At 35.6% G+C, this 72089-nt stretch overlaps 1 protein-coding gene across 1 annotated transcript; it reads left to right on the top strand.

Moving 5' to 3' along the window:
* Positions 1–13197: 13197 nt before the first annotated feature.
* LOC145681794 (glycine receptor subunit alpha-2-like) lies at positions 13198–45984 on the top strand. Its single transcript, XM_081753404.1, has 7 exons — positions 13198–13294; positions 17469–17542; positions 21610–21833; positions 27213–27295; positions 32655–32792; positions 35820–36021; positions 45714–45984. The coding sequence occupies exons 1-7, from the start codon at positions 13198–13200 to the stop codon at positions 45982–45984; spliced, it is 1089 nt and encodes a 362-aa protein (XP_081609530.1).
* The last annotated feature ends 26105 nt before the right edge of the window (positions 45985–72089 follow it).

Raw genomic sequence — 72089 nt, 5'->3', positions numbered from 1 at the left:
ATTTAAACCCTCAAAGTATTTTTCTAAAACCGTAATGTTTTACGAGATTTTTTTCAAAGATAAGCACTTAAATTTAACTATAGTAGTAGAGAGATTTTGTACAGGCGGTTCAAGGTCATAACAAAATACTCACCTGATTTATGTTCTCATTTCAATAACACAGAAATTATTGTTCAGTTGATCTACAACGTCGTCTTTTCTGTGATTATGAGCCACTTATAGAAAATCTCCCTACTATAAGCAGACTTACATGTAACTACAAAAATAAAATAGAATAGAACAAAATAAAATCAGCTTTACACAATTTATAATGTTTTTTCCATGGCAATGAATATGAATATTAAGTTATCTACAGTGGTGGATCTAGAAAGTAAAAACTAAGGGGACCAGCCAGAACCCAGACTATGATAAGTATATCATGAGTTTACTATAAACTTTCCAATATATATATATAATAGCTTCATCCAAAAAACTGGGGGGACCTAGGCCCCGTGCTAGATCCATCACTGGTTATTTGAAATTCTAGTGCTGAATGTAACTTTTTATAGTTTTTTGTGTGCATGGTTAGTAAACTCTTTTGAAAAAAAATAAACGAATTTTTTGTATTATTATATTTTTGTATAGTATTGTTTTTTTAATTTTAATTTGTTCTACAATTCGATGCATTGGCTACATAAAAATCGTTTTGTATAAGGCAGAAGGAATTAACTTAAAAAAAGGTTTATTACGTATCTTTTATATAAAAGCAATAATTATACAAGTAATTAACACAGAGCTTTTCATCCTGAATTTTCTCGCTCCAATTCCGAAAATCGAAAACGTAAAGTGATCTATCGATTAAACACCCGTTCCTGGTATAGTAATATTTTAATACTAAATTGAAGAAATACACAAAGAATTTGTTGTTTTTGCAGCACAAATTTGCAGTTATTTTTGCAGACCCTGTGTGGAATTTGTTCACCATTACGTATTATATTTTCAAACTATTATGTGCAAAAGTATAGAGTCTTACAAAAGGACTATGCTCGCCCATACGTCTTTCATCAGGTATCACAGGACAAAACAGTAAGGTCTACGTAAAAGATAGTGAGAAACCTTTTTATTTTATATCAATTCTGTGTTCAAAGAGTAGGTTACATCTCTTCCTTAACTTTGTATTCGAACCGGAAGGGAAATTAAAAAAAGGTTTACTGTATTAGGGTTGATCACCATAGGACAAATACGATACCATAAAACTGTTACTGTTTCTTTTAATTGATTCAGCATCTCAAGAAAAGAAGATATTATTTTCACCAGCATCATTCTATTGAAACTATAAATGCTGAAAATGGGAGCTTGGAATCAATTCAGCATCCCAACAATATAATCTCATCTTGTTCGGATAACTCTCTATTCAGATTAGAAGTGGTAAACATTAATAATTTGTGGTTTCAACGATGATCGACGTAGAGCTTAAACGGAAGGGATAGCTAATAGCGGTCTTTTGGAATCAATTCAACGTCCCAAGAATAGGTTCCTCTTCCTCCGATAACCCTCTATTCAAACCATTTCCGTGCTAGAAATTAACCATTTCTGGTATCAAAAATGACCGCCATAGAACATAAACAGTAAGAGATAAGAACAAGAGTTCTTTTTTAATCGATTCAACGTCTGAAGAAAAGGTACCATCTCCACCTGTATTTCTTTACTAAAACCGAAAATGGTATACATTTAGTACTACATCTGGTTTCAACATTGAATTCTGATAGACCGTAGTTTCAAACTGTGAAACGACACTCACTTGATAGGCTTCCAAACTACGCTATTACAAGTAATGAAGGTTTTATAGAATGGTTGTGTGATTAAATCCGTCTTTTGACAGGTATAAGAGAAAAAAAATCTATACGTATATACAAAAATGAAAGTGATTATGATTTAATAACTCTAGAACCACCTGACCGATCTCGATCAAATTTTCAACACAGATGTAGCTCGGACTAGGGATGGTTTTTATCATTTCATTTTGAAGGTGCAACTTAGGAGAAGGAAAGTAGGGAGATACATAGCAATGATCAAAAAAATGACCGATATTAGTGTCGAATCCATAGTTTTCGAGGTCACTGAGATGAACAGTGACATTTCTGATGCCGTTTAAATCCAAATTTAGCCCCGCAACTTGAGGGAAAGGGAGGAGGAAGTATATAAAAATGATCGAAAATGATCGATATTAGTGTCGAATCCATAGTTTTCGGGGTCGCTGAGACCAACAGTGATACTTCCGATGCCATTTAAATCCAAATTTAGCCCCCATTAATAGCGTACTCCTAAGGGGCGATGGTGACATGTAAAAATAATTGAAACTGACCGATACTACCCCATTAGGAAGGAAGTCCCGGTTGGAAAGAGGGATTGCCGCCGTCAACACTGGCGGGCCGTCGGAGGCAGCCGGCACCCGTCCGCGGCGGCACGACAATCTACTTGTTCAAAGTTGCCGACCTTTTGCCGAGGCGGCAAGTGGTCGAAAATCGTAAAATAAAATTCCCTTTGCCGACTGTTGCCGACTGTCAGAGTCGGCAAAACAGTCGGAAAGGCGTCTTTCCGACCCTCCGCCGACTCCTTATGCCGGCCTCTTATTGACGGCGGCGCCGGCGCATTTACTGCGCCTTTACGGCTGTTTGCCGACTGCTCGGCAAGACAACTTTCCGACGGCGTCGCCGGCACATTTAATGCTCATTTCCGGCTGTTTGCCGACTGCTCGGCAAGGCAATATCCGTCGCGGTCGAAAATCGCCGCCGGCAATCCGACCGCGGCATCTAGTCGGCATGGACAAACTGTCTGACTGTATGTGGAAGAATCCTGATGGGGTAGTGTCGAATTCATAGATTTTGGGGTCCCTAAGTTGATTGGTGACAATTTTGGTGCCCTCTATGCCCAAAATGAAAGTATTCTCCCCGTGCGAAGAACAGGCATTCTGATAGTGGTGAGATATAGCCACAAATGCACGACAGATACATCTTATAAGAATATTATATATTTTTTATCTACATAATATATTAATTCTTCATTTCTTCAAAGGACAAGCTACATTTAATTAGATGACTTAAGTTACCTTAAGGTAAAATATCTGACTTAAATACATGTATAATACACTAAAACATGACATATTTCTTGTAGCGCTAAAGCTTCAAGATATTAGGGAATGGGTTTTCTGACAGTCGAGTAGTATTATCAGCTATTACGACCGAAAATTTGATTGATATTAGAATGATAATCGAGCAAATTAAAGCGGAATATTAAGTTTTTTAATAAACAGGATTGTGACATTTTTAGAGCAAAATACAATTGCCATTGAAAATTAAACACATTATTTGACAAAAGCTCACACGACGAATAAGGTTTTGGCGTATTTGAGACTCAGTTCTTGGAAAGATATCACTAATCTCTATTTTTAGATGAAGAAATATTGATGATTTGTTGTTATAAATGCATACTTCAAAATACTGGAAACAAAGAAATCTCCTGATGTCTGATACCTCGATTTTGATTGACTATTATAGTCATAACTGAATTTGCAAACTCTTACCTTAATACTGTCCCTATATTTCTAATAAATTTCCTGCTATAGCATTAACCCACTGAGCACCGAATCACGCCTATTCTGTTATCTTAACGTGGGATGGTAACTTAAATCATGTTGTGTTATCTCACTAATTGAGCTTAATAAGCTAACTGTTAAATGTATACTGTATATATGGAACATATGGACAGGGACAGCTTAATTGCTCACATCTTATAGATGTCTGAACGTCAAATATCTGAGTTGGCAACGGTCAGGCGGCGCCAACAACGCCCAGCTGTTAGTGGTGATGTGTTAGTACCAACTTCGTATCACATGAGGAGCAGTAGAATATCAGTGTGCAGTGATCTGAGCAGATGGTGATAGTATAAATTAGGTGACTTTGGAAAAGATCAAATTGCTGACTCTCTGTTATGTGCTACAAATGTGCTGAAAGCGACAAGCGTGTTGGATGTGACGCGAGGGTCGGTCTCCAAGGTAATGATTTAAAATTCACGGTACAACCACATCGGCAAAGACGAGCAGTGTTAGGAAGAAAATGTTACGTGAGAGGTCCTGTGGAACAGTCACTCAGAATAATCGGGCGACTGCAGTGCAAGTGATGGTGGAACTCAAGCAGCACCTGCCACAGTTTGTGTTAACAATTGCAATCCGGCGTGAGATACATAATATGGACATACGGATTTGAGTTGCACGGTGATACCGTTGATAAGAGATCATAACGTTTATCACGGCGCAAATGGTGCCATAACATGTAACATGAACGCTGATGACTTGAAACATGTGATATGGCCGGATGAGTCATTATTCATGGGACATGAATATGGTGTTGAACACTTATAGAAGTGTATGATCCGTAGTGTCTCAGCCCAAGCGTGAAAAATGCCGTTCCCTTAATGATGCTATGGGCCGCACTATTATGGTTTTCACTTATCGGTCGCCACTGGCCGTAATTATGTCCCCATTTTAGGGCGTGTGCATCTTCCGTGCAATATTTGGGCCCAGATGCTTTTTCCGTGCAATGACATCATATTTCAGGATGATATTGTGCCCATTCACACAACTGGAGCCATTGGGCATAGTTTGAGGAATATCGGGATGAATTTGTACATCTTCTGTCGCCCGCCCAATCCGTGTATCTGAACATAATTGAGATCTATGGTCTATTTCGGAGACATGAATTTGGCCCAGATTTCCGCCATCATTCTCTCTCATGAAATTGAGTTTTGCAGTGCACAGGGAAAGGTGTAATATTCCACTTGCTACCATTCACGACCTCTATGACTTCACTCCAAACAGCGTAAGACCTGTTCTGAGGGTGAAATGTGGTCCAAGGTCATATTAATCTAGTAAGATGCACTATTTTAAAGGTTTCTGTTATTTTGATAACTAAATATGTATTTGAGAGCAATAATGTTTAATTTTCACTTGGTGATCTGGTGGGGAGTTCTGTGGCTCCTGCTATAAAATTGATGAGGGTCACAATTTTCACTTGGTGATCAGCTCCCTCTTTCTCCTGTTAGGGTTTTGTGAGTTAAGATTGGGTATTATCAAAAATTATCGGAGAAGGTGTTACATAGGAGTAATTGGACAATATGTTGAGAAGTTTTGAAGATTGTTACCATGTAATTTGTATATTGTGTATTTAGTTGATGACTGAAATGAGCCAGATGTGTCTGAAGTTATTTGTATGTTTAGGAGTTGTTTCAGGCAAGTGTCGCTATTGATATTTTAACTGTATGGTAATACCAGGCGTGGCTTACGTTACTAGAATGGGCTTTGGAATACAGGAAGGTTCTTCTTTAGTGGATGTAGTGGTATAAGTCAAGTAAAGATAGACAGTGAAAAAAAATGTCATAGTATAGTCATTCATTTGTAAACTTGGATTTGGAAAGTTAATTAAAGTAATACCTTGCTTTGTATAAAATATAAATTGACACCCTAACAACTCCCTCCCAGTTTAGTCCTTAATGTCACCAAACATCAAAAGCAAAATGATGCACTGTTAAAATCTGATTCCTTTATTCTCACATGCAATATTTAAAGATATGAAATTAGAAACTTGGCTTATTCGTTTCGAGTTTACTGAAGACATGCCTCTAAATTAGTGTTGGCTATCGATTAGTTTTATTTCAAACTATTTTTTCTCTATCATTAATCATCAGGTTTCACATTAGTTTATTTTTTTTTTGTATATGATTGCCGGAAACTTTTGTATATGGTCCGAAATGAATAATGTAACGGTTTGTGGTTTGATTGACAAAATTCACGCAATTGATGTTGTAGTTGGTACTTCATTTGGTTTTGCTTGTAATTTAACTTGTCAAAAAGACTATTTACTGATAATAACTGCACGCTAGATGAATAGACATTCATTATTCCTTTTCCCTCCCGTTTTAACATCAACTAGCGCAAACGTGTTCTTTAAGAAGTTATATTGACGTTAGAACTTATATAAAGCAAGTGTCGTATTAATGTATTCTTTCTGACACCAATTGATGTTCTGTTAATGACATTGAACGAAACAGATTTTCTGGAAATAAAAGAAGTAAAACAGTATATTACAACTTAATATCAAAAAAAGGATTTCTAAGAACGACTTGGAATTGATTTCCACTGCTTCTGAAAAGAAAGTTATTTAGAGTTGTTATTCATACAGAAGGTAAAAAAAAGTATATTTGTTGCCATTGAAAGTACGTACATTTTGCTTAATGGATTTTACTTGTAAGATGAAGATTTGCGATATAACATGAATGTAGATATACAACTTGGATATAAAAGTTCTAATTGAGATACACATTAGTTATTGCTTAATATACTCTCGAGACATTTAAAGTAAACTCGTTTTTGTTTTTCATCATTCAGTACAACAACTCTTTACTTTCATATTTAGTTTAAGATGTCTGGTTAGCTCAGCATAAGATTGTGATCTTGATGGAAAACACTATTGATTGAAACTCATGCCATTTGGAACAAAAGGTTAATATATAATGTTTGTTGTTGGTGATTGATGCTTATGAACGATATGTTAATGTAAATGCGTAGCTAGAGAGTTCTGACGATTAAAACGACGTACGTAAGTGCTGAAGTGAAAACAGAAAGCTGATGCAACATAGAAAGAAATTACACAATTGTTCTTGAGGAAAAGGGAAATATGCCCAATATTAAATAATTATCTTTCCCACGTATACTATGTTTTAATGGTTACTGTGTGTTGATCTTTATATATTTATTTTAGTTGTGTGACTGGTAGAAAAGAATAGTTGGATAAGGATATTTGAAAGAAGCATAATAGAAAATTTATTCCCCAAGAACATATTACGTATCCGAAGGTTCATCCTACATATGAGGGGAAGGTGACAAGTTGAAGCCAAATACGAAAGTGGTATTTGAAGTTTGTTCGTTAAGTTTTATCTACAAATTCGAATGACAGCGCATCTAGATCATTAACGCTGTAATTTCTCATCGTTTGAAGGATCGTGACGCCCTAGAAGTGAAATTTTTCACTGCATAAGGTGAAATTTTGAAGAGGTTTGGTGGGAAGAACAAGAGCGCTAAAGAAATATTTGGTTGGTGTCTTGCTTGAATTAGAGCTTAGTTTTCCTTTCAGCACTGAGACTATACGAGACGTGGCTCTATTACTTAACGTGAGATTTGAACCCCTAATACCTAGAATCGAATTCCGGTCTCCCGCTTCGAAGTCGAGTAGATGAACTATGTAGCCACGAGGAAGTTCAAAGGAATATTCGAGCAATGCAACCTATGCAATATTGATTTTATGACAGGCGCGTTGCTTTTTTAAATAGAAACTCCCTTCTCCAATTTTCCTGATTTATTTTTCTTTTTACCATCTTATGAGTTCCTGCAGATGATTTGCAATATTTTTCCTCTTGTAAAGTGGGGGACAGAACGTTGTTACTCTCACTGTATAGAGATGAGCTAGAGAGCGGTAATTTGGTCCATGAACTTGTCCATCTTTACATATTCATCTTGTATTGCCTAAAATTTTTCACATTTGTGGATTTGTCTGTTAATACTATTTGCATGAAAGTATGCAGAGTTGGAGGCAAACCAGGTTCCCACCACATTAATAACGTTCTTATCACTCGAAAAACGATTATCACACAAATGTTTCTTCATACTTAGGAAGATAAAGCAATAATACGGAGCTAGATTGGGTGAATACGGCGGGCGGGGGAAAGGTTCATAGCCATATTGGGGACAAAAGTGAGTATTTCTGTTGCTCATTGTGTTGATGTATTGTCCGCTAGCACAGGCACGTAGCCAAGGGGGGGTCCGTGGGGTCCGGACCCCCCCTTCGAGACCAGAAATGAAAAAATTAAGGAAGGATAAAAGAAAATGAAATGACAAAAACAAGGATCAGCGTTAAAAATTAAAAACAAAATTACAGGAACCTTTTGCTTACTCTTTCTTATGAGGAGATTTGTATTACTTGCAATATGGTGGCGAGGTAAGCGAGGTATTCTGGAAGAGTCAGGGAATTTAAAATTTCAAGAAAAGTTATGGAATTCTCAGAATTCCTGCTACTAGTCAGGGAGATTTCAAGCTTTCGAAAGCATAAGTGCCGTTATGTAACAGCGTGGATATTTTTAATCATAACTTTTTGTCATCGCATCCTTGCAGTATCAAACATGTTATTTCAAGGACAATTTTCTGTTGCTCCTTTAACCTGTCATTTGAAACCGACAGTAGCTGACGGAATAATAAAAACAAAAAGATTATGTTGAAAGAAAGTTCTGTTAGCATTTGATTCAACAGAGAAAGGAACGCATTTATTGTAAAACTGGTTGAATATACACATGCTTCACATAGGGGCTGTATTTGGAAGTCAACGCCTGTGGGAGTATCCCCATTGATCTCAGCGACTGCGAAAACTATGGATTTGATACTAATATCGGTCATTTTGGGCTATTTTTTTTTACATGTCTCGGTATCCACCCCCCGCTGACTCTCGGCCCGCATGCTTGTAAGTCATCGCTAATGGAAGTGTCACCATTAATTTCAGCGACCGCGAAAACTGTGGATTTGACACTAAGATCGGTCATTTTGGATTACTTTTATATGTCTTGGTATCTCACCCCCCTTCGGTGACCCCCGGCCCGGAGCGTGAATTTGGAAGTTAATGCGACTGGAGTTTCGCCATTGATTTCAGCGACCGCGAAAATATGAATTCGACACTAATAGCTCAAGTGGTAGAGCATTGGCTTCGCATTCGGGAGGTCGTGGGTTCGAATCCCGCTGCCGACCATTCTGACTAAGGTTTTCCAGGGTTTCCCTTAGTCCTACCAGGCAAATGACGGGATGGCACCTACTAAACAGGCCCTGGCCGATACCTTCCCAAATCCTTTCCATTCTTAATGTTGTTGGATATTCAATGTAAAATGGCCTCTGAGCTGTAGCTGGTGATTATTAAATAAATAAATAAATAAATGTTTGTCATATTTCTATTACTTTTACATGTCCCGGTAAACGCCCCCCTGAGACCCAGCTGGTTCGAATTTCGAGAAAAACGTTTAACTCTGGTCTGGAGCCTAAACGAAGGTATTCGTGACTAAAATTTGGTAATTCTCGGTCAATTTGTCTGGTTCCCAAGCCGGTTCCGGTAAACGCCCCCTGAGACCCTACTTTTTCGAAATTTGAAAAAAAAAACCGCTTCGTCTTGATCTGGGGCCTGGGCCAAGGTAACCCTGAGCAAAATTTGGTAACTCTCGGTCCACTCGTCTGGTCCCCATGCCGCACACAGTCAAACAGACAGACAAACACACAAACTCTTTATTTTATTTATATTAGATAGTTTACAAGACAGTATTCAGTATGTATTTTTTATAATAATTGAGGTCATAACGAAAGGAAAATTGTTATATTTGAATAAACAGGAGAAGGACGCAAATATTGCAAAATCTTTTTCAATACTTTTTTTTATTATTTTGCTCGAAATTTCTTCATAGTTTGTTATTAAAATACTTGCCAACATATCCTCATTTTATTGTCCTAACAAATCAATATATGTTGATAGTAAAGTAGTTTAGATTGATCGAGCTCCTGGGCTTTCAGAATTTCATGTCACTCCCCCCCCCCCCGTTACGAAATCCTGGCTAAACGAACCAATATATATTCCAGTAAAAAGCTTAGAGTAATCGAGCCCCTTTTGTAATGACCACAGTATTTCATGTCACGGACCCCCCCCCCTTCACGAAATCCTGGCTACGTGCCTGGCTAGCATCAACACACCATTCGAGAGCAAACCCCGTTTCTTCGCTTTGACAACATCTTATAATTTATGCAGCAGGATTCTGTAGGTTTTATGATTATAACCTGTATTTGTAAATGATTAGTTAAGATCAAACTTTGATGGTCCGGGAACACTGACAACATGATCTTGCTGGATGAATTCTACACTCTAGTCTTTTCGAGGTGTGGGGCGAAGTATGCTTCCATGTTTTACTTCAGGGTCTAATAGATACACCAAGCATTCATCTGTAGTCACCAATATGGTTACGAAGGCATCCTTATTATAATGAAATCGGTCCAAAATTCTTTGTGAACAATGCACACGTTGCTATTTTTCATGAAATATTTTAACAAAAGAGACACTGACCAAAGCTTAAAACCCACTTTATTTTAAATTATAATTTGTAACTGTTTCGGATATCTAGCATATCCTTCTTCAGACACTATCGAAAATAAAATCGAAATTGATAAGACTTAGAGATTTTATTTTCGATAGTGTCTGAAGAAGGATATGCTAGATATCCGAAACAGTTACAAATAATAATTTAAAATAAAGTGGGTTTTAAGCTTTGGTCAGTGTCTCTTTTGTTAGAATGAAATATTTATTTCATGAAATATGAAGAAAACTACCTGTGTCAGTTTTTAGAAAATCGCCCGATAAAAACACCACCCCGAAGATGAACTAACCCTGTAGAATTTCTCAAGACAAATGAGTTAACCACATTGTCAGATTATTAGTGAAACCTTTATTTGGGAACCGGTCAAAACCCCCACAGCCAAAACCCCCACACTCAAGAAATGTCAAAACGCCCACACAAACGGTCATAACCCCCACACAAATGGACAAATCTCCCAAACGCACGAACGGTCAAAACCCCCACAGCCAAAACCCCCACACTCAAGAAATGTCAAAACGCCCACACGATCGGTCATAACCCCCACACAAATGGACAAATCTCCCAAATACACGAACGGTCATAACCCCCACAGCCAAAACCCCCACACTGATAGACGGTCATAACTCCCACACAAATGGACAAAACAGCCACACATAGCAACGGTCACAATCCCCACATAAATGGACAAAACCCCCACACAAATGGACAAAACACCCACATGCAGAAATAGTCACAACTGCCACACAAATTGACAAAACCCTCATACTCATGTTTTGCCCTTGTACTTTTTAATAACATTTTTTATTCCACTTAAACTGATGTTGCAACTATTCTTCTTGGGCGTCATAAAGAGCCGCAACAAAGACGTGAAATGACGATCATTTCAGAGTGTGGGGAATTTGTCCGATTTTGTGGGAGTTTTGTCCATTTATGTGGGGATTATGACCGTTGCTATGTGTGGCTGTTTTGTCCATTTGTGTGGGGGTTATGACCGATTGTGTGGGCGTTTTGACATTTCTTGAGTGTGGGGGTTTTGGCTGTGGGGGTTTTGACCTAGACCCCTTTATTTATGAAATGTGAAAAAAAAATTGCCTGAGTCGTTTTCAAGAAAATCGTCCGAAAGAAAACTCACCTTCAAGAATAAATTATCCCTTCTCGATTTTAACAGAGACATGACTCATACCACATATTGGGGTTGTTTTCAGGACAATTGATTTGTGAAATATAAACAAAATCGTTAGAACTGTTTTTGAGAAAAAAAACGCAATTTTTAAACTTAAGTAAACTACCCTTATGTTTAAGAGTTGGAAGAAATTTCAAATCTTCCTCATTCTAATGGATCACATAAAAAACATTCATCATACAGGATGAACGGTATGGTGAGTACACTAGGACGAACAGACGGACAGATGTTGAAAAATCAGCTTTTCGGGTGGGCCATAAAACGTGTAAATGCGCTGAAATCTCGAATTCGATTTTTTCATGATCACCAGTTTCTTTGCTCCTTTCGTAACTCAAAAGTAAAAAAAAAAAAAAAAAAAAAAAACCTACATATTCTATGAACATTTACATTAAAAACCAGGAGTTTGTATGCAAATTTACAGTATAATCAGAATTATGCACTTACTTCTTGCTGAAAAGTCGGAATTAAGTAAATAATAGATGAACAACATTCATCAAAAGTAATCGGGTCCCTGGGAGCCCTAGCTATTACAGGTGTTGTGTGCTCAACTATGGTGGCAGTAGCGATGATGACTGACTTAGAGATTTTACGACAAAATAATTTATTTTCTTTTATCTTTGATTAGCACTAAAATAGGTTTAACTTTCCAATTTAAAATTTGACAGTTTATTATACTTTACAAAACGAAGTCAGTAAGAATTTATTGTGTCAAAACATTGATGTAGATGCGATTGTATGTTCATTGTGCAGGTGCCGAGCGTGGCCTGCTGAAAGCAATAATCAGGTTTACGAGATAAAATATCAGTCACCATTAAAACATTTCAATAATAATCTTTAAAAAAATTTAAAGTTTCACTTGTATATGCGTTACACAATGTCCTATAGAGCGTCATTTTCACGAAAATCAGGACCTCAAAATCAGAAACAAATTTAAATCGTATTTAAGATTTTTCAACGCAACAAATTTTTGTTTTTTTATATTTAGTAGTTAATATCATAGTGATTAAATTACAATAGTTTTGTGCTTGGAGAATTTACAAATTTATGATGACTATGCACTATCATATAAAGAGGAGTATGTTTTATTTGTCTTTTATGCTCTAACCTTAACGCCTACATTCCTATTAATCCCCTGAAACGTAACAGATATCAGTATACGTTTGATTGTTTTATTTATGTTTCTGTTTGTAATTGCAGATTGGAACTGAACGATATAAAACGTTTTATTCTGAATGATAGAAGCAGCAAATAAATGGATGGCGTTACATCTCGTATTTCACACACTCTTCTGTTTTGTGGAAACACGGAAATTCTTTACGCTTCCAGCGGATTATGATAAATATGCCGTACCTCACTACGGTTAGTATACCATTAAAAATTCTGATTTATATTATTAGAACATTTACTAATATCTTAGTTATCAAACTTTGACGAATATATGCGAGGCGCAGTCAAATGAAGACTTTAACAATCTTTTGGAAAGATTATTGAGCGAATGAGAAACACATGAATGCTATAATTCTACATAATCTTCTCCATAAGTTTTCTATCGCTTACAAAGTGCCTCCATGCCTCTGGAAAAAGTTTTGTTTGTCTGCGCAACTAATCGTGTACCAGCAAATACTTCTTTAAGGTGAAAATTACTGGAGGAGAAATCAGGTGAGTAAGATGGGTAGGTTAGAGACTCAAAGTGAAGGTCTTGAATAATCGCAACCGTTATAGGGCAGTATGAGGCCAAGCATTGTCATGCTGCAGAAGAACATTATTGGCAGTAGTTCGCGTCACTTTTTTCGTATGGTAGGTTTAAGATGATTTTGGAGAAGATCGGAATACAGGATACTATTGACTATGCGTCTCGTAGGCATATAGTGCTCCAAAATGAATCCCTGTTGGTCCCAGAAGGGAGTAAGCATTAACCTCCCTGCAGATGGTTGTGTTCGAAATTTATTTTCAGTTGAGGTGATGACGAATGCTGCCAATCTAGGGTCGATTTTATTTTTGTTTCCGGAATGTAATAGTGCACCTTATTAGCGCAAAAGCTCATGACATTCATTAACACACCGCTGTTCGAGTTCGTTTGCCAGCTGCCACGATACCTGTCCGACACTTTCCGAAATCGGAACACATGTTGGATTGCTATGGGTTGAACCATGATTTATGTCAATAATTGTCGCTACTTCATCGACTGTCCTTTATCAAAGTTTCAACAGCTTCAACCTTCTACGGCGTTACAACTCGATGTGCCTAATCTGTGCGAGGAGCACCTTCAGCAGGTGTTACACCATTTAAGAATTTCCAACTTCACCCATAAGCTTGTGGCTGTTACAGACATGTGTCGCTTTGTTGCCGTTACCTTTATTTTCCCATGAATCTCGATAGGTTTCAAAACCTTCAGCCATCAAATATTTTATGACAGAGCCCTGTCTCACCTTGGTAGTTAATAGAGGGGACGGCCTTCTTAAACTCTTTCTGTAACGGTGTTTATGTCGTTACACTCTTTTACCCCCTACTGGAGAAAAACAACACTGTGAGCAACAAAGCCTATTTTCATAGTAGCGTCACATTTCAAATTTATAATAAACTTTCAAGGTCTTCATTTGACCGATTCTCGTACTATGTATATAGGCGATAGTAAATGTAAATTCACACATGTTCTTATTTTAAAATAATAAAGTTGAAGCTATTGGTTCAGTTTGTATACAGTAAAGTATCGGTAATCCAATGCTCCTTATAATACAAACAAACCTAGAAAGATGACACGACCTCTAATAGCCAATCGTTCCTGGAATAGATTTGACGTTTTACAATAATAGATAGTTATTAGTACGTTGGGTACACCAAAAAATGCTGCACTTTTTGATCGGAATATGCCACTATTTGTGGTAATAGTTTATGTCAAAATGTAATATTTCAGCCGGAGATCCACTTCCAAATTCCTTATAAAACACCAAAATGGCGGTCATTTAAGATGGCCGCCATGAGCCACGATATTGCCTTTTTTAAATAGCTATTGCTTCATCACTACTCATCCGCATTTAACGATTAGTACCTCATTCTCTTAACAATAAAACAGACTTTCAATTGCATAATGGCACATGTCCGTATGACGTATGAGAAAAGGGGAAATTTGGAGGAAACCGGGAAATTTCTCAAGAAAAAATACCTTTTTTTTTTTTTTGAAGTTTGTGGACTCGTAGAGCGACTCCAGATAAGAGAACGCAATCACATTGTACCCTGGAAATAACATTTATTTATTGATAGTGTTTTTACCAAATATGATTTGATATCTTAAATATAGTGGCGTGGGAAAAATATTTCCCAAATTTATTTGAAATTAGAAAATATATATCAGTAAGGAACATTACGATCTAAAATTCCTTGAGCGATTACAATCAATTCAAATTTTATGATTCGTACGCCATTCTCTTCAGAATGATGCAATCTTTCAAATGCAATATTGTTTATGTTCCGATAAAGTACAGGGAAGGGGAAATTTTGGGAAAAGCGCGAAACTTCTCTGAAAAATTCTTTTTTTAGGTGTTTGGATCCCCTTAGAGTGGCCCCAGGTGAAAGTACACTCATGTCCAATATTATTGTCGCATATCTATAAATATGTTGTTCTAGGAATATAATTTGATAACGAAATCGCCCGGTAAAGACATGTCTGCGGCAAATTTCATGTCAAAAGAGCAGAAAATAAGAACAATAAAGCGAAAAAAAAACTTCCTTGTCCATTTCGCAACAATTTGTTTTACTCATTCTAATTTTCGTATTTATAATTCTTTTCCTATGAAATTTGCCACACATATACATTTCCCGATTATACACATAGTATCAGTATTAAAAGTATCCTGCAAAATCATTATAAAGTTATATTCTTACAAGGAGACAGTTATAGATATGCGACAATCATTTTGGACATGAGTATACGTAACCCTAACATACCACAAAGAATACGCTGCAGTATTGTTAAAGCTTCTGCAAACATCATTCCAATATCTTATAAAATATTTTCCAATCTATAAAATATTTCCCAATCTTGTTTGCAAGTAAAATATATATACAAGTAGGGAAAATTACGATATAAAATTTCTGGACAGAGTTCTAACCATCCAAATTTTGTGGTTAGTACGTCATTCTCTTTAGAATGATCGAATGTTTCAAATGAAATATGGTTCATAAACCCATGACGTAGGAAAAAGAGGGAAGTTTATGCCCCCAAATTTATTGAGAGGTAAATCTTATGGAGTTATTCAGTACATTTAAGAAGTTTACGAAATTCTTTTGTATCTTATCTACTAATTGTTCCATTTAGATGTTCTTAGAGCGGCTTCAGGTGAAAGTACGCAACCCTATCTACCAATTCATACAAAAAAAAAAAAAAAAAAAAAAAACGCGGGAGTAATGTTAATGCTTTATGCAAACACTAAATAAGATATCGAAATAGTGCCAGCATGGAGTTGAAAGACTGTTTTATTATTAAGAGAATGAGGTACTAATCATTAAATCCGGATGAGTAGTGTTGAAGCAATAGCTATTTAAAAAAAGGCAATACTGGGGCTTTTGGCGGCCATCTTAAATGGCCGCCCTTTTGGCGTTCCAGACGGATTCCGAAGTGGATCTTTCGCTCAAATGTTACATTAATTTATTAATTATATTACCTTGCTCTTGACAACTCCAATCGGATTCTTAATGATTCTAAGGCATCTGTTTGGTTGTCTAAGCCATCGCTTTACTGTATAACATAAGCGACAAAGATTGCAACTGGGGTCTATTTTGTATCCCAGCTTTATTTTTCTACAAATTACTCAAAGATAACACTAGTTTTTATGTTATACTGACAATTTAAGAAAAAAGAACACAATTCACTGATGTTATTTTAAAATTGTAGGTCTAATGAGATGAAAATAATTAAAATCTTGAATTTCAGTTTCAGTTGCCTTTGCACTTCGAATATTGGATAGACAGACGTCCTTTTTTTTGGAAGATTTATTTTTTGCTAGCTCATTTTAAACATGATTAGCAAATAAGATCTTTTTCTTGTTTGACAATGTAGAACTCACGTCGCAACGGCCTCTTCATTCCTACTCCGTCTGATGAAGTGGAGACTGCACTATTCTCTGAAGTATGGATATCGAACATCTCCATGTATACACTAACTGGCTTTTTCATTTCAACAAATGTAGATCTCTGGATAATGTACGAACGAACCAACTAATCTTCTAGCAAGAATATGCATTGACAGTGTTTCTGCGTTATCTTCCAGCCAGGAGTTTTGAGGTACCAGACAACCAAAGCGTTAAGATAAACAACAATACGTATTTTCACGTAACATTTACTACGAATGAATGAGGTTCAAAATAGGCTCAAACCAAGTTTTTCCTATCCTATATGTAGAATATAAATAATGTATTATTACGTTATTTTTCAATAGAATTAAGGACTATCTATGGTTTGTGGTCATGAATAATAACAATGATTTAAAAATTTTGACAATGTAGAGTTCTATTATCGACTGTTTAACTTTTTAGTTTATAACATGGTAAAAGTAAACGACCAAAAACGCCATTAAAACTGATTGTGGTCGTTTATTCTTGTACCGTACTTTATGTAAGTTCAAACATAGTATTTTTCAGAATTGACAAAGATATTAAAGAAAACATCTGGAAAGATACTCGTAACATGTCACAGGTCTTGCAGTCAATGTTGATCCACTTGTTTGCTACTTTCATAAAATTTTTCAGCAATATTATCCGGTGTGTTTGGATCCGAAAAATTAACGTCTTCTGAAAACCGACAAAAAAGGGCTCATATTCGAGTATTGCTTATATTCTTTTTATAACTTTTGCGTAGTATCATGTGACTGCTCTAACAGACAAAATCAAGGAATGGATGAAAATCAATTAGGAATGTTATCCTTCCATTTCCACTGAATTACTATTAGTATGTAAATATATTGTAAAATGTCACACTTGTACAGTGTTAAACAAGTCAAGATATATAGTCTACTATTTTGAGAAAAAACGATAATTATTTAAAAGAAATAACACAGATAATTATTTGAATTATTATCTTTCAGCAACGAAGGATAATTGGACAATAGAGCTCAGCATAAGAGACATTGAAATCACTGGCATAGACAACCTTGAAAGCGTAAGTACGAACATAACCATATAGAGTTTGTGGAATTTGATTTGCTCCTGTAGCTACACCAATGGATTTCTGACTGTTGTCTGGAAATCGATAACTCTTGACAGTCAATAAATTGACTTAGATCACTGTGTTTGATGGGATGTTCTAAAATGTTTAGATTACAAACTTGTGCGGCTGCTTTAAAATTATTTGCAAGTGAGAGTTGTTCTATAATGCTTTTCGAAATTATGACATGAATTAACTTATTTTAGAGCATGTAAAAATCGTGGGTCAAGTTAAATCTTACGAACACTGTTAACAGCAACTAAATGTATTGAACAATATAGGCGATTTTACTTGTAATTTTCTACAGTCCCTATTTAATTATTTTCAATTAAAAATGTGAATATTCTTAGACCAACATTTTGTGTGCAGTTAAACTATCCTAAAAATAACAAATAGAAGGTACTGTGTCAGAACTATGTATATTGATAACGGTAGTAGATATTATAATAATGGGGAATGAATTAGAATATGTTTGAAGTATTATCATATTAAACATTGGTTAGAAGAGGCAAACTACATTATTATCCACTGCATTACATGTAAAAAAGTTTCATTCAGTTCTTTAACCTGGAAATTAATATTGCTACAAAACTGAAATTAGTGTAAAATTGGTTAAAGCTAATTAGGAATGTTCAAAAGCGCTTTGGTTAAATGCTCACTATATACGAATACTAATCTTTAACTTTTATCCCCAAGTTCCCTTGATCCCATAGATCGCATGCGATAGTGCTAGAAAATTTTTCATCTGATCTAGGCGCTAATTCTGGAAACTAGTAGCCATAATAATACGAATTCAATTAGGTACATAGACATTCATATTTTGGTATTTCCAGTCGCCATGGCGACCTGGCGTACGATATACAAGGCTGTTCCAGAGCGACCCAGACACTACCTTTTTCTCGAGAACGGTACATGCTATCAAGTTGAAATAAAAAGTTGCATCACAAATGTGTGTCCAAAGAATTCGTAGAAATTATTTACAAAATCCCGAAAGCCCCCCTTCGTGGTGTAATGGGGGCCACATGCCCCGTTCTTGCGATTTTCAAATGGAAACGATATGTTTTGAATGCACATTCGAAAAGGTGGGGAAAAATAAGATTGCCCTACGAAACATTTGTCCGTACTACCTACCGTTTTCCGTGTACCAATTGTTTTTTCAAAAAAATGAAGGTGCGCGAAATGGGGTGTACGGAGTTTACTAATTAAGATAATGTAAGCACCGTCACAGTTTTGGGAAGTGCAAGACACACGATTTTGAATGATATGCCACATGGTGACTCAGGGTCTAAAAAAAGAAAAAAACTGCGTGACCCAAAAAAGGGGGTCCAAAGTAAGGTCAGAACTCGAAAATTTCAAATGGAAAGGGGATTGAGTAATATATTCGGGTAATATATGACTCGAGGGGTCGTGTGCACTAGACAACAAAAAGAAATTCAGATGCATATGAATAATCCCATGATTGTTAGTTCAATTTGAATTTGGGCAAAGTTTCAATTTTTGTATTTTGAATTTGACTAAATTATTGTCAATATTGTTACTCTCACAAACGCAAGCTACGTTGAAAACGTAGGAGAAATGTATTGCAATTTACTTGATATTGCCACTCCTTTTATCTACTCTAACATGATTTTTCAACTATTTTTTTGGACGCTTGTGTCACATAAATTGCATTAAATTAATCCATCGTATTGACATAGGTGCAGTATTCACTACGAAGCATTTAAAAGCATATGCAAAGAATAATATATATATTTTTTAATTATGCGCTTAAACAATGCCTAAAAGAAATAACAAAGATTAGGCATAATGTAATGGATAGAGAGAAACTCCAATCGTGTTCTTTCGCATCCCACTTTCTTCTTACCAGGAAGCGGATATTATAATTTTCTCAGCATCCTATAGCTATGAGTATGATATTTCTCAATCTGAGGTGTTTAGTTCAAAGAAGTGATCATTGTGTATATATATCTATTTCCCTCATATTCGCATGTACAATATTATGTTAGTTGTCATTTTAAATTCAAATTATGAATACTAACTTTATTTGCTATACCAAAACTTAAAAAAAATTACAGTACGAGTGCTACCCTCATATTTAAACGCGACTAATGATTTGAATTCCACTATAAACGGTACTTCCCTCTGATAGGACTCAGTATTGAAACGAAATTGAAACTCCAATTAAGCAATCTCTTATTTTCCAATTAGAGGCAGAGGCGGATCCAGGACGGACTTCTGGGGGGTGGGTGGGTTGTAATACTGCTACTTAGAGCTACTTTTAAGAACTCCAAACTCTGAGATAAGTTTTGTTTGTATGTATATAAAATAAGAAAGTTTCCACTTCTTGGGGGGGGGGGGGGGCGATCGCCCCGTGGATCCGCCACTGATTAGAGACAAAGGGTATGAGAGTAAGATTTTAATCGTGGGTATTATTCCCTTTCCTTTAAGTGTTCTTCATTCGAAGTTAAACATGACTTAAAAACTTCTTATAGCTCTCTTCTAGTGAAGTACCCTGTAACATTTGCAAATAAACGTAATAAATCAATCACTTACATCTAGTAAAATTGTGCAACCGCAAAGTAATTAATGTAACAGCAAACAGTCATTTTATTTAGTCGCACGTGTATGAAAAAAAAAGGAACAAAAAGGTGATTGATTATGTATCACAAAATCTATACAGTCTCTCCGTAAACGTCCTTACATTCTCCACTCAAGGCAAGCGTTGGTGTGATTTGATATTGCCTCTAACCCATTTAGCCTTTCAAGTTTGTTTCCTATGATTTATGGAGTAGTAACACAATCTTTATAGTTATACCAAGAGAACTTCAAAAGAAAACCTTTGCTTTGTAACTTTTAAATTAAAACAAAAAAATCTATGGTATATTGAGTATTTGAAAGAACATTTTGTACATTATTTGTCATTTGTTATACTTTAATCAGCAAAAAATTCTAAAAGTTCACAAAAACATTTAAACGTAATCATTTAGAAGTAGTACTAATCAGGAGCTTAGCGTCCATAAAAGCTGTGGAAACCCCACTTTCCCTCAGTAAATACAATAATTCATTAAATACAGGGTGTTTCAAAACAACACCGACAACGTTTGGGAGGTGATTCCTGACACCAAGATAAGACAAAAAGTATAGACCAACCTGGGTGCACAAATGCTTCCTTCCGGAGTTATAGGCTGCCGAAAACAGGAAAAATTCAATTATAAAGGTCCATAGCTTCAAAACTATGGGACCTACCGTAGGCGGGTAAAGACATCACTTAGGAACTAGTATGTGCCCTACCCAAATATCCAGGTTTCAGAATCCTGTGGTACTTCCGCAACAATTTTTATAGTAGTAGTTGTTGAGCACTTCAATTTATATGCCGGTAGCGAAACTCCCTCCATAAAAATTGTTACGTGAGTACCGCAGGATTCTGAAACCTGGATATTTGGATAGGCCGTATACTAGTTCCTAAATAAAGTCTTGACCCGACTACGATAGGTCCCAGAGTTTTGGTGCTGTGGACCTTTAAAGTTCAATTTTTCATGTTTTCGGCAGTCTATAACTCCGAAAGGAAGCATTTGTGCGCCCAGGTTGGTCTATACTTTTTGTCTTATCTTGGTGTCAGGAATCACTTCCCAAACTTTGTTGATGTTCTTTTAAAACACCCTGTATTGTAGAATAAACAATAGCGTCCTTTGAGTTCGAGTTCAGCACCGTTTCAGAAGTGAGGCTATGTAAGACTGGACCTACTGATTAACGTGGAATTCGAATCACATGAGCTTCCTCTGGGAATCGAACCCAGATCTCCCACGTCAAAAGTGCGTAGACTAACCGCTTAGCCATGAAGGAGCACGATAATTTCCTTCAAAACTAGTATCATTTGCTTATGGCTTTCAGACATTTTACAAATTATCGTAGTAATTTACCTTGGAATTCATTTTTTAACACTCAAATAAAAGTTTTATTCAAGGTATATTTAATACCACTACGGATTTTAAATAATGTTTCTTTTTTATTATTTCTTTTAGACTTTAAAAGCAGATCTAAACATGATGTTGACATGGATAGATCCCAGAATTGATATAAATAGTTCAAGTGATTCAACATATACATTGGATCCAGGTGAGAGAGATATGATATGGACTCCAGAAATCCGATTTCGGAAGATGAAGGAGCTTAAGACTGACAGAGGGATTACGGATACAAGATTAGTCACTCTGCAACAAGGTCAAAAAGTATCATACATTATCAGGTATGTATTTAATTCTGTGTGTTTTCTGTTATTGGCATAGTAGGAACTCAAACAGCATACGAAGTAACTGAAATATTTCACCATTGTGTATGTCATATTAGTGTATCAAGGAATCGGTCTAAAACACTACGTAGGCCAAAGACGGCGGAGGACTGTACGCTGGAGGAATGTGCAATGTTACATTCGTAACGCAGTTTGTTTATAAACATGGTTTGTAAAATTCATGCAACTAAAGACAGGACACTTCACTTCCAGTATTGATAGGGGTCTATTTGAAATATATCTATAAGGGAATAGACCCTAATGGTTCACTATATAACTTCCCCCCAATCCCACTCCAGGAGAAAAATCCGTACACTGTGGGGTTTATTCCTCACCACGACAGCATAAGTTAATTTTGAAGGTTAGCTCTAGTGAGTAACCGTGTTCTAATTATGTTTATAAAAAAAAAAAAAAGAGAAAAACGTTGTTTTCTGTTTAAAACAGTTTTTTGCAATGAGAATGTTAAATTTATTACTCTAATTACTACCACTCGATGTTTTGCTTTCTTTGCATGCTACAAGGGTCTGAGGTCTGTCAGACTCACCATTAAGAGTTATTGTCCGTTGGTTTGCTTTATAAAACTTATATTCTCGAATAACATGATCTAATATTCAATAGTTGTTTTTTAATTGAAAATACAGTATTTCGTTCCGAATACTTATTACTATTTCCTTTTAAAGACGTGGAAGAGTGACAGAAAGTCATGTTAGTTTGTTATAGATACTTACTTGATGTCTTGGAATAGAGATAGTGCTAGTTTTATTAATGAGAGGCTCTAGGTTCAATCTCACAAGTAAAGAGTCCAAATGGATGAATCGAGTTGCGGTATGAGACATAGTGCACCTGATAGAGAATGTGAAAATATGTGTATGTGCAAAGTTATAGCGGCTGAGCGCCATAAGAAACGGAGGGAGAAGGGATCAAAGTGGTGGGAGAAAGACTATGCTATGTTATAGAAACACATCAAATAAACTGTTGTATCGAAAATAATGAAATATAGACAACGCAAATGGTGGTAGTTTCACATATTGGCAAAAGAAGAATGGGCAGAGTAGATCACGAACCTCCGCTGCCATCTTGAAATTCGCCATTTTGAAATCTGTGATATTTTTTTGAAATGGAGAGGTAGTCATATGAAATATCAATTAGGGCCAGTATGCTCTCAAAAAGTCAATTATGAAATTTGGTGATCATTATCTGTACTTATTTGGAACATTAAGGATCATATTTATAGTTATTTACGTAAATCTAGGAGACTAATACTCGTATGTTGAAAGTTTAATTTATCACGAAAACACATGTACGTTAAACGGGATACGGACAAAATCTCGCGTCCGAAACATCGCCGCCCAAAACCTCGCGGGACAAAATCTCGCTGGGCCAAAACCTCGCGGGACAAAATCTCGCCTGGCCAAAACCTCGCCACCAAAAACATCGCGTGGCCAAAACCTCGCCACTAAAATCTCGTGGGCCAAAATCTGGCCTGCAGCTTAATAAAAATTCAGTGTAGTATAACAATATCTGCTGCTTTTCTTATAAGTAAAAAGAAAAAAAAGGAAGGAAGAGCTTGGTGTGGTGAGAGTAGGGGCGCCGAATTCTACTTCGCCCAGGGCGCCGAAATCTCTAACTACGGCTCTGCATATATATATATATATATATATATATATATATATATATATATATATCACTCCCCGTCCCTTTTGTTGTGCCGACAAAGTGAAATTATAAAAGACATCCTAGGCTCGAACCTCATCTATGTTGAAAATTTGGTTGAGATCGGTAGGATGGCTCAAGAGGTATAATGTAACAAACATAGTCATTTAGTTTTTATATATATAGATTTCCAAAGTATGCATTAGAATTTTTCTTGTCATTATTTTAATGTAATTATGTGTTATTACTAAATATATACATATAGTAATATATAGAACATTCTACATTGAAGAAATCGTCGTGAAGAGGTTTTATCCTGACGACATTTCTTCCCAGGCGACACTACGTCTCGCTTAATTTAGACCAGGCGAGATTCTGTGTCGCGAGATCATTACAACGAGGTTTTGGTCAGGCGAGATTTTGGGTATGGCGATATTTTGGGGCGCGAGGTTTTGGAGGACTAGGTTTTGGCAAGGCGAGGTTTTGGCCCGGTGAGATTTTGGCCCGCGAGTTTTTGGGTGGCGAGGTTTTGGCTAGTCGAGGTTTTGGCTAGTCGAGGTTTTGACCCCACGAGAGTTTGGCCCGCGAGGTTTCGGCCCGGCGAGATTTCGGGCCGCGACGTTTTGGGAGGCGAGGTTTTGGTCCGCGAGGTTCTGGCCGCGAGGTTTTGTACCCAAACCACGTTAAACATATCTACAAACCAAGAAAATAACAGTGAAATTCGATATCCAACAGCGAAATTTGAAAATAATAATGTAATAATATACAATTTGGATATCAAATTTTACTGTTAGTTTTCTTGGCTTGTAGATATGGTTGATGTACATGTGTTTACGTGATAATCCAAATTTTCAACATACGAGTATGAGTCTCCTAGATTTACGTAAATAACTATAAATATGATCCTTAATCTTCCAAATAAGTACAGAAAATGATCACCAAAATTTCGTAATTGACTTTTTGAGAGCATACTGGCCCTAATTGATATATCATATGACTACCTTTCCATTTCAAAAAATATCACAGATTTCAAAATGGCGGATTTCAAGATGGCAGCGGAGGTCCGTGATCTACTCTGCCCATTCTTCTTTTGCCAATATGTGAAACTACCACCATTTGCGTTGTCTATATTTTTCTATTTTCACGATTCAACAGTTTATTTGATGTATTTCAATTACATAGCATAGCCTTTCTCCTACCAACTTTGACCCCCTCTCCCTCCGTTTTTTACGGCGCTCAGCCGCTATAACTTTGCACATACACATATTTTCACATCTTCTATCGGGCGCACTATGTCTCATCCCGCAACACCATTCATCGATTTGGACCCTTTACTTGTCAGGATAAGGCAATCAAGAGGAAGGTTTTGTTTAGTGCCAACAAGCAAATGATTCAGTGTTACCTATAAATAAGGCGATTTGTTCCCGGCAGTATAAACCGAGTGGTGTAGACTAATAATTAGTATTCTTGCTTCGCAGTCGGGAGAACTTGGGTTTGAATCTGGTGGCCAGCCATCCTGACTAAGGCATTCTCTCAGATTCATTAGGCAAATGTCGTATTGGTAATGTTAAACATAGGCCCTGACCAATTTCCCAACATTTATTTTCTCATTATTGTCGTTATTTTGTTTTATAACTTGTTAATTATTCCATTGTACATTGGCCTCGCAGACTGTATCTGGTAACTTGTTAGACAAATTAATAGTCCCAATCTTGCTCTTTCAGAAACAGATCTTCATTATCATTAGGGTTGTAATCGTAAAGTAAGAAGTGTTTGTCATATAGCATTACATACCCATATGTTTTGTAGTTTGACATTAAAAAAAAAACAGTTTTAAATAAAAAAAAGGCTTAAATCATCTCAGTTATTAAAAAAACTCATTAAAAAACAGTCTTAAATAAAAAAGGTTTAAATAAGTCAACTCTGTTAAAACCCCGGACATATTATTATAGTTTAAAAAGCAGCCCGCACACATTTACCAGTAAGAAAAACAGGATATGTTCGGGGAAAAGAGGAAGTTTGAACCCTGTTAATATATCCTTCCATATGAGGCCGATACGGAACGGACCATGACTGTATTTATTATGTATATTGTTTATGTAAATCTATATGTAAGTAGTCCGATTATGCCACTACTTATCGGAAAAATTTACAACTAACCTCTCAAGAGTTAGGTATGCCAATACGAGAACGCCTTATATAGGAATAACAAATAGGAAGAGGACACATCAGAGTTAATTGTAGTGTCATATTTAGTACTTAATATGGACCATATATTTATAACATGGATTGTACGTGTTGTATAACAAAAATATTGAAGTTTGTGTTAAATGGTATCAATCAATATTGTTTTGAATGTAATTAATTATTTTGTTTATACTATGTGTTGCAAATATTAGCCTATACCGAATGTTTCAGAGCATGTTGGAAGGTTTATATATATATATATATATATATATATATATATATATATATATATATAAGATCTAAAAGCCCTTTCGGCATTATTGTTTGAAAGTCAAAATACATCATCCAATACAAGCAAAATATTTTGGATTGAGTGTAACTCTGGTTTGCACAAAAAGGATTTCGTTGTATTATAGAGATTTTTCAACCGTAAATTTATACACTTTTGTTTGCTTAATTTTGGATCTCTCATTCATTACTATACTATTACAGTCTTATAAAAGTTAAAGGTATAGTGTTAATGACCACAATAGCTTTATTGGATTTTGCCTGTTTCTGTAGAATTCTTAAGTGTATGTAGAGAAGGGGGGGGGGATTTGTGCCTGATAAAGTAGAAAAACGAAAACGGGGAAAGTATTATGAGTTTGCATGAATGGGATTTATCTGACATTTATTACAAATTTCGTTACAAAAATTTCAGTTCACATTGTGGTTTCATTTTTAGGCGGTAACTGTAGTGTTTCAGAGCTCTCTTTTATCATCAACATAAATTGTTAAAGAATTATCTGCTTTGATAAAATTATTTAGCTGGCGAAAGGTATAATTAATTTTAGATTTTTTTGGTAGGTAAGTTACATGTTCTATCGTTGAGGACTTCAACGTATTTACTGACAATAATTTATAACAACGATATTTTGTAACTCTAGATATTAGCTCTAAGTTTGTTATATTATAATTTCTGGAACTAATTAAAACGTAGTTTACTCACTAAATGTTCAATAATAACATCCCAGATAAAATATTTATACATGTATTTTCCGAAGATTTTCTGTACTTGCGTTTCTATTTTTCACATAATTCCTTTTCTGTAACTGAGAATACATCCACTATTAATGGATTCTTTACGTATTATATCAGATCTGTCTAGAAAAACATGTTTATACATGTCTGGCTACACAACTTAACAAGTTAAGCATTCAGGTCTGGCCATAAAGAAAAATCATATCATACGATACAAACTGTTGTCCATATCAACATACGCATACTTATAAATGTTATCGTTATAATTTGTACCGATTTCTCTCCTTCAATCTTCAAACTACTTTTTTTTTATTTACAGTTAATTATTGTTAGTTGTATCATTTTCTTAAACTTAATGCAATTAACTATTACATTAGTTATTTGCAAAGCTTATGTGCCAATTAAAAATTTAGAATGGTACTTTCAAACTTCCTCTTGCTAAAATCAATTAGAACATTTAGAATGTCTTATTTTTAGGGGAATTTTAACCATAAAATGTGATTTTGACTTCGGACTATATCCTATAGATGTCCAAGTGTGTACATTGGATGTACATGTTCGTAAGTTTTCTTTCTAATTCATTTGATGTATTTATTTTGATTTTTGTTAATTTTTAAAAATAAATGTAAGATATTTTGACACCATACATGACTGAATGCAGAACATTTCTTATTATTGTACTAATTATTAGGTAAAATATATGTATATGCAAATTTTTAATTTGGTTATGTATTATCCCACACATTTTGCCGAGTCTCATCTCCAAATATGACTCAAGATGTTACAGAAACTTGTCAGTTAATATTGTGCTTAAATTCTATTGAAAGCAGTAGTATGAATTTTAGTTTTGCTAAAATTACTGTGCATTGAGATTAATTGGTAAGCTTTCCACCACAAAGGGTCTTTCCTAGTAAGATAGTGAAATCGGCCCTTGATCTAAATTGGGTTGCTATTCACCCAAAAGGTTACCCTTGACCTAAAACTACTCCAAAACAATTTTTGACCCCCTACCCCTTCCCCTTTCCGAATTATCGTATCATACATGCTCAAAATTCAACGTTTTTGAAATTTTGGTGGGGGTGGTCCAAAAAGTTTGAAAGTTTCACAGATCGTAGATACTATTAGATACAAATGTGCAATTTTTTCAAAACTATCGATTAGTATTTTCTTTATTTTTTTGCGTTTTGAAAATTTCAAAAAAATGTAGAAAATTGTTTTGGGGGGACACGTTCCTGATTTTTTGGTTAAAAAAATTGTTATACCCTTATGTACAACATATATTTTTCGAGGCCTAAAAGTGATGGCAACATTGTCAAAAAGAAATAAAAGTGAAGACAAACGTGTTTTTCGCACAGTTTTTCCACCATTTTAGGGTCCTCAGGGTGAAAGCCTCTTCAAACAATTCTTTGCCAAAGTTCACAATTTTGCTTTCTCTTGTGTCCCTTCTGCTTGTGTCGTTCTTTGGCTGCTTCGATTGTGTCCATTTCGGAATAAAAACACCAACTATATCTCTGTTACAGTGCTTCCACTTCAACCGACTCTTGCAAAGTTAAAATCTCGCGTCGGTTCCTCGTATCTATCAGTGCTTGCCTCAGTGGTTGCACACAGTGGTGCTCTCTACCAGTAGCGTTCTCTACCGCGAATTGTGTGTAACTTTGTTGTGCAAGAGTCGGGTGAAGTAGAAGCACTGTTACGGAGATATATTTGGTGTTCGAAATGAACACAATCGAAGCAGCCGAAAAACGACAGAAGCAGAAGGGACACAAGAGAAAGGAAAATTGTAAACTTTGGTAAAGGATTGTTTGAAGGGGGTCCTCACCTTGAGGGCCCTAAAATGGTGGAAAAACTATGCGAAAAACACGTTTGTTTTCAGTTTTATTTCTTTTTGACAATGTTACCATCACTTTCAGGCCCCGAAAAAATATATGTTGTACCTAAGGGTATAACAAATCTTTTAACCCCAAAATCAGGAACGTGCCCCCCAAATTTTTTTCTACAATTTTTTGAAATTTCCAACACGCAAAAAACTAAAGAAAATATTAATCGATAGTTTTGAAACAAATTGCACATTTGCATCTAGATAATATCTACAATCTGTGAAACTCAAAATTTTTGAACCACCCCCACCAAAATTTAAAAAAAAATGTTCAATTTTGAGCATGTATGATACGATAATTCGGTAAGGGGAGGGGAGGGGGTCAAAAATTGTTTTGGGGTAGTTTTAGGTAAAGGGTAACTTTTTTGGCCAATAGCGACCCAATTTAGATCAAGGGCGATTTCACTATCTTAGCAGGAAAGACCTTGTATTTGCTAGTGTCATGTAGACTAACAGGTAACGTTTGTTCAATTGTCCGTAGGGGCACATAACTTTTGAAGTTGACATCATATCACGAGTTACTTGAATTAAAAGGAGGGAACTTCGGTCAGAAATAACAGGGCTTAGAGTTGATTGCTGATCGTACATTATTGAATGGAAAGTTGACTGTGAGAGATTTTTCTTTAGTCATTTACATTGATTTTTCTTCAGTCATTATTTCATTGATTTATTAAATAAACAGCGCTGGTGTTCTTACAAATGAAATGAAATCTTTAATATTCGACGATTATATTTTCTCGGTTAAAAGAAATGGATGATTATTGAAAGTGAATGACTATAAAATGGAGGAAACATGTAGGTTACAGATTTCACTCTTCTGGAACTCCAGACAGTTGAGAATAGTCAATCACTTCACATGCTTTACAAAGATACACACACATACTTTCTGTCAGTCCTTGAAATAAAATTAGAATAGACTAATTAACTGTGTGGCGTCTTGAGTTCCTAAAATGAAACTGTAATATATTAATTAACTGTACGTATGAATTAAAATATAGATATTTATCTATTAGTACTTTATAATTCCCTGTGTCCAATGATGTTTGGAAATTCATGTATCATAAATAGCATGTACTTGTCTTCCTTGATGTAAAGCGTTTCCTACGAATTTATTGGGAAGTCTGATACTTACTTACGAAACTATAATAAGAAAGCTTTAGTAGTTCAGTGATTAATGTTTTTGTTTTTGACACTACGGATTCGACTCCCACGGAATGCCAGTGATTGAGATATCATTTTGAACAACTATATGATGATATCATTTAGATTTCATGTACTCTCGATGTTTAACAGCATTAATATCTGCGTCATCTTTCCGTTGTAGTCATTGATTTATTTAGGAATATTGTTTCTTTAGTTTCCTTTGCAATTAACTAGGATATTAATAGTTTGATTTAACCGATGTTTTCTTCAAGGCTAGTTAAATGTCCCTTGATTTTTCGAAATGAATTTCGATTATATATAAATTAAATAATATCAACATTAAATCCGATTATTAAACATTAAACAGTTACAGTGATGTAGTCAGTAAGGTATCGTTCTGACAACTGGTCGGCTCGAATTCGATCCACAGTGGAAACGGAAGATTTTTTCATGCGACTTCAAGGGGGAAGTAAATATCACTCCATTTTTTCACTTTAGAGTTACGATAGGAGATAAGGTATTAAACTTTCATAAGATTTTCCATGGAAAAGGTTTCGAATTTTCTTCCCATCACCAAAACTAAGAGTAATGTGCTGAAGAGTGAAAGTTTATATATACAGGGTGTTAATAAACTATACCGACGAACTGTAAGAGAAAAAGTTCATATGGACCTAGGCCGAAAAGTGCATAGTTTCAGAGATAGGGCTGTCCAAAATCGTGAAAAAGTCAAATTTCAATAGGCTCTATTTCGAGTTCTAGAAACTGTAGATGGTGGTCCACATATGCAGAATCCAAAAGTGCATATTTCGTCAATTTTCAATATTTATACAGGGTATTTCCTACAGAGTGTAATTCTCACATATGCCCTCAATAGAGTTTTCAGATATACCCTGATTTCAAGGAGGGTCCAAAGTAGTCAGGAGGTCGCCTTGACAACAATGGACATCCAATGCTTCGGAGAGAAGTAGGAAATGTTAGAAACTGGCAGACCCATGTTTTTGTGTGTGTGTGTGTGTGTTCAGAATGTGTGATGAGATGTATTTCATCATGGTATATTTCACGTTTTCTTCACTTAGAAGCGTGAAAGAAAACATTGCAGAATGCGTTTTTCCGAGTACGAGAAACTGTGCTGCTGACGATCGTTAACACTTCCGACATCGCGCCAAAGGATTCTGGGTTCACTGCTATAAAGGCTTGTCGTTTGCCTACTTTGGATCAATCATAAAGTCAGAGCATACCTCAAAATTCGGGTGATGGTATGTCTGGGAATTTCACCCTGTATGGAATAGTCTGTACACCTACTGAAAATTAATGACATATAAATTTTTGGATTGCGCATGCGTGACTTCCTTTATGCTGATAAGGACTACCATCCACAGTTTCTGGAATTCGAAATAGGGGCTATTGAAATTTAGCTTTTTAGCGATTTTGGGCAGCTTTAGCTCTGAAACTATGCACTTTTCGCCATAGGTCCATATGAACTTTTTTCTCTTATTTTGATGTAAGGAATCACCTCTTACAGTTTATCGGTATAGTTCATTAACACCCTGTATATGATATCTCTGAAGTATGCCTCTGTCGACGATATGATATAACTGACTTGTCCCTAAAAATTCAAGGGGTAATTTACTCTTCGGATGATTTTTTTCCACATGATTTTCTTGAAAAAACATTCAGGTGATCTAGTTCATATTTTGTTAATTAATATCCCTTTAATAACTCTACAATAGGGGATACCACTTCTCGTGAAAACATCTAAAAGAGTAATTTTCTCTTGATGATAAGTTCTTTTCAGCCGATTTGCTAACAGTAGCTCAAGTGATTTAATTCATATTTAATAAATACATGTTTCATTAATGACCCCACTATACGAGATAAGTTATTTCTTATGAAAAGATCCACAAGTGGTAGTTAAGTCTTGAGGTTAATTTTTTGGGACGTTGTTCTCAAAAATCTCTCGGGAAAACTTCTTTCGAAGAAATGTCACCCCGAAAAGTAAACTAGTCCTTGTAAATATTTCAACAGCAATGACTTAAGCTATTATATTAGGGTTATTAATAAAATTCTTGTTTATGAAATAACAAAATTGCATCAGTCGTATTAGAAGCAATTGTCAATAAGTTGGAGAAAATCTAACCTCCAAGAGTAAACTTCTATTGAATATTTCGTGAGAAATAAATTATCTTGAATTGCAGAGTTAGTAATGAAAATCGTTAGACGTGCTAGAGATCGTCTGAAAAGAACTCACCTGCAAGAGTAAACTACCCCTTGCGGATTTTCTCAGGACAATAAAAAGCTATGACATATTGTCAGGTTATTAATGAAAGATTTACTTACGAAGTATGAACAAAATCGAGTGTAAGTCATGTTTATGAAAATCGTTGAAAAAGAACTTACTCCAAGATATAAACTAGGACTTACCCTTGCTGAATTTTTTGCCAGAGAATTGACTTACACCATAGTATAAGGTTCTTAATGAAATATTTTGTTGTATTAAAAAAATAAACAAAATCGTTAGAGTTGGCATCGTAAAGGTTGCAAAAAAAATCGCATTTTAAAATTTTTATCCTTCAACAAATTACGTACTTTTTAGTGGTAGAAAGAAAATTCGAAAACTCGTATGGGAAAATTGTATAAAAACCTTTAAGTTTAAAATCTTATTGTCGCTCGAAAGTGGAAGAAGTGATCCGAAGTAGAGTTCGTTCCCGGATCACTTTATATGTATAAGTAATTGCTTTGGCGTCGAAGCACTGAAACGTTCTCTTCTATTTTGAATTTATTTAATAACAATAATTTATTTACTTTCTTGAAAGGTATAGTATTGCTAAAGATCCATTAAAAATAATGAGTGAATGAATGTACAATAAGTTTTATATCTGAATATCTTATAATTTTCCCAGTTGGAGTCTATCATCAAAGAAATTCGACATTTATGTGGTCTAAGGAGAATCAAGTTAAGAGACGAGAGGTTGCTTTACCTTTATATTACGTTAAGATTTGTTCACATCCCGAGGCTTTGCCAAGAATAGTGTCTGGAGGTGAGTTATATTGCATTTGAGAAACGAATGATGAAATATTTTGTCTATATAGTAGATAAATAACTTACTACGTATATTTGAAATCCTGTCATCTCCTAAAAGAAATAAGATTTCTTTTAGATTCGGAACTTTCTTTTGTAGAAAGATACTTAATTCTTCAACTAGCTTGGATAAATTAAACTACATCTGTTATACTCTCACAACTATTCGCCTTATTAATGGGCGATGTTCGTTTTGCATTAAATACTAATTTTCACCAAGCTTTTCTTTAACTTGTGATACTGACAGTCAATTTATTATAACTGTTATTACAGCTCGACTTCGAATGGAATTTATTACTCCTTTATCTAGAACACAATCAACTTTTCACTGCCTTTCTCATTACGTGGCCAAAAGAATCAGCACGTTGCTGTCTTTCTTATCATTTGGTCAAAAGAGTTAGCATATTGCTACTTTTCTTACCTCTTGGCCAAAACAGGGAACATGTCTCTATCTTTCTTATAACTTGGCCAAAAAGAGTAAGCATATCGCTATCTTTCATATCACTGAGATAAAAAGTAAAGTAACTAATTAACTAAGACTCTGATTTCTGAAGCCTTAGATCGTAGTAACAGAAACATGACAGTGGAACAAAATTTCTGTCAATTCAACCATGGATGTTTTTACATATCTCTACTGTTCTACTCTGTAGAATCTTTACACCATCTTTTCGATCTAACTAAGAACTCTTTTGAATCAACAGGCTTTCCAATGTACATTTTGTACATAGAGACAGTGGGGGCGAAGTGAGTATATTTTAAAAGGCTATAAAATGCTCTCTTGGCTGATACTGTTTAAGGAAACATTTTAAATGAAGGCATTATGTTTATTGTGTTATTAACACTGCAATGGTTGCGTAGGTTACTGGAACGCCATTAGTCGCGTGAAGGACAATAGTCCTCCATTTAATATTTAATATATTTTACTATAATTTTTCTACAGTTAATGTTTAGTGTGTATGAATTCCATGTTAATGGATTATTTAACTACTTTTAAATGAAATAGGATCTATTGAGGTAATAAAAATTTAAAAAAAATTGTAATAACAACAGAATTTACTGAAATGATTAAAAAAAGTCTGGGGGACTATTGTTCTCCACGCGACTACTCCAGTATTAATTATCGCGAAAGGAAGTGAAAAATATCTCCAGGAATTAACACGTACTATATGATTCAAGTGAGGGATGCAAACTAACCCGCTTGGCCTCATTGCTGGGAGCTAAGGCAATAGATAGGCCTTTGGGTCGAAATGGATTTACATCTACAACTATTGTCTCTTAGATGCACTGGTAACTCTCAAAACGCATTTTCGTACGTAAAGTAAAGAAGTATCTTAGAATCGAATTCTGAAAATTTGAATGTTCAATGGAAAACAATCTTGGCTCAAAAACAAGCAGAAAAAGGTAACGATGAAAATATGTTATCACTACATACATTTTCTGTAAAAACAGGATATATGTATTGTCACAGATTGAAGTGAAATAATAAAAATAAGAAAAACTTGCTTGTCTGCAAAGTAGATAAATTGTATTTATGACAATTTAAAATGAAATTTTCATTTATACTAGCAAATTCTTGTAATAGCCACTATGAAACATTAACTGATTCCGCAGGGAAACTGTGACCATTCATTCTCGTGAATTCAACTTTATAGAAACACTAAGTTTCCACAAAAAGGAATATACTTGATGACAAACACCACGGGTGTTATGCAGAGTCGTTCTGGCGCGTGATTAGCATGTTTCCTGCTGTAGCATGTTTCCTGCTGTAGTCAGGCTTTTAGTATGACGCTAATCATACGTCAAAACGACTCTGCATAAGGCCCCACATGTTTTACCCTATATCCACTCTGTGAATTTACTATTGCAGGTCTCTGGGAACGTCTTCCCATAGAGTCTACACTTGTCGTCAGCATAAATTTTGCAATACGTCCCCTTGTGCTGAATTTCTCTGCATTTACATGATTTTTCTTTGCTATAGCTGATGGAAAATGATCGCAGCTTGTCAAAAACTAAGATTCTTGTCTCAATTTTGTGTTTTTCACTCATTATGTTTCCCATGAAAGTAGAGGTAATATGACACGTTCGTCTTCTTCCCACTTTTGTTGTCTCTTTTCCATCTATATTTTCAGTTGTAATCTCTTGAAATTTATGATCAGAGGTGATTTATGTCACCTCTTGAAATTTCTACAATCTTGTCATTGAATATTTAATGAGAATATTTCAGTGATTTTAAACTCAGTAATATAATTTGATTCAGCTACTGCTTTTCCTCATGCTCCATAGAACATAGTACCAAAATTCGACTTAGTTAGGGCCAACAAGGATTTTAAAATTTCTACTGCCTGCAAATTTGATTGTAATATATGGCCAAAACAAATAACCCAGACTGATGGATAGAATTATCTATAATATGGGTTGTATGTTGTAATTATGGTCGTATGATATGTAACATGAGTTATATGTTGTTGTAATTATGGGCGTATGATCTGTAAGACATAATATAATGATGCTTCGTTCAATACAGTGTTCCACCATTTGCAAGGACTTATGTGTTGCGTAGCCATCCATTAGAAGTAAAACAGTGCATGGTCTTCACCACTAGAATTCTGTTTTATATTAAGAAAATGTGAAGAACACTTATATTAAAAAATAAAGAAGAATTTTCACTTACCAAAATTTGGTAATTATTGTGGGTAAGACAATAATTTTGAATATCAATTGGTATATGAATACTAATACTGAAATCCTGGTATTCTGCTTTTCAGGAGGCATTGAAGAGACAAAATGAGCAATTGAATGCATTTCCATTTTTATGTAGAATATATTAGTGAATTGTAGTATTTAAAAATATACTGTATTAAACTCAGACAGTGCATACAAAAAATTGCAGTAATAAAGGATAAACTTCAGAGTTTATTGAATAAGTAACATCTGATGTTTATTAAAGAGTGGTTCATAATTTGTAGTAATGTTTTTCCACTTCTAGGTCTTATTCTTCCAGAACTGAGAATATTTGTGACATTAGAGCGTCAAATAAAGAGTTATTTAATTCAGATGTATCTTCCAAGCGCTACTTTTGTAGTCCTTTCTTGGGGAAGCTTTGTTATTTCTCCAGAAATGGTTCCAGGAAGAATGTCTCTTCTGGTCACCAATCTTCTTTCATTAATTACCATGCTTATAGCAAACAGGTAAGTCGATAGGACCTACATTTTGAATCATTGGGTTTATTTACTTTACCATAATTTGCATATATTTGCTCCATATGCTAGAAAACTTCACAGTGGTCATTTGACATTTTCTTTAACAACTATTAAAACAATACTTTCTTCTTCCAAAATACTTTTTCTAGCGTTCCTATCCTACTGTAGTTTTTCTTTCTCGTTCACACGTCATATTTTGGTTGGTAAAATTACATCTAATGTATAATATAATAGTTTGTACTTACCTAGATGCGAATGCTGAGAGTATTATGGGTGAAAGCTTAAACATAAAATGGCAAATGTCGCAGAAAGTCATGTCGTGATATGATCCCTGTATTGTAGGGGATAGGACAATGGAGCCAAGTCAGCAGGGTGGGTACTTAAGGGAAACTTGAAAACGTTTACTAACTGCAACAATAACATATATCACGATAATTTTCGAAACAGGGTTTTTAATACTTGTAAAATGATAATAATTGTTTGACTATCTTGGTGCGAACAAATCAAAGTTTCATTAAATGAACTCCAAAATTTATAACATGTACTCTAAGTTAATAAGTGGAAAGAGTCTCTAGTTTTATTAGTAAGTTTTGTAGATATTAGATGACTTATATTCTAAGTTTCAAATTCGTAACTTTCTTTGTATTACGCAATAAAAATATATTTATAAAATATTTGTTTAGGAGCCTAGCTAGGAGTATAAGAACTATCTGATTAAGATAGTAAGGCAGTGGAACACTTAAAGGATAAGCTGATTCTGTTCCATGTGGTACAATAAGGCATATCAGAAGTAGGAATTCATAATGCCAAACACTGAGGGATATTTTCAACAATAGTTTTTGCTGACTGTCAACAAGTCTGGGTTTTTGTTTGTTTCGGACATGGTCATAAAATAGTGTGTCATATCGCTCACTACTTATGATATGACACGTTATTTTCTGCTGTTTTTCGTTAACCTTCATTTTGGAGCTTCACAGAACACCTAACATTGTTCAGTATTATCGTTTCTGTTTGCAGAGCAGTTTGGTTTGGTTTCAGAACACTCATGTAACTTCTTCAGTTTCATGATTACAACATCTAATCCTCTAAAATGTCTGTATAGCCAACTGTTTACTAAATAATTTAGTTTTTGATTCACGCTGATACGACTACTAGCGGCTGAATTTTTAGAAACTTAACTACTGACTGCTGGTACTTGCTGTTTTGGGACACCGTTTAATGCTGGTGCTTGCTGTTCTGAAACACCGGTTTTTGCTTGTACTTGCTGTTTTCGAAAACCAATTATCGCCGGCACTTATTATTTTGTAACATCACTTATTAATGGTACTTATTGTTCTGAAACATTGCCTGTTGCGTGTATTTTCTGTTCTGGGACACAGTTTACCGCAGACAGTTGCTGTTTTGGAAAACCATTATTCGCTGGCATTTGCTGTTTCGGAATATTATTTATCGCTGGTACTTACTAATTTGGAGACCGATTTGTCGCTGGTACAGTACTTGTCGTTTCAGAAGACCCTCTATTGCTGGTACATGGTAACACTTTTCGAGGTGGCAACTAGTTAAAGTTTCTAGGATGGTCAGAACTACTGTCAATTAGGTGCCGCCTCTACAGGTGTGTAGATGCACTGCCAAATTGATGGAGTAACATTTCCAACGATTGTGATTTATTAGTATAGTGTGTTGCATAGTGTGGTGGCACACAGGCAAGTACTGTAACTGACATATAGTAACATCAGTAGGTGTACACTAGTGTTACAGAAGTAGGAGTATTACGGAGCTCACAAGTGCCCGTTCTGTTATTACTGTACAACAGGTGGTGACCAACGCATCGACTGAGATCTACTACTGAGAGATAGCCCACCAGCACATTGCGAGGGATACCGTAAGACGGGGTTTCTTTGCACATCAGGGGTAACTTTGCACAAAATATGAAAAGAGTTGCACAGCCCTCTGTCGGTAAAACCATGAACTGTAAAGAGAAAGTTCCAACTGCCACTATAAGATAGAACATATAACTATATTTTGGCTATAATGTTAACACAAGTTCTAATTACCGGGAGGGTTTGTTGTTGTAGAGGCATGGAAATAAGTCACTGTAAAGGCAGACAAAATTTGAAAGATATCACCTAAAAGAATTTCCGTCAAAGTTAAGTTAGTTTCGTAGAATAGTAGTGTGTGTAATGGGACTTTGAAGTAATAGTTGAAATTGAAGTTTGAAACGTTTTAAAGTCATAAAAGAATAAAACTTTGAGAAGGTGGTTTCAGCCTCTAATCGAGGTTACTTTGTACCGGTTCAGAGTGACTCCTCAAATAGGAAATTATTACTGATGGTATCTCCTGCTTTCTAATTTTAGGCAAATTTCCTATTTAGGTAGATGTCGGAATGGTTTTCTTGTTGGAAAATAAATTACGAAGAGTGGCGGATCTAGAAAAATAGTTTGAGAGGGGCTTCACTCATTTTTTTTTAAAGAAATCACTACACTTTTGTGGTCTTGAAGCTTATACGCAAAGGAATGACTAACATTAGATTTTTTAAAAAAAGAAATCATGTAATTTGGGTGCTCTTCAGCCTGAAAGCCCCAAATCCCGTAAATACTCCACTGATTACGTTTGGGATGATATTATTGGATATAAAAAGCAATCAAAGCAAATCAGTTTACGAGGATTTTTTCTGTTCCTGAGTTGGCATTTTTGTGGAGCATGTGATAAACTATCAGAATGTGATTCTTGTGCCGGTACCAGAAACTACATACTTTTCTTTACAAATATCGATAATTCATAATAAATACTGATACCGGTATCTTAATTCTAATATCAATATTTGTCGACTGCATGCAGTTTTATGTAGGAAGTGAAATGTATAAATACTGAAGGGAAAACATTGCACAGAAACATTATGTTCGTATATTGAACATACTGTTTTGGATGTTGTGTAAAGTATCCCCCCTATGGGGTAACTTTGCATTACACCAAAGTTTATATTTCAGTAGCTATGATCATACTGAATGTTTATGGTCAAAACTGAATGCATTTAAACGAATGTTTTCCTTATATATCTAGCTATTATATGTTTAAATTACAGTATTCTAAATCATTACGTTTGTAAGTTGCTTGCGATTTTCTTTAAAATTCCTTAAGTCTGGTTCAAAGTAATCCCGTCTTACGGTGGCCCACAAAGGTCTGATTCATACTGTATTTACCAAAAATTGTTTTTTTATTTCCCTAGTAAACAGATACATAGACCATCAGTGATTTCTGAACTGTCAAGCAAGTCTTAATCGTAAAAAGATTGGCTAATTCTGCAATACAACAATTGTCACGTTAATGTTACAATGCATTTCTGTTATAAAATACCATGTTTGAATATTTTCATACCATGTTCATCATAAAGTAAAAATGTAGTATAAGAGGTTTCAGCTGCTCTACCCGCTGAAATTGTGGCACTGCCGTGCAAGGAAGTTGGGCACTACGAACTGCGAAAACCAAGAACAAATCAAATCATTCAGAGCGCGTGAGTCTGATAGAATTAGCCAATGATACGCTTAGCTACTACCAGTAGCAGACGATGCAGTTAGTTACAACTCTAGCTGGTAGTGTCGCAGAGTCACTTTTGTTGCATTGTGGGAACGATTTGAATTTCAATTAGGAATATAGGGAGTGGCTCATCATTTGCACCAATGAATACACTACGTGAACATGGTTTGCAGTGTTCCTGTAAAGCTTTGCGGGTCGGAACTTTTTTCATCTTTATAGCCAAGCTAGACTGCGATCAGGGCCGGCGCTAGCATTTTTGCCGCCCTGGGCGGTACTTTTACCTGCCGCCCCTTTAATCCGCAAACCTCATTTTGGCAGAACACGTTCAAGTGTCACTTAAAAGTAAGATGCCTCATTAAAAAAACGTATGAAATGGAAGATGAACAAAAAATTGAACTACCTCTCTTTAATGCTTACATAATATTTAAACGACTCCTTACATGGCACAATATTCAGTATGCTCGATTTCGCTATGTATCTGAAATATACAGCAACGCATACAGAAAATAAAGAAAAATGCTTTAGTCACGACTAACAATTTTAATTTTTAAGCTTATCTTATATCTAAAGGTGTTTCCAAAGAAATGAAAAATGAAATGAAATCTTTGAGTTTTACGTCCAACGGTTATGCCGGGTAGGCTAAAGGAGACGGTGATGATGAATAATGAATGAAATGGTGGAATGAAGAAAGTGGGAGGAAACGAAAGAACCCCGAGAAAACCCACGCACACGGTGTTTGTCCACCACAAAGTTCACTTGGCGGGGGCTGGGATCGAATGTTTCCAAAGAGTATGGAGCATGAAGATAATGTAGTGAGTAAGCTATTACGGCAAAACCAACACATTAGCATAAGCCTTATAATGTACTAAAACACAAGATACATAAATTTAACATACTTTAATTGAAAGAAACTTTTCTTGCCTTGATATGAGCAAATTTCTTTATCATATTCGCGTAGTCCAATGTTTCAATCAATTCGTGTACAATTCATGTCATCGCTAGACCACTCAAGCGTGTTTCAGACATGGAAGAACGTAGATAATTTTTAATAAAATTAAGTTTCGAAAAACTTCTTTCTCCACTTGCCACTATTACCGGTAAGGTTAACAAAATCCTAAGTACAACACTGACATTTGCAGTAAAGTCATGTTCCTTAATTAATTTTAAAGTCTCTTTTGGTGAACTTTTAGACTCAATTAGGCTATAGCGGATTAGCTCTCAGATCGTCATTCAAGTCACTGAGGTTAATATCTTTCGATTCTTCGTGTGTTAAAATGCTGGAAAATTTAGTACACTTTTCAGACAAAAGTATATGCGGCATATCTTTAAGATTACTTATATCGTAAAGAAAATCAAAATACTTGCTGTGATGTTGTTCAAACCTTTCTCTTGTTCAAACCAAGCTAACACAATCACGTCAAGAACTTTGTAATAAAAATCGATCTTGTATCTTGTTCGTGGATCTTCAATAGCTTTATCCTCTGTCTCGTACTGAAACTGTCTCTTCTTCTTTCGACTTCGAGCTTCCACTGTATTACCTATCCGTGGATCATCCATATCTAATGCTGATGTCTGCCAACTCCATCGCATCAACTAAGTAAGATTGAAACTTTGCATCATTTCTTCTCCTCTCAAAGTATTCAAATACATATTTTCAAGAAACCCGATTGCATCCAACACATGAAAATCAATGCTTTGGAGACTTTTGCTTACTATGTTTACGTGGAGTAAAAAGTCATACCAGATAACGAGTGAGCAACGGAGAGCAGCAAGCTTAGTCACGCAGCTGGTTTGCTATTCACAGAGCATCGTGGGCGACCATTCTACCTGTTCTATTGTCGTTATTTATTTGAAGTAAGGCATCATAAACCTCCCCTATTTGATATCTAAGTGGAGTCAGAGCATCAATTTGGCTCTCCCACCTTGTGAAAATGAAATGAAATGAAATCTTTGAGTTTTACGTCCCATGAAATGGTGGAATGAAGAAAGTGGGAGGAAACGGGAGAACCCCGAGAAAACCCACGCACACGGTGTTTGTTCCCACCTTGTGGTGCTTAATGGTTTTAAAATGAAACTGCTAGTATGTTCCCTTAGCATGACCCAACGTTGAACTGAAGCAGAAAAAGGTCAAGTTTCTTAACTATACAAAAAAATGAAACGGCGTCCTGAGATGTTGTGCCTGCATCGTTAACGACAAAGTTTAGTGAATGATTACTGCAAAGAACATAGAGGGCTCGGGAATTTATTTCTAAAATTCTCTTTTGAATACCTGAATGTTTGCCTTTCATATTGGAACTATTGTCATATCCTTGGCTCCTCGTGTTTTCGATAGGCATGTTCATTTCCTTTAGCTGTTTAATTATTACTTCTGTCAGTCCTAGACCCGTGGTCTGTTACCGGTACGAAACCAAGAATGTGTTCGCAAATTTTTACAAGGCGTTCTCCATTACTGTATGTAATTTGTACAAAACGAACGATTATTGCCATTTGTTCTGTACCAAAAATATTTGGCGTACAGTTTACTATAATATACCATAATAGTAGACTATAGTATTTTGCAGCTCTCGACAAAGACAATAATTTACTTTTTATTTCTTTACTAAAAACTTGAATAATTTCATTTTCCTAAATAATGGTAGTATTTACTTTGTCCTCCCATGGTTCTTTTAATGTGTTCGACCATGACACTGTAAAACTTTGCAAAGAGTTCTACCAGTTTCAGAAAATTACCATTGTTACTTGTGTAAAGTTTATCTGATATTCTGTGTAATGGTAGACATTGTTTACCTAAAAACTGTATTATTTCAACTAGCCGTTCTATTACGTTCTTCCAATTGTGCTTCCGCAGTTAACCTAAAGGTCTCTAGATGTTGTAGCCTAGAACGGCCTATCTCTGGTGGGAGTGTAGTTTTTGTATACTTGGAGTAGACCGTTAGAACATTGCTGAATAGAAAAAAAAATATATTAAACACCTTGATAATTTTATCCACCCTAGCTGAAAAATCTTATCTAAGCCGCTGCAAGGGAAATATTGAACGATAAACCTGTGAAAAGAGTTCGATGAATGAAAATGAGGGGGAATGCTATGAATTTCCTGATTGAGTATTTTCCTGAACGTGAGTGAAGCAAGTTCAATTACATTCTCAGATGAACACAATTTTATTTTTCTATGTGGACCTATTACGAAGCATTATATGTTGATAGTATTTTCTTTTTCAAATTATGCCGCCCATTAAACTTGCCGCCCTGGGCGGTGGCACGGCTCGACCCCCCTTCACGCCGGCCCTGACTGCGATAGCCAAGTATCTGATTTGAGCCACCTTAATTGAAATAGGTCCCTTATTATCCGATGACAATTGAATACCTAGCAAAGCCATAGTTGGATCCATTCGCCTAAAAAGGAAGCTTCTTTTCTCGTTTTAATTCGCCGAATTTTGTTGCAAAGGCGTAAAGTATCCTAAAGTCAAAATATCCCTCTCACACCTCTGCTTCATCTACAAACCCTTTTGGAAACAGTACGCAAACTTATCGTAACTCATAAGAATAAGCAGATGTTTATATGAGGAGGAAATTCCCAATAATAGTCCAATGTGAGATAAAAGAAAATATATTTAATGAAAATGAATTGCATTTTGAATTTAACTTTTCATGGTTACACTCTTTTGACAAAGGAGTTATATCATTAATGAAAGTGAAACAATTAGTGGAATGAAAGTAGGAGGAAAGTGGTGGAATCTGTGGAAACCTTCAGAGGCGATTTTGTCCACTACAAACCCACTTGACCTTGAATCGAACCAGGGATTTCTAACACCAGAAGCAGGTACTCTACTCCAATTTTATTTTTAAAAATGTTATCCAAAGATATGTACCCCTGTTGAATATCTACTGCACTCGAACTCAAAAACATCAGGAAAAATTTATAACATCCATTATCTTCAGAGTATTAAAACCCTGATTAGGCTCCTCTTCTCGATCTTCATTCAGTCTATCGCTTGCTTGGTTGGTAGGATTGGAATTTTGTATCCCTTTCAGCACCGACACTATAAGAGATATGAACCTACAGTTCGAGCTGGAATTCGAACCATTGTAACTGGGAATGGAGCCCGAGATTCCGTGTACCAAAGACGCGCGTGCTTAGCCACTAGACTAGCAGGTAAGACTATCATCCTATCACATCAAACTCATTTACTATACCACACCAGCCTACTACACTATCTTGCCTTCTAACAATATTTAACATTTACTGCTAGTAGAACTACAAGAAGGCCAAAGAATGAACGAAACTGACTTCGATCCCCTGATAAGGGTTGGTGCAATATTATCTAGTAAAGATTGACATTAGTCTATAGGTTCAGTCTTCTATCCTTTATTATTAATTGCCTAGTTTTCGTCTGCTTCTCAAAGATAGCTCACAGTATGAGCCAAAATATTTTAGAGCAGATGAAAGTATTTGGCCTGAATGAGATGTTCCCATTTATGTATTGAATCTCCTTAAAACTGTTTTTTTTTTCCTTTTAGCAAGATTGGAAGGGACAATAACTGACAAATATCTTGTGTAATATCTCACTACGTGACTTTTTAAAATTTATTTTATTCTCTAACACTGACTTTCGACCACCATACATATTTAGCTTTGTAATCTACATATTAAAAGTACTTCATTTATATGTTTGTGGTCAATTTTTTCGACAGTGAGACCTCGAAAACCACAACCTTTAGAATCCTTTTAATTTTGCTGGTCGATTGCCAATTTTCTCACTCAGTTGAAGGAAATGTTATTTTTCTATTCAACATTTTAGGCGCCATTTTGAGTCCATAAAATAACATTGTCGCTAGGGCAATGCTAAGGTAAACTAATTCCGATATGGAAATTCACGTTTTGTTCGACTGATCGTTTCTTCCGTTTAAAAGCGCCAATTTTGACCATTCTTAGTTTAGATACTTTCAGAAATGATTGATTCTGCTTCTTGAATGTAATACATCGATTAAAATATTAACATCGATATTAATAGTTTAGATTGCTAGGAATATGCAAACTTCTAGAAAACGTAAAAAAAATCGATGTGATCCTGGAGTACTTCCGTAGACACTAAATCTCTACCGCGGCAGATTTTTATGTTTTTAGTTTTGAAAAAAAGTGTCAGCAGGAAAGTTTTAGCCAGCGAAGATAAATCTCTCTTATCTTTCTTACTTTAGGAGTCATTTGCTTTGAATCTCATTCGAGCATCGCAAGCGTAATCGACAGAATAACAAAGACACATCATGAAACGTATTATACCGTCTCCTCTTATCTACACAGCACAGGCTCAGCTAGTATATTCTAAATTTTACAACATAATCTGTTTCCAAAACTACGACCAAACTTTTATTTTCTTAATAAATTTAATTACAGAGCTTCGTCTCCTCCATCGTTAGGAGTTACATGCTCGGAAGCCTGGTTAGTAATCTGTATAATGTTTTTATTCTTTGCGGTGGTGGAATATATATTCATACTAATTATTGAACGAAGATCAACACTAAGGTTTAAAAATGAGATTCAACAACATCCAATTGTGCTCTTTAGAAGAACGGACTTGCCAAACAACCAAAAGGTGAGTATTTTAAAATCTCATTAGCTCTGTAAATCAAATTATTGGATTCTAATGTCTTATTTGAAAGATAACAATGATAAATAAAGTCCAGAATTAATGGCGAAAATAAAAGCCCAAAAATGGCTGGGAAATTGCAAAATAAACATCCAAAAATGGCAGGTAAAATGGCAAAATAAAATAAACAAGGAATCATGAACTTTGGGGAAAAAGGTAGACACTAAAATATGTAAAAGCTATAATAGGCTTTAATTCCTTTACTAATCGAATAAAATGTTTCGTTTTGCACTTTGTACTTACCACTTAAAACTTTGAAAACTTGTGCCACCCGTGAATGGACGACATCTAACATTTCATTCGCCGTTCTTCAGTAGTAACAATGAAACAATAACTTAAAAACACTATCACGTTTTATTCACACGCGGTTACATTAGCACAAACATTCAAAGCACAAGAAATACTAAAGTGAAATCATTTCACACTACACTAGCAGTTTATTTTCACGTACGAAAGGTTTTCCATATTTTTGTTCTGTGAAATTATTAACATCTTTTTAAGATTTTCAAAGCAAAGACTTTGTCTCTTGTCAGAAAGAATTCGCTTTAGATGTGAAAATGATCTTTCCACACCTACAGATGTCACTGGAGCATACGTGAAACATGTAATTTGGGAAGGATCCATGTCACTGTCAATAGTTGTATCAGCATCACCTTCCATAACACTAGGGATGTCCTTCAATTTTCTGAAATCTGGATTAGCACTTACAATACGATCATCTTACGCCGAATGTACTCGCCCTTGCCACCAGGTACAATACTCAGATCGTTGATAGTATCATTGAGGATTTTCAGAGAACTAGCGAGAGTCTGTTCTTTCTTTTTCAAGCTTGACAAGAGCATCTGGGAACTGCAAAATGTGTTACAATGAAGACTAAGTCCTTTTTCAAGGGATTCTTCTTGAGCAAACTTTGAGCAACCTTAATTGAAGACGCATCATCCTCATCAAAAGTATCAACGATTCTTTTGATGGGTTCAAAGTTGTTAACATAATAGAGAACAGCTTTAATCCATGTACTCCATCTCATTAAGACGAGCTGTGATGGAAGCGGAAGTTCATGGGCTAATTCGCGAAACGCACTTGTTCGCGAGGAAGCTTTCAGAAATACCTTTTTTACATTTGACACAAGAAGGTCAACGTTAGGAAAATCAGAACGAACTTCCTCTGTAATTCTATGTAGCGCGTGTGCCAGACAGGTGACATGCAGGATACGTGTGAATAGAACCTTAAGGGCTTTTGCTGCACTTTTCATGTATGCAGCTCCGTCTGTGACAAAAAGAAGGACCTTATCGTATTTTACACATTCTGGCCACAGAATACTCAGCGATTTTTGTTAAAACCTGTGGAATTGCAGTACCATTTACTTTTTCCAGAACTTGTGATGCAATCAGAAATGTTTGTGTGCCTTCTTTCCCTCCGAAAGTTCCAATTACAACGTTGTCAATGGAACGTCTTAGAATATCGCAAGTTTCATGAATATTTTTGTCAGCAACATTTTACGGATATCGTCAATAGTTCTGCTGTACGCGCTATCAACGTGAGTCTTTCTCAAAGATGATTCACTTGGAACCTTTTGTTTTGTGTATTTCTCGAGAAAGTTTCTAAAGGTAACATTTTCTAACTTCCATAAAGGAATGTCCGCGTTAATTAGAGCTTCACATCGATCATTCGCAAAACTATTAATACGCAAAGCGGAATTCGTGACTGTTCCAAGAAGATTTTGAACCTTTTGACTACTTGATTTGCGTGTCTTTGCAGAATTGTGTTTTCCAGTGCTTATATGGTGTGTTACAAAATATAGCTTTTAAACGGAAACGACAGTTTCACATAACTTACAAAACAATACAGAACTGTCTATTGAAAACAGTTCACCCAAACTCACTCACAAATTTTTCCTACATGTTGCCTAGAAAGACCAACTTTCGGCATCTTGAAATAATGAAATGCACATAAATACCAGTTCTGTATTACCCACGGCTAAGATTCACAATAACTGCCCACCTGGCTACTTCTTGAATGTAAACATCTTCGCTTGTCATTCCAAAACCGAACACTGCTTCAAAATTCCAAGAACTGAATACGCACTAGCATCCCCGCTCCTCCACTTGTCACATTTCAATGGGAATGGACCAGTTATTATCAGACGCCGAGATCGCTTGGCCAGATAAGAGCGACTCAGATCTGTGGTAGAGTAGAGGGGGGCAAGAGTACGTGGGGGGTAAGGATACGATTCCCTAAAATCAGGTGAATATATTCGCGTATGGCAATAATGCGTCACGTGGAGTTTGATGCTAATGGCGTCTAGAACCTAAACAAGTTTGAGTGTGCTGCGGCAAACTACATGCTTTCTAGGTAATTATTTATGTTTTTCTAATAGTTTGATATAATATTGGGAAATAAGTAGTTAGTGAATAACTTACACAATTTTTTAACGATTTCAAAGTACTATAAAGCGTTAGTTTCTAACATATCCATTGTTTGACAGGATGGAGTAAATTGCCTTTTTTCCAACAGTTGGCTGTACAACATCACGGGAAAGTCAATTGTGTAGTGAGGGGGCAAGGGTACGCAGATATCGACGGGGCAAGGGTACGCGTGCGTACTCTTGCCCCTTCTGTTCTATGAAAAAGAATCCAATTTGATTTAGATCTAACAATCAAAAAAGAATGTAGATTCTGTTGTAATAGAGAGTGACGGCAAACTTTACGAATACTGGTTCCCATATGTAGCCTCTAACGTTAAGAATTCTAAAGACTCCTGATATTTTCTTATGTACGAGGGATAAATTTTTATTCTAAATACCACTCCTTACATAAAATATCTAAGGTGGTGTTTGAGTTTTCGAAACAGATAAACGTGTGAGATAGTTAAATCTGCAGTTATTGAATAACATTACGCTTGCTTATTTTATTCAGGTTTCAGAAATGCTACGCTTTGTCCTCTTTTATCTTAAATGTCAGTAGTTTTCAGTAATAAATTTCAATAGGCCTTATGCAGAGTCGTTCTAACGCGTGATTAGTGCCATGCTAAAAAGTTCGACTACCATATGTTTCCTGTAGTAGTCAGTCCTTTAGTAATCATACGTTAAAATGACTCTGCATAAGGCGGTATCAGTCCAGTGATTGGAATGGGATCCTATAAAGATATATGAAGCTAACCTAACCTAACATTTGACAATATGTAGCTTCATCAAAGATAGGTCGAGAAGTTTTCAAGTTACCCTCGTAGGTGACAAGCATTTTGTAACTGATGGAATAAGTCGAATTTGGAAATATATTTTTATAAAGGGTCTAAATAATATCTGATTTTTATGTATCCTATGCATTCCCATTACTGATATAAGGAGAATTAAGGATTTTTCTTTTCTTTTTTTTAAATGAGAATCTGCAACGTCTTTAGACACAATAAAGCCAGTAGGCCTATTTACTGAAGAAATGGAGAACAAATTAGTGGAATATATCACATTACTGGATCAATTCTTCTATGACTTAACTTTAAAAGATCTAAGAAGAATGGCATACAATTTTGCTGAACGTAACTAGTTGCCCCATATCCTTTAGCCATGCGAACCGAATGGCAGGAAGAGATTGGACAGAGTCTTTCCGTCGTACACATTTAACTATTGCTTTTCGACAGCCTTCAAAGACTGGTCTGGGGAGAGTTCGTGGGTTTATCAAGCCACAAGTTGAATGTTTTTTTTTTAATTGTCTAAAAGATCTTGTAAGAGAAAATGACTTTTCTCTACGGGATATCTACAATATGTACGAAACTGGCATAAATACGGTTCCTCATAAAGTTCCAAAAGTCGACTAAAAATCAGCTGTGAATAAAATTGTATCTAGTGATTTTGGAGTTAACATAACAGCTGTTTCCTGGTGAGTGTATTTGGTTCCTTTATTCCCCAGATATTTCCCAGAAAACGAATGAAACAAGAATTATTCGATGGTTCGCTGCCAGGTTCTGTGGGAATGATATCTGATTCTGGTTCATCAACTCACAACTTTTCGTAATGGTTATATTACTTAAACCAACATGTGCGATCAAATTCGGTTACGAAAAAGGTATTGTTACTTGTTGACAATCAGACCTCTCACATTTCAATCGAGGTGATTGATTTCTGCAGGCAAAATGGGATAGTGATGTTGAGTTTTCCACCGCATACCAGCTATAATTTGAAACCATTAGATCGCTCCTGTTTTTGACCCGCTGAAATCGTGGTATTCAACAGTGTGTGATAAATGGATGATGAATCATCCATCCCGCCTAATTCCAAGTTGCGAGTTTGTTTACTGAGGCTTACTACAAAGCTGCAACCATTGGTATCCAACCTTCAAGAATCTGGAGTTGTCCCACTGAATCCAGATGTGTTCACTGAAGAAGATTTTCTTCCCTCTATTGTGGATGTGGTAGACTTAAATGTAGAAGCCAGCTCTGAAGATGGAAGCATTCCTGAAGCAACAAATCAAGCATCAGACCTGAATAGAGCCCATAATCGTTCATCGGATGATTCACTGGAAGTGAAAAGGGGCCCATGCAACGCATCCAGATCAAGCACTCCTTTGCCAGTTGCTCGTCCTCCTCCATCTGCTACCAAACCTTCAATCAGTAACGCTAGATCCTCGCTAGAAATAAGCAAGAGCTAATGCGGACTGTCCACTTCAAACACTCTTCTGCCGGTTGCTCGTTGTCATTCATCTGTTACCAAACCTTCAACCAGTAACTCTGGATTCTCACTAGAAGCAAGCAAGAGCTCATGCAGACTGTCCACTTCAAACACTCTTCTGCCGGTTGCTCGTTCTCATTCATCTGTTACCAAATCTTCAACCAGTAAAGCTAGATCCTCACTAGAAACAAGCAAGAGCTCATGCGGACTGTCCACTTCAAACACTCTTCAGCCGGATGCTCGTTCTCATTCATCTGTTACCAAACCTTCAACCAGTAACGCTTGATTCTCAGTAGAAGCAAGCAGGAGCTCATGCAGATTGTCCACATCAAACACTCCTCTGCCGGCTGCTCGTTCATCTGTTACCAAACCTCCAAACAGTAAACCTGGATCTTCACTGGAGGTAAGCAGGGGCCCATGTAGACCGTCCACATCATGCACTCCTTCGGTGGTTGTCAGTCCTCCTCCGACTGCCACCAAGCTCACAACCAAAAATCTTGATCTTCTCGAGCTCAATCAGAGATTCTGACATCCTCTCTTTTCAAGCAGAACTTACTTCTGAAACGGCACCCTCCAAAGAGCAAAGGCAAACATCAACTTGCTCCAAGAAAGCTACAACCGAAGGTAACTCCTCAGGTCGGTGAGGAAGTAGTGTACGAGTGTTCATTATGCAATATCATCTACAGTGATCCACCAATGGAAGACTGGATCAAGTGCGCAAGATGCCATGAATGGTGGCATGAACAATGCACATCACATGAAGGAGTAGGCACCTTCATCTGTGATAATTGTTAATACTTTTTTGGGTGCGTACTTTTGCCTCTTTGATTTCGTACTCTTGCCCCTATATGTGGGGCAAGAGTACGAATTTGAATGTTTTCATTTTATGCATTATAGTTTCTCCAAGGACAGAGGTACATGAAAGTTGAGTTCACATTTCGTAAAGGAGAGTTCAAGTTTTGTGTTCCATGTAAAAGTTTTCCGTTGTAACTATTTTTTACCAAAATATATAAGTTTAATTGAAATTTGCGTACTCTTGCCCCCCTTTCCTATATACTGTTATTCATTAGTAAATAAAGAGTAGTGGAAGAGAAAACCTGTGACAATGGCAACAAATTGCTTTTAAATTGTGAAATTACACTTTTCCTGAAAATATCATGAAAATTGCAACAATGGCACTTATGTCATTTTGCCATTAATTCCGGGCTTTAATGATAAAAATTAAATGGTTTAAGCTTCTTTGAAATCAACACTTGCAAAAGAGAACACAAATAATAATAATAATGAAACTCGTCTGTGGCGCTCTTCGTCGGCGACGTTTTCGTTATAGCCGTGAACTTTAGACTCCATATTGCGACCCGGTGAATTTTAGCCGCGGTTACATGTTTCGCCCACAGAAATTGAATAACTGAGCGGACTTTTTCGCGAGACCAGTTTTCCAAACGAGTCGCCATTTGTGTTTACCTACAACTAGCGCCGTAGGTGGCGGGTGGCTAAAACTCTGCACAGTTGCCAACTACATAAATTAAAATTATTGTATACTACGCATTCCTCTATAACAGATGAAACTCCAGAAATATCGGTCTTGTAACCTCAGTTTTTGATCCTCCCCCGTAGCTCTACAGGCAACTCATTCGAACTAGAAACCTCAGTGTGTCCACCGATTTTCTCTCTTTCTACGTATCGAGTGATCGATTATCATTGATTATTGAACTACTGATATTTTGTTTTCTTAGAATGCAGTAATTATAATGCTTTTTATGTTATAATAGGGAAGAAAGCTGGAAAGTACTAATAATTTTTGTTGCCTATTGAAGTTGAAATATTAAAAACAAATCTTAAGCAGAAAGCAGTGGAAAATAGCTTCATTTTCATCATCATCATCTTCTTTTTTAAATAGCATTCTTTCGGAGTTCTCCGTGCATAAAATCTTATTTAAACATTTACATAATATTTATTTTTTATTAACATTAAAGAGCCCGACTCATTACATTCCTGTGTTTATTTAAAACGATAATAATGACACATCCATTACACTTTACGCAATAAACAGTAAATAAAAGTGTTCGTTTTTGTGTCAGACATGCAAGTAGAGTACAAACTGTACAATGACGGCGTCAGTGGTCTTCAGAATATGTCACTCGTCGATTCGTAGCTACTCCTACAGTGCCAGTACGTCTGAACATTAACAGAAAGCTCCGCCTTTTCTCGTCTCAAGCGGGAAGTCGTGTTTTGACACTGTACAGTTCAGCGAATAGAAATGGTTTACTCTAGTGTTTATTTTCTTCCATTATTTATTTTCTTCTTCTTCTTCTTCTTCTTCTTCTTCTTCTTCTTCTTCTTCTTCATCTCTTTACATTGAGGCAACATGGCTGCGCCAAACATTACAACCAACACGCAATCATACTACTACTACAGTAGCAGAAGTTTCATAAAAAAAAAAAAAAAAAAGAAACGAGATATTGTATTGCATTTTTTAGGGGTTTCTCGCGATAAATCCAATCCAATAATAGAGTTACAATTTTTTTTTCCTCACGAGTTTCCGAGGACGTTATAAGCATAAATAAAATGACCAGATTGCTGTATTTCAGAATGCAAAAGTCGGGAAAAGAATCTTTACTATAACTGCAGTTTCGAATCATGAGGCACAGCCCATCGTAGGTTTGAGCACTATTTCTTCCAGGCATACTCTCAGGGGGGAGGAGGGGGCTTTGCTCCCCAGAGCTAAGATAAATTAAATTAAATTGTGATTAGATGTCACTTTTGTGCAGTGTACAGTGTTCTGCAAATAGTTCCGAGCGCAGCACCCCAGGCGCGTACCCGGAAATTTTTATTGGGAGAAATCCAAGTAGGGTTGCCAGATTTGTAAAATCAAAGAGGAGGACACTTTGACTTAAGAAAAATCACTAAAAAAAATAGCATTTTATCCAAACTTAAGTTTGCTTCCAGATTATATCAAACAACACATTTTAAAGAAAAAGAAAGAAATATTATAGAAATTAATACATTATTAAAGTAAACTAATACAAAAAGTACAACTACAAAATAATGACTGACTACAGGCAGCAATACTAATGATACTTTAAGTCATGGAATTTAATAAACTCATGGTACTAACAACTTATTTATTCTATCTCCATTGTGCCAACATTTTAAGCATCTTGAAAACCTGTTTCATTGATTAATCTCCTGAATCATCCCTGTTTTATTAATTAGTTGACTTGTTTCATTAATTAGTCTCCAAACTCAAAAAGGGTCGACTTGAGTACAAAGCCGGACATCAATTTTTATGTCCAAAAGCCGGACGTCTGGGAACCCTACGTAGTATTGAACGGGTATTATTCTGCACCCGAAAAGACAATAAGTAATCGTAAAATACTTCCACCTATATTTTCAGAAAAGAACGATAGAACTAGAATGTTTTTATAAGGGAAAGAGTGCAGATGAAGTGTAAGATCAAGTTTTCTTACTACATCAATTATTTCTCTGTTAAACAATTCCAGTTTTATTGAGAAACTATACAAATGTATGTTAGTTAGGACATTCTTGGAGGGAATCCGAACCTGGTGGGCCCCCGTGGGTAGTGCTCTCAAACGGGTCGGGTCGGGTTGTCGGGTCAGGATACTCGGGTCCGGTTGTCGGGTCGGGTCAGTCGGGTCAGCTCGGGTCGGGTTGTCGGGTCGGGCCAATCGGGTCAGCTCGGGTCGGGTCAATCGGGTCAGCTCGGGTCGGGTTATCGGGTCGAGTCAGTCGGGTCAGTTCACATTGGTCAACTGAGTTTAGGTTGAGCTTAAACTCAGCTGGAGTCGAAAGCTGCTGTTTTTCACTAGCTGCCTAATTAAAAATAGCAATTTTCAATTGATTTTATAGAAGCCATTAATCTATTTTGAACACTTGCAGCTAGTGTTTTTATGGTAAATGCTTATTTTTGTACTTGTGTGTACTTTAATTTTTAAATGTGGAAGATTGATTTTACCAATCGACTGTAATATTAATATCTACGCCAATATGGAGTCTGGATTTAGAACAAAACTAGAAGTTATTTAAGCAAGGCCAAAAGAAAGATTGGATATGGACGACCAAACCCAAGCAGGGCTGCGGTAGCTCAGTGGTAGAGAATTCATCTCTGGTGCATGGGGTCCATGGTTCGACCCCAGCTTGTGCTAAGTGGGCTTTGTGGTGGAGAAACGCCATGCAGTGAGTTTTCTCGGGGTTCTCGTGTTTCCTCCCACTTTCTTCATTCCACCATTGCATTCATTTCTCATGGTTACCATATCCCTTAGCCTCGGTGCAGAATCGAGGGACCTTAAACTGAATATTTCATTTTATTTCACCAAGCCCAAGAACATCGATACAAGAATAAGATAAAGATTGTATATGCTAGACAAAGTGCATAGTAATCTTGCTCTTGGTCTTGTTTTGGTGATCACGAAGTACGATGAGCATATTTTATTGCTTTCCGTATAGAATGAAAGACCATAATCAAAATCACACTTAGTCTTCATTTGTACCGATGAGGCGAGCATTCTTGGCTCTTGTATAGCATGAAAGACCACCAAGGCTACGAAATGCAGGACCAAGACTTGACTGTGCAAGACAAAGAATAAGACGCAGTATTGATGTCCAAGACCCAGGGTGCGAATTGTTTGAATTTCATTTGTTGGGCTGAAAGTGATGAAATGAAATTAGTACTTTATAATTAATTATCATACTGTATTTTTAAATTTTAAATTACAAAATTCATATTATGTATCTTCTTACTTGCAACTATATATACTGTAAAATACGTTTTAATTACCGAGAAAGAAAAATCAAAGTGGCGCGGGTCCCGGAATCATATGAACCTATTTTGGAATGAAAGTTGAAGGGTTGGAAAAATCACAGGTGTTCTCCCGTTTCCTCAACCCTTATCATTGTAATTAAACGATTTCCTTTTGTGTCCGCCAAGAGACTCTTGCTACTGCCTTCTGAGAAGACCCCCTGCCGTCCGAGCAGGTGAGAACACTGACCTTGAATAAAAATTTCGTCACATAGAACTAAAGCAAGAAAACAATAAATTTCTCCCACGTCGGACACTGGTATTAGTTATAAAAAGAAATAACCAAACCTCAAAAGTGCCAAATATTCATTAAGATGCATATACAAATCCCCCGTTTGATCTAGCTAGTGGTTAACGTGTAAGACTTCGGTACACGTGATCCGGGTTTAATTCCCAATGGGAGTGCATTTTGGCGTTCACCCAGTGTGTTCACCATAGTGCTCTCAAACCGGTCGGGTCGGGTTGTCGGGTCGGGTCAATCGGGTCGGGTCGGGTCGGTCTTCAACCCGACCCGACCCGACCCGTTGATAGCACTACCCGTGGGTGTATCCCTACAGCCTCCTCATGGTTTCATTGCTTCTTTCGAACATTTTCGGCAAGAAAGTTCAGATTCATGTCTCACTAAGGGCCATGGACATTTCTAACTATCCTTGAAGTTATCGTGTTCGTTTCCCTCCCATGTTGCATTAAATATAATATTTGGTTGATTCATTTAAATTTTATAACATTGTTCACAGAAGAACATTGAAGCCAGAAGTGGTAGAAATTATCTACTTACGGTTTTAACGTTGATCAGTATAGAATAAAACGGTAATACATTACGAGAAGCAGTTTTCTCAATCAACTAAGCATTTCAGTAATACACTTATACATTACATTTCCAGTCTAATCTCTCTAACAAAACTGGAAGTAGTGAACATTTAGTATACCACCTCTAACTTCAATACTAATTGAGAAAGTATCACTCTATATAAACAAAATTCCTTTACGTGAAGTAACCGTGACACTGTTACTTGAATATAACTATTATGTGCGGCGGCCGAACAGACGTTTGACCTTGATCCCTGCTGGTTTAACGTCGACCAATTCTGTGACAGAGGTGATGCCAGCCAGCACTGTGATACGTGAATCCGGTGTCCGCTGATATGCTGTGTGTTCTTAGTGAAAAGAAAAACCTAGTCAACTTATCGCAATATTCTCACTTACAGGAAGCAAATTTCTCCTCGGAAATTTGGCAACAACACGTCGCAAGTTAATTGGCTCACGCGAAATGTCAGTTCGATTGGTGCATAGTATAGCTTCACTTATGGAGAAAAGTTGTATCTCAATGTTTTGATTAATACCGTACATTAGGCATTCATGCTCTAATATGTTCTATTTTTCTTTCCAGGCTCCTAAAGAAGAGAGTATTCATAAAGGCTCGTACGTAAGAAAACTTTTCCATCTTCTAAAGAACTGTACCACAAACAATGATAAAAGAGTTTGGCTGGTTCAGGACAGAATATCTATTGTGTTGTTTCCATTTACGTTCGTCGTTTCGGTCTGTGTGTACACCATTTGCATATTACAGCAATACTACAAGCATGAATTGACGAGTGAAAAAGCATTCCATAAATGTTGGGAAATATATGAAAGTATGTCTTCTTTATAGTTTTTTTTTTTTTGAACACTGAAATAAGTTTCCTTCCACTCGATGGTATTGGTTCTGTAAATGGGTGTTCGTTATCTTTGTATATGTTCTGTAAGTTATGACAACATTAAAGGATGTGTTTGAAACCATATACACGATTTACTTTTTTTTTCTTTTTGTGAGAGTATTACTTCTTACCTCGTATCAGAGTATCACAATTAGACTTATCCATCATGCTTCAGGACAGAGAACTATCTTTAATTATTTATATCTTTTTCCCGAACTCTTTTTATCACATGTGGTATTCAGAGCACCAGGGCAGTGGTTCTCAACCTTTTTTGATTGACGACACAATTTACTGAACATCCAGGACATTGCGACACGTTTGTTTGATATTTTTATTATAAATAATAATAATAATAATAATAATAATAATAATAATAATAATAATAATAATAATAATAATATCTATTACAATATTGAAACCAATTGGTTTTTATGACTCTATATACCACTGAGTATTATTTCTACCACTGGAAGTGTTGGCTGGTACAGTCTGCCTCGATTTTAACTAATTATTATTAAATTCTTTATGATTTTTTAAATTCTAAAATTTTGCGACACACCTTCGGGGATTGCGTGACACACCAGTGTGTCACGACACATCGGTTGAGAACCACTGCACTAGGGAATCGTGTCCAAATATCAAAGTTGAAAGTAAAAAGAAACTTAAAGTTTCCTTGTACACTTAAATACATTATGAGCTATTTACACATTATGAGCTATTTACAATATCTGGACATGAGTCTTTTAAACTAAAGATCATAAAGATGAAATTATGTCCAAAATGACCAAAAAAACTGAACTTGATTCCCTTGTACACTGAACTCCCTCCTTCTTCGCATGGTAAAAATAACATTATGGGAAAATATTTGACAAATAAATTTGAATCCGCTTCGACTTCCTACGATATATATTTAAACCAAAGTGAAATGATAATAAAAAATCTAACTGAACCTATGTTCAAAAATTCATTTCAAAAGGTTCAGCCGTTATATCACTTTGACAATTTTATACATGCGAAACCGGAAATTAAAATATTATATTATAGAAATTTCACCGTTTTGGAGACACTGGAATTTTTGGAGACACTGTGGTACTTAACCGTTGTTTTTAAATGAGTAATTGCGATTCCGAAGTTCATCTTTCTAACTTCAGGGGATCGTCATATAGTGTATTCTTGGCAAAATATTTAAAAACTCTATATTCCCGTTTGGATACATATTTCAATCAAATAAGGAATTAGTGTCGAACCCACAGTTTTCGACGTCGCCCGAAGTGAATAATTACTTTTCCGATACTCGTTTAAATTCAAATTCAGCCCCATTAGTATTCCTTACTGGGGAGGGGGACATGTAAAAATAATTCAAAATGAGCTATATTGGTGTCCAATCCATAGTTTTCGGGGTCCCTAAGTTGATTGGTTTAAATCCAAGGTCATTTCCCAGTTGGGGTAAACCCCCCACCAGCTCTCCTAGGGGGAGTGGGAGGGGCAGACATAAAAATGGTAAGAAATGACCGATATTAGTGTCGAATCCATAGTTTTCGATTTCGCTTAGACAAAGCGTGAAACTCCAGATGTCATTTAAGTTCAGTCCCCATTAATACCCTGGGGGGTGAAATTGTAACATGGAAAAATTTAAATGGCCAATATTAGTATTGAATCCATAGTTTTCAGGATCGCTGGAATGAACCGTTTAAATCTAAGTTTATCCTCATCTGCAAAGGGTGGAGTGAAGAAAATGAAATAATGTAAAAGATGACACATTTGTATTGAACTCATAGTTTTCAGAGTAGGGAAAACGTCTGACTGGATGTAAAATACTTTTTGAAGATAGTTAGTACCCACTTCAAGCTGGACTCTTTCAACTATATCAATTTGATTGAGGGAATATTCTGTGGGGGTAGTGTATTTTAATATTTCAGTATTTTTTATCATTACACAGCGATTGAAATAAATATTATAAGGAGGAAGGGTATTTAAATATTCCCCATAAACATATTCTCCCGTAAACGAGCATCTCAGCTATAGCAAATATAGGTGTAGCCGAATCAAAGACGATCCCAAATCCAAGAAGATTTTTTTTTTTAAAGAAAAGTTTAAAAGAAATGCATCTACAGTACATAGTGGATATATTTTCAGAACTTACAATAAAACTACACTAGATATCAACTTAAATACAAATCTCTCTTAGTCTTCCTTCCTGGAAGGGTCCCACTGAATCTCAGAGCATAGAAAACTAATGGTAGATGACAAAGAGATAGAGCTTAGTGGAAGTTCATGACCCTGTTCAGTAAGCATATATTTTAATCACGCTTGACTCTAGCCATAGGAACTAAATACCCGGTTCTGATTGGTTGGAGTTATCTGTTTCTCGTCACATAGCATACATATAGCACAAAGCAAAATTCAGATGCTGTAAGTCCTCGTATCCGACTGCGCTAGCGGACTAGGGATGAAACTCTATTTTGGCGTGGGTTCAAACCCGGCTCAAAGAGAGGTTTTCATTTTTTAAAATTTTCATAGCACTTTTTTAATTAAAATAAGATCAAAATAATACTAATTTTCCTTTGTACATAATATACAGGGTAGCCCAAAAGTGGTATTCAGTCCTGTACTGTATTTTATATTATTTCATCAAACAGGTAGACCTAGTTTCTTTATTATTTGTTCTTAATGTTTTTTTTTTACTTATAACTTAAGCAAATAAATCCATGAACTTGAATGTTATACTTGATCAATTTGTGCTCCTACTTTTGGGCCACCCTGTATAATGCATAAATTGTATTTTCTCCACCTTCTACCTAGAGATTTCTGATAGCCGTTATAAACAATGACGTTATAAACCAACAGGAGAGTAAGAACTGGGTTGTATGGGGTAGTGGGAATCAGGCCCGTATCCACGGGGGGCTAGGGGAGCCGGGCCCCACTAAACTTTGGCTGGCCCTCCTAAAGTTTCACGGTAGACTTGCAAATTAACTATAATATGGTGATGAAGTATGATATGATTGGGTTGGGCCCCCCTAACATGTACTGGGCCCCCCTAAATTTTTGACTGGCTACGGGCCTGGTGGGAATGTCGAGAGGGAGAGATGCCGGAGGCACCAGGAGGAGAAAGATTTCACACACAACTTTATTGATAAAAAAAAAGTGATTTACTTACGTCACGAAACATAGCTAAGTGTGCGAAGGGGGTTACAAGCCCCGCAGGGCTCATTTTGTTTCACCATGATAATACCACGTGACATTACGTCACACTTGGGTGGTGCAACTTAAATGGAAGTCTAACCTCACCTGCTTCCTTGTGACCAACTTAAAACAATTGGCTAGAGTAGGGCGTAAAAGATGCGTTCAGTAAAGAAAAACTCCACATCATGTGTTATCAAAAACAGGACGTCCTTGTATTTTTTTTTACTCAAAATTGCGGCAATAAATCTCGTCTTAGATTCAGAAATATACGGAATATAAAGTACTTAGATTAAAGACGAGAAATTCAGAAATTTCCTTCCAACTCAATATGTGAAATCCTGTGAATTGCGTGTAAATAAAATTTTCTATATAAATAGACCTAATTTGATGAAGTTGCTTGTTGACGTTCAATATTGGAGTTGATTATCCGTTGCTCTATTATTGCCATTTCCTGTTGCTTAATATGCATGTCGTCTTCTAATCGATTGTTATGAATAATTTAATAGGAATAAAATGACAAACACATAAAAAGCAAATTTCGTAATTCAACGCTGTACGTACTTGCATTTTAAGTTCATCTCTGGTAAATAGTAGTTAAAGCTTATACTGTGACTGTCATTTGACAAACATAATGAAATTGGCATCTTTACCGTAAGCATTAAATCAAATTACTTTTGAATTTTATTTTTCGCCTATTCGGGTATAACAAATTCATGTGTGGTATAAATTTGCGTCTTATTATCGTAAACAGTTTGGTATTAGCAATAAATTACTTCCATGTTTTCCTGTGATCAGGAAGTAAGCCTTAGCACAATTTTTCAGTTTGCTCATAATTTAAAGGGGTCCTTACAATTTCAGATTAACTGCGCACTTTATCCTGTGCGACAATGGAGAGCGTTCACCTCCAGTGCTTGGGGTCCCGGTTCGATCCCAGCTCGCGCAGTGTGGACATTGTGGTGGACATACACGGGTTTTCTCGGGGTTCTCCCACTTTCTTCATTCCACCATTTTATTCATTTATCATGGCGTCTCCTTTAGCCTAACCGGCATAATCGTGGGACGTAAAACTTAAAGATTTCATTTCTTTTTCTTTTATCCTGTGCGACGCCATAACTCAACAATAAATTATGGGAACTGGAAAGTGTGCAGTTTACGCAGGTTTGTACACAGTTTTCTGGATTGAGCAACAAGACTGTCTTTGCAACAATGAACTGCACAGTTAACTGAGGTAAACATAAAGTAAACGTAAACTACGAGTAAAACGACTACTGCTTGATAACTACCCTACACAGTGTTATTTCAGTTCATCGACCAGATCTTTTTCTTTCTTTCTTTCCTTTTCTTTTTCTTTTTCTTTTCTTTTTTTTTTTACCAAGGTTATAGCGAAGTTGGACTTTGCAGCAAAACTGAAAGTGTATTGGCCCCTTAAGCCCTAAAAGAGTAAGTTCTATTCCCAAAATATGCACCAGTAGTTACAAGGCACGAAATAGGTTACTTTATAGTAACTTATTTACTTTGTTTTTTACGTGAACTTACTAGAAGGTTTTATTTTTTTTTTACTATAGATCGGATCACTATATTTCTGCTATTATAAAATCTGGATATTTTTGGTGGCTTTATTTTCGCTCCATCGGTAGAAAGTATCTAACAAAAACAAGGGATATTTTTGTTACATACCTGTTGAATAATCATTTGAAAATTAATCTTAAATCCAAGGATTATAAATGAACTTCATGTCGTCGGGTGGGACGCTAATACTCAAGCGTGTTATAAACTATCTAATATCTGTTAAGCTAAAAGCGTGTAATATATACTCGTATATATCTTCTAACCGGAGATAAGGATAAGGTAACCCCATTTAGAGGCTAGTTTTGGTTAAATTTTTAAATCAATGAATTTCTCAACTAAATTGATTTTGTGCTTTTCTCGTAACAATCAAAGGGCACGTTAGTAACAATTTTGCTCCACATCCGCAGGCCAAGTGTTGCTAGATGCCCAGGCCAAACAGGAAATTTAAGAGCCTGCCTTACTAAAAATAATGCAAAATTTACAATTTTTCTTTTGCTGGTTTATTCATAAGTGAAAGGAGATAATGATATGCAACTTACCACAATCATAGATAATGTTGTTCTACAACAGAAAATATGAACCTGAAGAATTTTCAGTGTTGCTATCCATAGAAATTATAGTGTTGCCAGAATAACAATTTCCCTAAAATCTAAGTTATGGCAGCGACTAGAGGAACGATCTCAACTGCACTTGGTTCCGTATTGTGTTGTTTTGGTTTGCTGTGTACTACTTTTGAAATAGCATTATTATTTATTTTTAATAACTGTATGTTAAAACTATTTTGTTTATTACAAACTAAATACAGCTATTATTTAAAAAGTAGTTCACAGGAAACCAAAGCAACATAATACATAATCAAATGCAGTAGAATTCGTTCCTCTAGTCGCTGCCTTAACTTAGATTTTAGGGAAATTGTTATTCTGGCAACACTGTAATTTCTATGGATAGCAACACTGAAAATTCTTCAGGTTCATATTTTCTGTTGTAGAACAGCATTATCTATGATTGTGGTAAGTTGCATATCATTATCTCCTTTCACTTATGAATAAACAAGCAAAAGAAAAATTGTAAATTTTGCATTATTTTTAGTCGGAACTTCGAGAGTTATAACCATGTTACAGACAAATATGACATGACATACTAATAAATGTAGAATTTTAACCTGAATAAATTAATAAATGTTGCTTATTTGTACAGAATTAAATGTACGAAGGTGTGCTGAAATGAAATGCCTGTCCTGTTTGTTTTATGTAGAAACGGTTAATGTTACCGCTGTAAAACAAACGTATGTGCGTTACGAAAACTTCAGTGTACGGAACACTATAATTACTTTTCCATTATATTTCGATGGAATAAACACATTTGTGCCAACGTGTAACTACCTAGGTAGTTTCATATTCTCGTCAAGTCGAACTTGATGACAGAACCACAAACTGACTTCCTCCTTCATACAGTGACGACGCCAGCTTTAAGTTCTTAGGGGGGCAAAGGAGGGGCAGATACATTTTCAGGGGCGGGCAGCTATTTGCCATATCAAAAATGACATATTTATTACGTTTGACTTATTTTACATTACGTGGGAGATCCGGGTTCGATTCCCGGCAGGAGCTCATGTGGTTCGGATTCCACGTTAATCAGTAGTTCCACGTTTCACATAGCCTCGCTGCTGAAAGGGACGCTAAACTAAAATCAACTCAACTCATTATTTTACATTACATTGTGTATTTCGTTGCTGTTTTCATATTAGAACTATATGATTATAAATTAAACTTATTTCAAGTAAAATTTGTAACTAACAAATAAGTAGCGTCTGCATATGAAATATTTTTCAATGAAACTTTTGAAGCCTAAACATAAATTGAATTCCTTTCGCGTATGCTACAAGTAACACATTCGTCTAGTACTATATGCTACTTCTCTCTCTCTCTCTCTCTCTCTCTCTTATATATATATATATATATATATATATATATATAAAGAGAGAGAGAGGGGGGGGGGAGAGAAAGAGAGAGAGATAATTTACGAGGAGCTGTTGAAAATGTCGTAGCCCAATCCAGAAGGAGTGTAGGTACTAGATAGAAAAATGAAACTGTAGTTTAGAAAAACATATCTCTGCACGTACAAATACAAATTTTCATATTAATAATGAAATTCTTATTCTTTCTCAGACCTCTGAAGTGATTATGTGTACTCAAACATATAATTTCACGAACATCCAGATCCTAACTGTTATAACATTTTTGTTCCACCAAGGAAAATCACCGAAGTAAATTAATTAGGAAATCAGTGAGACACTACGGGAATCTCCTCCGTTATATACAGTGGTGAAGAAGTAAGCGGCTTAGTATAAACATGGCGATTTCTCAACAAATTATCCTTTACATCCAGGATGATTAAAAGCAATGGCTATTCCCCAAATCATGGATGCAATTTGTGACATTATTCTTGAAAATTTTAGCATTTCAGCCAGTGGTGGATATAGTCCGGGGCCGGAGGCCCTAGGCCCAGGCTGTAGGCAGCCCAAAAATGTAGAGGGGGTCCGGTAGAAGTTCGGGGGCGAGCCAACCATATTATAGTTTATCAAATAGTAACATCAGCAATTCATCATATCTGCTCTTGAATGTTTAAGTATTTTGCTTCTACTTAATTCTATTATCCCCTCTACACACACACATTAAGTTAACATTCTCTAATCTACATAAAAAAACGTGAATTTTATTAAATGGGTATTATTAACTACACGAATTAGAATTAAAGTATAAATGTTTTAATAGTCCCGCATGTAATACTAACATTAAGATCAAGAACGAGAGATGATCTACTGTGAAATAAGGAAATTCAACTTTACTTAGGCTCTTGTTTAGGGTTAACTTGCGAAGTTGCCCTTCCGTTTTTATCAAAATTTTGGAAATTTACCTAGAAGAAATTGATAATTTGATTGCTTGTGTGCTTGATAACATATAAGTGAAGCGTAATTTATGTGTAATACCTTTTGATAAGCGGTTATAAACACGGGACTAATTCGCAAGTAGAGGGAACTACTTGTCTCTAGGTTCAGGACGGTTGGCTTATGGATAATTTTCGAGTAAACATGGCTGCAAGTGTACAGGGTCTTTGTGCTGGATGAGAGTTGACAGTACTAACATTTGTAAGGCATGATGTTGATAATGAGGTTAATCTTTTGAATATTCATGACTTAATTAGTGAAAGAACAAAGACCACCAACAATCGTTCACGAGTTTCTGCTTGAGATAGGAGAGCTCTACAAATCTAAGTACGTAGTAAGGTGAGTGCGAAGTAGACATAACCTAACCTAAGTAACCTAGTAGTGCGTTATCTCACCTTACTAGGGCTTCTCGCTTCGCTCGCTCTTCCCTCTCAACTCTGCACTCCCCATTAACTACCCACAACCGTGCTCCGCGCGGCCCGCCAGTCTTCCCTTTATGTTAATAATGGATTTCCATATGTAATTGTGGTTCCTCCCCCGTACTCACACCCTCGAGGTAACGTAACAGAACATAAAATGAGTAAAGTTTAAGTAGAAATTGATGATTGTAGATTTTATTATGGTTTTTTTGTTGAAAATTAGGCGGACGGTAACTTTGAAGTAATTCCCTTGTTTACAATTACAGTTGTATTTTTTATTTAATATTTATATTCAAAGTTTTTGTTTAAAATCTTAAATAAAATTCGTTTTATATAAATAAACCACCTGCACACTATACCGAGAAGACACATACCAAAACAGCTTTAAAAAAAATACTATAATGTTATTCAAAGCTACATTGAGAAAAAATGTATTGGGCATATGTAATATCGTAGGTTACATTTGTAAATCCTGTAGTTTTTGGACAACGTACAGCAAGCGTATAAATGAAAACGCATGTTTTATAATACTTTCTGTATAAGTGTTCTATCTATACATACTTTCCGTATGAAACAATATAGGCTGTCAGGATCTCACATACAAATGGACGTATATAACATATAGCAGACGAAGGTAGCATAATGTAATATGTATGTAATATAAGGAAGACTGTTAGACACCAGACATCCTGCAATGGCATGATGTAACACCTAAGGGCAGTGCCTATGTAGCATACGGATAACGTATGCTCCGTTCTGATTTTTGTAGTAAGCAAGAGAATTCCGTATATTTCTACAATATACCACTGTCCGGAGAACGGATTTTTCTAAATGTAAGTAAAACGCTCCACACATCTAGTGTCGAGTAAAAGTATCACTACTTCTTTCATGTTGAATTACAACATTATTAAGCGTACGCGACTAAGAAATAGTTCCAATATACAGCGTTTTTATATGAAAACTAGCTACTTCCACGGGATCCCCCACCCCAAGTACAATACAAAACATTTTTCTACTTAATTTCTCCTCTAAATATTGCACTTTTTTTCTAGTCCTGGCTCCAAAATCCGGAATTTAATCTTTAAACTTAAACGTTAAATATGTACACTTGCTCAGTTACTCATCTAATTAAGGTAATTTAGCTTAACTTTATTCTTCTACGAGAACAATTATATGAAAATCTTTGCAACCATTACTTTTTCGGTGAATGTTCCACCACAGTTCTTGTTTTACATATCACACTACAATAATTTGGACCCTACTAGAATCAATCACCTTTAACGGAACTCGGAGCTCTTAATTCAATTCACAACTAATTGTTATTCTCACTTTGCGGGCGCTTCGATTTACGATAAGTCGCCACGTTTAGGCAGTCGTCACTACTCCATAATGATTCAACGACAGAGTCTGCTTTTGTTTTAGGAAATGTGAGATCTCCAATAAGGAAATTTGGATTATTCGGCTTTTCACCATTTCAAGTGGTCCTCCCCTAGTGATTAACCGGAGTTTGAACGAAATGCAGCCTCGTATTTTGTCATGAATGTCTTGAATCTTAAGAGAATATTTTGTTGAACTGTTGTGTTAGGGCTTGGAGAGTGTACGAAATTGCAGGGAGGAACCTAGAATTTTATTTTGAGGGGATGTTTTTCAGAACATATTGTTTTCTTAAAGTATTGTTTTCTTCTTATATTATTTTAATCCAATATTTTGAATGTATTGTTAGTATATCGGGGAAATATCTCTCAACCCCTGAAGGTTTGCCCTTGTGGACCTGTATGCTTATGAATGACTACTATAAATCATTAAATTTCTTCTGATAAATTAGGCCAAACCTAATCATAGTGTGGTTAACAATAAATTGCCAATGTGTAATGTAGCATGCCCATGTAAAAGCTAACGACGACAGTTGCTGTCGTGAACACTTTTCACAGTTTTTGGGTTTTCAGACATTAACATATCAAAATATATAAAGCACTATTAAATTCGGAAAACTGCTTTTTATTTCATATTTCTATCATTTCTTTACCTCCTATGTCTATGTATGTCAAACAAAACTAATATGTTGCGTCACTTTCTACACTTTTGTTTATCTGCATTGCCTCTCTCATCTAGATTCAACTGTTGTAAAATTTTATGATTAGTGTGGTGGTCCCTCCTCACTGAAGGCGAGTCAGGAGCCGTGCGCTAATCACGGCTTAGCGCGGGCTAAAGAGAGTTCCTTCGTTAAAGCGTATAACAATATCTTCTCTCTCGACAACAACATAGATAATTGTTACATCAAATAAAGGTTCAGGATATTGCTTCACCAGATTCGCCTTAGATTGGAATTCCTAACTGTAAATGGTATTTTGTATTACCAGGCGGTCTTTAAACTTGGCAGGATTATTGGACGTAAGCATAAAATAAGCAGACCAGAAAGTGTGCAGTCGCATAATAACACATCTACATGTACAAGGGCGAACATCAAAGTAAGGTCAACAGTGTGATTCATTAAGTACATCGGATTCAACACCAATCATTATTTTATTCAGTTCGGCATAACATCGCCTCGAACTTGAATTATTATTTATACGTGGAATCCATCTGCAATATCACTAGTCGACTCTCATATATCTCCTTCAGCCTTCCAGTACACGTTAGGAAATATATACCTATATCCACACTACTTCAAGATTCTATAAATCAAAAGAACAACAGCTTCAACGTCAAAACTTGTTTTCCTTATTTACATTTTATTTATAGATATACCAATATAATGAGATGATCACATTTTAAGGTGAGGCAAAGAAGAATGAGTTGAGGGGACCCGTAACTAGATTACTCACACATATTTGTAACGCTAATTATTTTACAATATAACTTCAAGCAATTCATAGCGTTACTTATTACCAGAGCACGAACAGAATCTTTATATTTATCTATTCATAAAACTATTTCAATTTATCGACAATTTAACTATCTCCAGTCGTCGATACTTAACTAAGTTTTCTATATCTATTTCACTTCTTCTAATCAACAACAGTATATCTCTTTCCTTCTTTTCTTCGAACAAGTTAGAACATAGTCATAGTCATAACATTCTACATAGGTTTACAAGTATTAAAAGAGAACATTAAATTATATCATATGACAATATTCAAATACATGAAAATATTCATAAGTAAAATTGAAAGAAATTTAATAATAAGTATAAATTTTTTAAATGTTAAAAATAATCAGAATCTATATATTTATAGCCTTTCTGCATATAAAACACCTTTGACACAAATAAATAATTCTACAAATTCTTTGCTTTTTGTCATAGAACTATCTATTTTAGGAGATGAAAGCTATGTTATTTGTTAAAGTATTAAAAACGTCTGTAACTAACAAAATCTAAAATTTTGGTCCGTTACACATTTGCCGGCCGATCTAAAAAAAATTAATATGATTAAATTTTTATTGGTCCTTAAAGGGTTAACAGACTTTAATCAGGATTAAATTGCTTTAGATTTCTAAAATTTCTGAAACTACTAATTTTACACTCAAATCTTCTAGCAATGCACAATTTCTAGGCAACGTCATAACTATATATGGTCCCGTAAAATTTTATAATACAAGTTTCCTCATTTTGAAAAAAAAAACAGTAACGTTTGACATATAAGTGCTAGCACATCTAAATAATAAAATAATAGGAAACAATTTTCGAACAATAACTTCATGGGGCATAGAAGTGTTGCCATATCGAAGCAATGAGGTAATAGGAAACAACTAACTATTACCACAATCAACCTTAACATAAGGATTAGCAATTAACTATTTTAGCGTCGGATTGTACTCAGAGAAATTTCAACAATTCACATAACAGTTCTCAAGATTTATATAAGAAAGCTGTCAATTATATCGATTAAACAACTTATATTTAACAATCAGACTTGGCGTAATATCAAATGTTAATGTTGTCACCTACATTTCACCATCGTTGTTGCAAAATAAAATCTATCAAATTATTGGGTAACAACATAATACATCCGGATCAACCAAATTAGGTTCAGAATACAAAATGACTAGTTAGATTTCCACTGAATCTGGACTCTATTATTATTATTATTGGCCAGTGTCATGACGTACTAAACGAAACTAAGATAAACCTAACAAATGATAAACCTAACAAACCGAATAAAATAACACATTAAATAATAAAATATTCACTTAAAAGGATACAGTTCTTTTTCTGCTTTCTATTATACTTATTTCCAATTCTTAGAGGGAATTCTTTACTTCTCTTCCTTTTCCTCATGATTCCTCTTACGTTCGACTTCTTACGGAAATGGTATCTTCTATGTGCATTAATTAGGTAACTCCATCGGGCAATTATTTTCATTCTCTTCCGTTTCTTGTTTCTTCTTTTCATCTTGATTTGGATAATTCTTAGTCTCTCAATCTTCTTTCTCTTCTTCATCACATTCTTTTGGAACACCCTCACATCCGGTGATTTTCTTCTTGTTTCTTTACGACGTTTGTATTTTCTTGATTTCTTCCTCATCTGACTAATGTATGTTGTGTATCCTTTTCTTCTTTTTCTTTTCCAACTACATTGAGGTTTGACCTCTTTTACACTTTCACTTTTCCACCTTATTCGTTTCCGATTTCTTTCATGTGTAAGTCCTTCTGGAGATGTTCTTTTTCTTGAAACTAGCCATTTCATTCTCCGTTTCTTCACTTCATGCTGACACTCTACAATTTTCATTTCAATCTCAACTCCATTGTTAATCTCCAAATTGTGTGTCTCAATATCATCTTTCTTATTTACTTCCTCTGTTTCCTTCCTGAGGTCACTATTCTTCTTCATCATCTTTCCTTCCAATTCCACTTTTTCATTTCTTTGTGATTCTTTCCATTCGTTGATTTCTCTCCTGGTTTCATCCTGGTCCCTTTTTATCTCTTCCATTAGGGTCTTCATATCTCTTTCCTTCTTTTCTTCGAACAAGCTAGAACACAGTCATAGTCATAACATTCTACATAGGTTTACAATTATTAAAAGAGAACATTAAATTATACCATATGACAATATTCAAATACATGAAAATATTCATAAGTAAAAAGGAAAGAGATTTAATAATGTGTAAATTTTTTAAATGTTAAAAATAATCCGAATCTATATGTTTATAGCCTTTCTGCATATAAAACACCTTTGACACAAATAAATAATTCTACTAATTCTTTTCTTTTTGTCACAGATCTATTTTAGGAGATGAAAGCTATGCTATTTGTGAAAATATTAAAACTTCTGTAACTAACAAAATCTAAAATTTTCGTTCGTTACAAGAGATGAAAAGAAAAAGAAATGAACTAGTTGATTTAAGGATTTTAAACCAGTACGGAACGGATATAGCAAGAAAATAGAAACTTCCCACTATATATATATATATATATATATATATATATATATATATATATATATATATATATATATATATATATATATATATATGTATTGTCAATAATCCTTGATCAAAGAAAAAAAAATCATTCGCTATCTTTTATCCAAGTCCTTGACTGCTACATTATCGAACCGTAACGACCTTAATTCACTCTTTCGTATCTAGACCAGGAACATCTTAACCTATTTAGATATACTAAATCAATATCATTTAAAACAAAAGAAAATTGATTATGGATGAGAACTATTTTATTGGGGTTTCCTTAAAACCAACGAATAGAAAAGAAAGAAAAAAGTTTTATATTCACCTTACACAACTATAATGCTGTATAACAAATGACTAGAATAATGGGTTTGTAATGTTCAGATTTATAATAAATCGTATGTTCAGTTCAGAAGTAGACTATTTCAGTTGTATTCCAGTGACAAGAGATGACTCAACATTTTTAAAATAAGCGCTAAAGGTTTCAAATATAATTATATTCAGCCCACCACCTTCTTTGTTCAGCAATCTGCACAGTAACAGTTAAACATAGACAGTTAAATTCCAAATATACGTTCAGTCAGAATGATAAGTTAGAAACAGCACCATGAATGAAAGTAAGAACTGACGTTGGACATTCACTGTTTCCAATAAGATTACATTCGTCTTCCTAAATGACTGTAAATTGTACACTTCAGGCCTGACGATTATGAAAATAGCAGTATCCGTTGCATTTACAACACAAGATTACACTATGCTGCAAATAACGAACATAACTTAATAGCGAGGGGTCAGTTTACAACTCAGGGCTAATCAAATGCTGGTCGAATTCTAATAGGAGCAAATTCTTTACAATTCCATTTTTCTACGTTGCTTCCCTTTTAGTTTTTTATTTACTTATTCATTTATTTACCCTTATATCACAACACTAAGGAAAATTCTAATTACACTCACTTTACATCGTAGGCGTTCAGGTCAGTCCAGCATGTCTAAGGAACTAGTGCTAGATAGTCCCATCTCAACACTTAAAATTTTATTATTTCACCCTCGATATGACGGAAGAAAACGTCACAACAAAACGAGCATTACAGATTACTTGTTACAACTGCTAATACTGAGCTGGCGACGGAGGAAGCGGTACAATTATCGCATTCAAGCGGACAACTTTCGTTCAAGACAAGTGCCTGGAGATACTAAAATCTACGTAAAAGACGGAGCGAAGTGGACGATTGATACAGTGAGTGACTGAATATAGCGGACATAGATTGACAGCCTTGAAGTCCAGTGACAACAACATAATATTACATTATTAACATGATAGCAAGGATACATGTGTAATAATAAGTGTCGTACGTCAACGGTGATTTGTCATACAAAGAAGACGTAGGACACAACGAGACAATAATGACATAAGAGTATACAACTCTACTATAAACTATTATCGTACATCAACTAATTATATGGTTCTTTAGACCAGACGTAGACACAAACGCTATAATGCAACACTAAGACTATATTCATTGTACTAACTTTGGATAAAAATACTAGGAAAAATAAGCGAATACACATGTATTGACGTTGGAACGGCCTATGAAGAAGAGAGAGAGGACGAACGAGCTACTGCTAAATTTGTGTGGAGACGTAAGGCTTTACAGATAGCACATGGCTAAAACATCAGACTGCCACGGTGTTAAACCTATATAGACATTCATATTTGAGGATTGAGTACTGCTTACGTAAGAATGGCATGTATTACACAGCGTTCGACATAACTTAATTTCACTAGAGCTGAATCGTATTCCTTCACTATTTCAAGTTACTCTTCCTTCCTACCTGTGTCAACGGAGAAGGGGACCCAGAAAACAGTTTATCCTTGGAATCACTTTCACTATACCTTTTCCCCTTATCGCATCCTGGTCATAAAACCATCCAATATTACTTCACAACACAACCTTTACTCTTGTCATGATTATATAGCTTACAGGCTTTTGAGTATGAACATAATTCCTCGTTCGAAGAATTTAAATAATGAAACATTCCTCAGAGCTACATGGCTATCAGATACGTGTGTTGTCTTCTACTACTTCTTCTTCCTCGCTAGCGCGCTTTTTTCTCTTCCTTTCGGAACACAACCGAATTCAACTACACTTAATAGCTAGAATATTTGAGTTTATT

Source organism: Thermobia domestica, chromosome 3 (genome assembly GCF_964235325.1).
Source record: "Thermobia domestica chromosome 3, izTheDome1.hap1.1, whole genome shotgun sequence".
NCBI classification, from domain to species: Eukaryota; Metazoa; Arthropoda; class Insecta; order Zygentoma; family Lepismatidae; genus Thermobia; species Thermobia domestica.
The sequence above is the reverse complement of the archived record's forward strand: the minus strand, read 5'-3'. Positions and strand labels throughout refer to the sequence as shown.

Bases quoted from the DNA above. Each gene is read 5' to 3' on its own strand.
- LOC145681794 (XM_081753404.1), top strand. From the start codon at position 13,198: ATGATTTTGGAGAAGATCGGAATACAGGATACTATTGACTATGCGTCT. The intron at 21,834-27,212 runs GTATGTATTTAA...TCTTATTTTTAG, and splicing joins AAAGTATCATACATTATCAG to GGGAATTTTAACCATAAAAT. The intron at 27,296-32,654 runs GTAAGTTTTCTT...TAATTTTCCCAG, and splicing joins TACATTGGATGTACATGTTC to TTGGAGTCTATCATCAAAGA.